The 72089-nt window shown below is 34.4% G+C and overlaps 1 long non-coding RNA gene across 3 annotated transcripts; it reads left to right on the forward strand.

The window, feature by feature from the left end:
- The first annotated feature begins 17066 nt into the window (after window positions 1–17066).
- Window positions 17067–48270, forward strand: LOC143679324 (uncharacterized). 3 transcript variants are annotated; one of them, XR_013173653.1, is made up of 4 exons: window positions 17067–17291; window positions 32488–32875; window positions 36370–36518; window positions 48175–48270. It is a non-coding gene; the product is annotated as an uncharacterized LOC143679324 (long non-coding RNA). The 3 variants fall into 3 exon arrangements; XR_013173652.1 differs by lacking the exon at window positions 48175–48270 and having other exon boundaries at window positions 36370–36724; XR_013173654.1 differs by lacking the exon at window positions 48175–48270 and having other exon boundaries at window positions 36379–36724.
- Window positions 48271–72089: the final 23819 nt, after the last annotated feature.

Consider the following 72089-nt stretch of genomic DNA (forward strand, 5'->3'; position numbering starts at 1 on the left):
TTTGGTGTCGATTGTACTTTGAATGTTTCGTAGACTTCACAAATGATATCAGTTGGTCATGGACTTTATATGTTGTTGGGAGCTTTACTTTTTTTTTTTCTTGTAATTGGTCTGTTGAGATTTTTTTTCTTCTTAAATCACCTTAGATAATTTGTATATTTCTAAAAATTTGCTCCATTTTATCTAATTTGTGTGCCTACAATCGTTTGTCTTATTAGTCTCTTTATTTGTGCAAGGTTAGTAATACTGTTCCCATTTTCATTTCTGATTTTGTTCATCTCTGTTATCTTTTATTCTTTGTTGTTGTGGTTCAAGTTTTGTCAATTTTATTGATCTTTTCAAATAACCAAGTTTAGGTTTCATCAATTATCTTATTTCTCTATTCACTATTTCATTCATCTCTGCTTTATTCCATATTATTTCCTTCCTTTTGCAAACTTTGAGTTTAACTTCCTCTTCATTTTCTAATTCCTCTTGTTGTGAAGTCAGATTATTGATTTACAATCTGTCTTTTGATTGTAGTCATTTAGAATTATAATTTTTTCTTTGAGTTCTGCTTTTGTTTTGTCACATAAATTTTGATAAGTTGTATTTCTGTTTGCATTCATCTTTATGTATTTTCTAATTTCTCTCATGATTTCTTCTTTGAACCATTAGTCGAGTTTTGTATAATTTCCACATATTTGTAAATTTTCCAGTTTTCTTCTGCTATTGATGTGTAGTTAAATTCCATTATGGTTGGAGAAATAGTGTGTAGAATTTCATACTTTATAAATTTATTAAGACTGCTTTGCAACCTAAAATATGATATATGGAGGAGAATTATTCAGTTTCCATAATTAAAGAATGTACATTCTGCTGTTGTTGTTTGGAGTAATCTATATATGTCTTTTAGACCTATTTGGCTTATGGTATTGCTCACTTTTTACCTGGATCTTATATCTATGTGTTATACGTATTATTGAAAGGGGTATAGTGAATTGTCCTACCATGAATGAAGAGCCATCTATTTTCTTCTTCAATTTTGTTAGTTTGTTTCATATCTTTTGGGTCTCTGATGTAAGATTCATGTAAGTTTATAATTGTTACATCTCCTTGCTTAATTGAAACTTTAATAATATATAATGTCTTTTTTTTCTTCTGTAACAGATTTTTCCCTACTGAGGTTCCTTCAGTAACGTGTGACCCAACTCAATCAGGGTCTTAATCCTATTACTAGAGTCCTTTATAAGCAGAATGAAATTCAGAAAGAAAGAAAGTCATGGGAAGTAAGAAGCTGAAAGTCAGGGAGCCTAGAAGAGAAGGGAGAGTACAGGAGAGGCTGCCAGTAAATTGCTACATGACAGAGGAGCCGAAGACCAGGGATCATTGGCAGCCAGCCTAAAAATGTGGAGTCTTCAAGAAGAAAGCATTGCCTTAATGAGGACTTGATTTGGACTTTTTGTAACCTCAAACCATGAGCCAATAACTTTCCATTTTTTAAGCCAACCCATTGTATATTTCCTTCAGCAACAAGGAAACTAGAACAATCTTACTGAAGATCCTATGAAAATGAATTATTTCTTTCTTGCTGCTTTTAAAATTTTCTCTTTGTCTTTGGCATTTCACAGTTTGATGATTAAGTGTCTCAATATGGTCTCTATGATTTATCCTATTTTGAATTCATTGAAATTTTATCTCCATATTCATGTCTTTTGTCAAATTACAATTATTCAAATACTTTTTTGGCCCCTTTCTATTTCTCTACTCTTTCTGAACTCCAATAATGCATATATTGACATGTTTGATGGTGTTTCATGGTGATAGTGTTGAACATCCGTTAGGCTCTGTTCACTTTTCTTCATCCTTTTTTCCTTTCTGCTTTTCAGACTGGATAATTTTAATTGACCTCTTTTCAAGTTCACTAATTCTTTCTTCTCCAACTATGATCTTTTGTTGAACACCTCTAGGAAATTTTTTCTAATAAACTTTTGAGCGCCAGAATTTCTTTTCGGTTACTTTTTATAATTTCTCTCTCTTTGTTGATCTTATTTTTTTCATATGTTGTTTCCCTTGTGTCGTTTAATTTCATAAGTCTTCGCCTCTATCTCTGAAGCTATTTAAGACAGTTTTAAGGTCTTTTGTCTGGTAATTCCAATGCCTGCATTTCCTCATGGATAGTTTCTTTCACTTCAATTTGCTTCTTTGAATGAGCTACCTTTTCTAATTTCTTTAAATGCCCTGCTATTTTTTATTGTTGAAATATGGGTATTTGAATATTTTAATGTATGTGTTTACTACTTTTCCCAGGTTTGTTCTGTTTTCTAAAAAATTCTTCTTCTCATTATTGCTGATTAGTGGCTGTTAGCAGTCACTTTGCCTAGTGGTTTTCCCAAGCTATGTGTGCAAGTACTGCCGTGTGTAGTGACTAAATTCTTTGTTCCTTTTAGCTTGTGCTCAGCTAGTGTTATTGGAGAGATTCTTTTCAATGTCAGGTACTAAAAAAAATGAAGAAAAAATAATAACAACAGCAACGAAAATTAAACTGACCACCAAAGAACACAAAGAAGCACGTGTCTCAGTTTTTTTGCAGATTGGTCTGTGCCGGGGGTCTCATTCAGTGCTCAGCCAACCTTGCAGAAAGCCTAAATAGTAGCAAGATGAAAGCTCTTTTCTGAGCATGTATCTTTCACTAGTCATGTCTGTGGCCTTATAAATTTCCCCATAACATGGACACTCCGAATGTCCCACTTTATTTAGGAACTTTTCCATACTCTTCCTTTCCAGTCTCCAGAAACTCTATTGTATGCATCAGCCATGGTTTTTTTTTTTTTTTTTTTTTTTTTTGCATGGGCAGTCACCTGGAATGGAACCCAGGTCCTTCAGCATGCCAGGCAAGAACTCTGCCTGCTGAACTACCATGGCCCACCCTTTCCTACCAATTTTAAGTTGACTTTTACTTGATATAGCATTTTGTCAGTTGCTGTAAACATTTGACTGTTTTCCAGAATTCTGAAAGAATTTGCTCTGCCAGTTTCTGCTGGTTTTCAATTTTTCTACTGGGGATGGTATTAAGTTCTTACTCTGCAATCTTGTCAACATTTGAAACTTTGTTGTTTTAACCACTAATATTTTGGGTTTTTGCTACCACTACAGTAGCCTACCATGATAAAAACAGAATGAAGAATAAAAAGCTGCTCAGGGAGATTCTGGTGAAGTTTTATCTGAACACTTTCCTAATAAATAAAATATGGTTATTAGAAATTAATGTTAATTTTTATTGATCAAATGTTTACATGTTAATAATGTGTACTTTTTATACCATACAATCCTTTTATTTAATATATGCTAAGATGATTTTTCTTTCATTGGCTCATAACTGATGGTGATCACACAAACCTGTTTTTTCTAGTAATTGTTTAACTTATCTGTGATGATTATAGATTTTCAAGAATGAAACCTCCTCAGTGGAGACAAAATCATGTGCTATAATTTATAAGGAAAATTGCCTGTTTTAGGGAGCCAAACTTTCTCATGCATTTGTTATTGAAGTTGCATAATGGTTTCTTTAATTTGCATTATGATTGAGACACTTAGGTCACAGGCTCTTCACAAATCTAGCACCTCTAGTACTTTCTTTTTCATATCTTTGATTCATCTACTAAACTTTAAGCTTTGCAGAGAACTATACCACCCCAAACATGCAACTAGCTATTACAGGTCTGCCTTAATAAAATCTCCAACTAAGTTCACTTTTTGCTTTGATAACAAAATGTTTACTTAATAAACTGCTATTAAATATTCATTAGATTATTTCTATATAATCTAATATATAGAATAGAATAAATATTCTATTCTATCAATTGTTGAAATGCAAAACACACACTCAAATATGCAAACAGAGCACATACAAATGTACACACATTCATGTGAAAACTGATTGGCCATGTAAGAGGTTTCAGATGTATCATCTGAGAAATCATGCTGCCTCTATACAGAGCAGGTCATTTTATATATGGGAGATCAAGAGGACACACATGCAAGGCAAAATTGTGTTTATAATGTGAACTGTATTAGCACAGAGTCCAGTATATTCAATTTTCACAGTAACAAGCATTTCAAAAGTATCAGTTTAACAGTCAAACTGTCATTAATATCTGAGGCATTACCTTGGAACCTGTGGAGACACAAGCTGAGTAGCCAGGCATTGCCTGTTGTTGTCAAGGTAACAAGTGCTCTCAGATTCTTACTAACAGACTCCTTCTAGATTTAACCAAAGATTGTGTATCTGTTACTCCCCACAACTAATGTGAATGTCTTGATGTTATACACAGGAGGCCTAACCAACATAATAGTTCGCTTGAAATAGAACTAAGTATTAGAGAACTCAGTAACATTGTACAATATCTGTGATTTCAAGTGAAGTTACCAATTCACATAGAAATGGAGTAGAATCTGTCATCAAACTGAGGCATAAGTAACAATAAATGCAGTGAAACAAAGAAAATCCTTTTATGCTAATACTTTTTCATTGATTGTATTAAAATTTAAAATGAAGTTGTTTTTATTTATAGTTCTCAGTTGCATATCAATCTCACTTCAATGGAATTAGATCATTTTAAGGGTTATAAAGGATCTAAGAAGTCATATTCATTATTGTAAAAATGAGAAAACTGGAGCTTAGAATGAGAAAACTGGAGCTCAGAATATTTCTAAAAATTTAGAAACTCACCCATTTAGTTAGGAATGCTCAAAACCTAAAGCCCTGGCTTTTATATGTCCTGCCAAATGTTCTTTCATAAATACAACATTGCATTTCAGTAATTGTGAAAAAGAAGACATTTTCTCCCATGGAGGATACAAAATATTACACAAAAAATGTGGATTTTTATATGTTGAATACAAAACTGAATGGACATGATAAATAAACTTATAATTCTGTCCCAAATATGAGCTCACTGCCATAAGTAAGTTAGAAAAATTATTCATTTTGCACCTAAAATATACCTGGCAATTCTCCCATTTCCTAGGTCTTATTGAAGTAATTTATCTCTATTTTAATTATTTTCACATATGAAAAGGTAAATGATAGTTTCTGTTCACTAACTCATAATTTTCTGGTACTGAATGAGATAATTCATAATATAAGAGTAATAACGAAGACAATGAAAATGCTCATGTATAAATAAGAATTGTGCAGTTTACAGATTTCATATTAAGATTTTTTTAATTATATAGATTAGTCCATAAATTTATCCCAGAATTTTATGAAAGCTCAGATTATGATGAAATTCCTTAGATTAGGTAAAAAGGTAGAAGAAAATGAACATTAATTGAGTAACTCCTTCGCACCAGCTCCTTTGCTATATATTTTACATCATATTGTTATCTAATAATCACTATTAATAAAAAGTTATAAAACACTGTGTGAATCAATAAAAATTTGGGAATGCATGCCAATGTTTAAGATGGAAAGCCATCTGTGGCAGTGTACCATTTTGGACTTGGAATTTGAATCCTATCAAGAAAAATATGTTTATTACTAACGTCAAGTAATCATAGTCATTTCAATTACACACCACTAGTATTTAGAGTATTTTTTTATTATTTCACATTGAAAGACATTATATGATTTGTTATGTAGCTTTTAGGAAACATCTGAAAGGGAGAATAAGTAAAAAATATTTAACAAATAAAAGGTCCTATAAAAGCTGTGGGTCTGTTTTTAGCAGGTGAATACTAAGAAAAGCAGCAAAGTCTATTGGATATAGAACATTTAAAGCATATCAGATTTGTATCTGCAGAAGAGCATATTGGGGTATAGTTGACAAGAATTGTTGTTTTGCTCAGATGTGCAAGAATTGAGAAAAATCAGACATAAATAATTAAAACTAAATAAGAGGAATGAGACATGGAGACATGGTTGGGTTAACTTTTCTCTCCTTAGGATTTGTAGGAAAGCAAGAAAAATCTCTAAGAATATGTGTGAGTTCTGTGTCCTTTCTACACTCACACACACACACACACACACACACACACACACATATATATATAGTATCCTTCTCACTGTGCTGTCAGTTGTCTAAGTAGGCGTGACTTACCATCCGGGATATCTACTTCTAACTTTGAACATTAAGAATTTCTTCCTGCAAAGACCACTAGTTCTGTTAAGTGATGACAAATAATCTTGCTGGTCATTTCAATTCTACCAATAGGCAGGCTTGTATATTTGTTTTCCCATCTGCCCCCTTATGGTTAACTGAATTCTGTAATTTAGAATAACAACTATTTATTTTTACCAATTATTTCCTTTGGTTTATTAGTTTTTAGTTCACTTGATTTTTATGCTTAACCTTTTCAACACATGTAGGTGTAGGGATCACAAAGTGACAAGATAATTAGGAAAATAATAAGAAGGTTTCATTACCCAAACAAGTGACCATATTGGCTGTTTTCAATCTCCTTCTTAGCTCTGTAGAGATCCCTTTATCCTTCTAGTTCCTGCACTGCTCAGTCAATATTTCATTTACCCTCACAATAACTCCTTGATTGTAGTAACTTCCTAATGAGAGGGAGTGCTAGAATTACCATAAATAAATTAGTGAACTTTATTATACAGAAAAAAAAAGAAAAACAGAAGAAGAATCACTAGACTTATTCCAAATTAGTGATAGCTAATCCATGTCAACCTAGGCAAAGTTTGGCACATATTATTGCTAATTATTTGAGAAACGTTTTCTCTATAGAAGAAATTGAGAAAGTTGACTTCCATATATGTATATAGAATGCATATAAGACAATGCCCCAGAGTAGTTTATACCTCAGAAGGAGAAGGAAGGGAAACACCCCCAGATGATGGGTAACTATTGTACCTCAGGAGATTTAACTTGAGTAACTTCTTAACTCTTCCTAAACACCAATGCCTTCAGGATAAGAGGAGCTTCATGGCACTCAACATTGACAGCTTAATCAGTTTTGACAACACAGCATGGTTCAAAGCATTGATAATAAAACAATGATTTTTTTTTATCCCTATGGATGGACGAGGACAGAAAATTGTTACTGGTGGTCAGGAGGAATTGGAGCCAAAAGACATCTTGTGGTACGGTACGGTCTTGCTTGGCCCACAGCCTTTCCCTTGGATTCACAAACACATCTCCTCTTCAGAACCAGATATGTTGGCCTGCTGGGATAAAATATATCACGTAGTGGATAGGGGACAATATGTACATTTCTTTCCCTACTGTCCTGAACACACACAAGCATTCCCTTGACCCAGTTTTCAGCACAGCAATAGTATTTCCAAGATTAGGTTATAAAAGACTCCAACTTCCTTCTTGGGTTCTGTGACAGTTAATTTCATGTATCAACTTGGGTAGGTTATGGTGTCAAGTTGTTTGGACATGCAAGCAATGGTCTGATTCTTACAGTGAGGGCATTTCATAGGTGGATTTAAATCATTAGTCAATTGATATATACATCATCCTTCATTTTATAGGTGAAATAACTAAGTCTCACAAGTGTGATTAGCTTGTCCAGTGTGCCAGAATGAATAGTGAATTATTCTTTTTCCATTTATTTCTTTTCCCTAAGTGAAACTACATATATCAACTAGAATATTGATTGAAAACAAATCATAGATTATTTTATTTCATTCTTGCTAAAGGACTAGTCACTTCTTTGAGGATATAAATGAAAAGTAGAAAGGATAATGAAATTAGTGATTTAGACTCATTGATGATAATTGTAATCTATCTATTGATTCTGAACAAGGATTTCTCAAGAGAATTATAAATGCTTCCCTAAATCGATTCTGAAAAAACATTTGAAAGAATAAAGAAAAAACAATAAAGAACACACTCCCCCCAAAAACACAAGCTATAGCTGTAGCATGTGTGCAGAGCAGACAAAACAGTCTTACACTTTGCTTCTCTCAAGATGGATAGGGAAATTCAGAGTTTCATTAAAAAGAAAGAATAAAGTGTGCAAACACAATCCTTAAAGCATTGTGGGTGTTGATTTTCTGTTCATAAATCTTTTGTTTCATCCATATTTGTGTGTCTGTGTTTTCTTCCCTCTTTTATGCTTTATTAGTGCTGCTGACACCGGTGAGACAAAATTATTTCCAGATGATAAACTTTGAATCTAAAAACCTAACTTCTAATTTTATGGGTGCAATTCAGATCAGATTACCCAATTACCTGTGGGTAACTGTGTGATTTGGGGCCAGGGAGCTATGCTATTCCCTCCTTTAATGGCTTTATAGGAAATAATTAATTACGAAGTTTCACAGAGAAAAATTCAGAAAGAAGTCTAAGTAATATTTAGGAAGTTTATAAAAATAATAGCACAAGTTCATAAAGTTTTATTTAATAAGAAATAAAAGTTTAAATGATAAAAAGACAAATTTCTATCTTGAAGAGAGTGAGTAACACTGAAATTTGCACAGTATTAGGCAATAGAACAACATACTGGAATATTGCTTTCTATTGATTAATTATGTCTTTGAATTGCCAGTTATTTTCCAAATATATTCAGCATTAAAATGACCTTAATGATATCATTTCTTACTCATGTTTGTTTAAAAGATCAAATTATGTAAATTATAAAATACAAAATTACTCTAAATTCTAAGTGGTAGTGCTAACCCTGATGTCAGATAAGGTCTTGTGGTCCATTATTATTAAATTTTCTTCTAGAATTATAATTGAAGTTATATTTGCTCATAGTTAAAAATTATACCTAACAAAATGAATGGTGATGAAGAAGGGCACAACCCTACCCTGCTCTTTGCCTTGCTACTCTCTCTTCCTTATTGTCATACTTTTTAGGAACACGCAATATTGCTGTTTTGGCCTTATCAACCTTAACATTAACTGTTAACATCCTCCATTATAGAGAAAGATTTACATCTTTTTACCCAATCCCTCTGAAATCACTTCCCATCTTCCCATTCTTTCAAGATAGTTTATCATAACTGTAGAGTCAATGTATGTCTTTCTAAATTAAGTTTAATACATTCTTTTCTTTAATAGATCTCTTTCTTTTTCCTGGAGTGAATGTCTTCCCCATATATATTCACATAAATTTAATTATAAAACTTTCATTACTATTTCATCTGTTTCACCAGATCTGCAAAACACATGCCAATATAGTCTTTTATTTTTTTCTCTTTTTTATTATTTTATCTTATGAAATGCCTACCGATATTTTTTAAATGCACAAATCATAAGTTCTACTGTATTTTCCAGATTTTTTCCCCTCTCAGAAGCTGACCATTTCCTGTTTCAGTCTGGACCCTGTAGGCTTGATACATTGCTAATTCCTTGAGGATTTCCTTTCATTCTGAGAATTCCTTCCCACACCGTCTTCTTTTGAAACCCTCATATGCTGGAGATCTTATTGCCTATTTAATTAATTGTTTTATTGAAGCACATGCCCTGCTAGATTCCAAGAGAGAGCACGTACGAAGTTAGTTTCTAACTTTGTTTGTACAAAAGGCCTTTATCTTACATATGTATCTGGTTCATATTTTGATAGGGTAAGGAATATTATGTAGAAAATGTTTTCACCCAGTATTGTACTTCGTTTTTTTTACTTTTGTTCTACTAGCATTTGATGTTGCATTTGGCAAACTCAAGCAATAGTTTTCCAGCTATTTTTACATAACATGATTTTTGTCTGTTTCTCTCCTGAAGATTTTAAAGTTTTTGTGAAATCCCTTACGCTCAGAGTTTTATACCAATACGTTTGTGTCACTATTATTTTATTATCGTCATCATCATCATCATTATTATTTACTGAGATCAATACATAAAGGTTCCTTTCAACTTGGATACATGTATTCTTCAGTTCTGGAAAGTTTATTTTATTATTTTTTATAAAATAATATCCCATGGAATTTTTCTGTTCTTACTATATTATTTTTATTTGATTATTAGAAATGATTCCTGTCTCATGTTTTTCCTCATTTTTTATTGTTTGTCTTTAAAATACCGTGTTAAAATGTTAGGTAATTTTGAGAATTAGCCTTCAAATTTGATTTTTATAAAATATTCCTGCCATATTCTTATACTTAAAGAGTGCTTTCTTATTTCATTTATAAATAGCATCCAATTCTTGGCTTAAAATGAACATTTTCTATTAGATTACATTATGTAACAAATCTTCTATTTCCTTCTATTTCTGTCTTATCTGAGTTCTGCTTTTCTCTTATTTATTTTGGTCTCTTTTCACTCTTGGAAGATTCCCTCACAGGTCCACAAATTGTTTTAACCATATTTATTTCGAAGCTCTATATACAAGGCTTGTCAACAATTGGACTCTTTTAGTGATCTATTAAAAAGCAAGATAAGTTAGCATCTTATGTCATAAGTACAATCTATTTACATCAGTGTCTGGGGGTCTTTTCCCCAGAACAGTAGATTTTCTCCTAGAAATATACCTCTCAAATCCTGCAAATGCACGTCTGAGTGGAGAGATTTTGAAAGATAATCAACAAAAAGAAACTTAATAACCCATACCTCAAGATGAATGACTTTTTTTTTTTAGTGCATGGTTCGGGAATTGAACCCAGGTCTGCCGCATGGAAGGCAGGCATTCTACCACTGACCCACCCGTGCACCCTGAATTTCCTTACTAAAAAAGCCCTATAGCTCACACTCACTGTTGGTTTCGCTTGGAGAAATCAAACTGAAGGGAGTTCCAGAAAATAAATGTTCCACCCTGGATAAGGATGGAGGAATTGCTAGTTGAAAGTGGGAAATGAAGCCCAACCAATTTGAACTCTGACTTCCTTATCATCTTGCCTCACCTGAAACCTCAAACATCTGAGCCTTTTCATTTTCTGTTGGTCAAATTGGCCTAAATTTCCATTGGGATCTGATCGACAAGAATCAAGTTTTAGATTATTCTACTTTCATAAGTCGTCTTCACTATTTCCATTCTTCTTCCAAAGGTCAACTCGTGTCCTATACGTTATGGTATCTGCTGTGTCCCAATCACTGTTTGAAGCATAGTGAATTATCTAAAATTGCACACTGAACTGTAAAATATATGTATTTGTAGTGCATGAGTCTTTAAATCAAGAAATGAAAGCAAATTTTATAATCATGACAGTAAATTAAAAGTTTTATTATTAATTAGTGCTAATTTCTTAATTTTAATTTCATAAGAGATGATTTTAAGATGATATGATGTCATATGGTAGCAAATACATTTTAAACAATGTTACTGAAGTAATAAATTGTTATAAACTCTTTTACAAGAAGCATACTTATTTATTACTAAGATTCAAGATGTGCAAATGGATTTAAAATTTGAGGAATTATGGGGTGCTGTATATTAGGCAATTATAAGCGCAATCTCCAAATAAACAATCTATACAGAAGCCCTGAGAGAAATTCAACCAAGCTTCAGCCAAAATGGCTAAATCTTTGTAAAAACTTTATTTAAAATTTACCTGACATGAATATAAGTTAGTTCTGATCAACAATGAGATACAGATTTGCTGGTAAATAAGCAAATATTTTATTTGAAAAATAAGCAATACATGAATTATAGAAAACAGCAATTCAACACAAAGTAGAATATGATAAAACACACCCCAATGAGTTCAGATGCCATGGGTATTTCAACCTGAAGGAATTATCTATGAAAAATGCACTAATTAATGTTTTTTTGAAAAGGGATAAAAGTTTGGGGGAAATCTGCATCTTAGAAAAAGAGATGTAAGGTCTCAGAAAAGACATTAATTAAAACAGTTACATTGCTTGAAAAATACAAAGATAGTAAGAGAAAAATACCTAAAGATTTAAATTTAATGAAATCATTTTTAAATTCCACAATAAGAAGACAATTTCAGAATCATTACCCAAAGAAAAGCCAATAATGTCAAGGATATGGAATTTATCTATATAAAAATAGCAAGTAAAACATATCATACAGTGCCGTGGAGTAGTGATAAAATATTCAAATTGACTTGGATAAAGGCAGGGTCTTGTGGATATAAAACTGAAGAATAGCAAACAAATGTCAGTGTATTTAATAGAGTGCCACAGGGATCAGCTTGAGAGCTGAATTTATTTAACAACTTAATTAATGATCTGGAAGATGGACTAAACAGTATGTTAATGAAATATGTAGCTTTTATCAAATTGAAAGTTTTGCCAACACCATTTAAGATAGAAAATAATTTTTAAAAGGAAGTTGGAGTGGTGAGGATTATCAAAAAGGAAAAGTAAATCCCATATTTAATTTGTCAGAAATAGAATAAACAATGAACTATGAGTAAAAATAAAGCTAAATAATGTTTAGATTTAAAGTAGAAGCAAAACACAGACATAAGATAATTTGTTAAATAAACTATCATAAGTGTTAAATAGAATTTGGACATTTCTAGAATTAATGATACTTTTTCAAATGCAAATTTAAACCATATATCTCTATATTAAAATACAGGAAAATAGAACAAAGTGAATTTCAAAGTACAAAAAATAAAGAAGTTATATAGAATGTCTTTACGATATAGCATAATATTTGCGATATAACAAAATATTTGTTATATAAAATTACAATGTGATTGCAAAATAAGTATATTTTAAAAATTAACTGCTTTGGGGACCAAATTAGATAGAGTTGACCTGAAAAGCAACCAAAAGTCAAATGATCTGAATCGAGATTCTAACGCTTAAAATTGTATAATTCTTTGAGGTATATTCTGAGTTTACTAGAGCTGCTGTAGCAAGTACTGTAAATGGAAAGGTTTAAACCACAGAAATTTATTTTCTTAGTTCTAGAGGCTAGAAGTTTGAAATCAACATATTAGAACAGACATGGTCCTTTTAAACTCTGTAGGGAAAAATCTGTCACATGCCTCTCTCTTGGCTTCTCATGGTGGCTGGCAATCCTTGGACTTCAATCTCTGCCTCAGTCATAACACATTATGTTACCTGTGTCCGTCTGAATTCAATTTCTAGTCATATTGAAATAAGGGCCACTCAATTCCAATATGACTTCATTTTTACTAATAACATCTTAAAAGATGCTGTTTCCAAATGAGCTCACATTTACAATACCAAAGGTTAGGACTTGAACATATATTTTAGGGGAACACATTTCAAACCATAACAGTTATTGTAGGAATACAAAAGAGTTCAAATTGAGAGATTGCCTTTGGATTTAAAAAGTTGCTTGCCTTCACAAATCATCATCTTCTTCCTCTGTTATAAAGGATTAAATATGCTTCTTTATGGGATTATTGAGAAGATTAAGAGAAGCACATTTTTAAAGCACCAAACATCATGCCGGTCATATTGTAGGTACTCAAAAAAAAAAAAAAAAAAGATGTTAGTTTACTAAGTTGGGAATTTATCTTCTACACAAATCAGTAAAGCTCAAGGATTGTAAACTGATATAAAATCACTTGAATAAAGTAGGTGTAAATTTGCTTAAGCTTGAATAATGTTCGATGGTGAATGTGATACATCAATTTCAACTGTGTCCAAAAGTTAGCTCTGTTTTACACACATCAACAAAAATATTCTTGAATTTATGGGAGGCAGAATGCAATGATACCAGTCTTACAACAGAAAAGTAGAATAAAAGGCAGAGGCCCCTTCGGCTGGAAACATTTCTGGAGGCCATTCTAGAATTTCTGTTTCAGCATGACTTAATATGATGAATATTTGAAGACTATATCGTCTTAGTAGAATCATAATGCATGTGTATTTATTCAACAAATACTCACTGAGTTTATAAGGTGTGTCAAACACTGATCTGGGCATTGGGAATTAATGTGAATTAGAAAATGAAACAAACTATCCTCTGCCTTTCCACAGTTTATATTTCGGAGGGGGGAAAGAGACAACAATTTAATAAACATGTGTGTAAATAGCCAAATGGTAGAGAGCTATGGAGAAAAATACAACTGTAAGAAAGCTGGGGTGCTAGGGATGGGGAAGGTGGAAGGTTGGAGAGTGCCCAGGAAGATATCTGAGTAGATCACTGAAGTAAACAAGCAACTCTGTAGGTATTTGGAGAGCATCAGTCAAGACAGAGACAAAAACCGGAGCAGGATTCCTGAGATGGCTATGGCTGTTCTTTGATCTTGTTAACAAAGTCAGTGTAGGGAATGTCAGTGACAGAGGAGAAGGGTGACAAGATGTAACATAGGAGATGCTTCCCTAACATTGGAGATGATTACATAGTAGTGATAGCTATTACTCATGATATTTAGGCATCATGCAGAATATGACAGATGGCCACTCATTGTAAATAGAAGAGTGAGTTTACTTTATTTGATCTTTTAAAGAATAGAAGACCTCAGTTACTGGGTGGTGAATAATTATAAAAGCAAAGTTCTAGCAAAGGGACCCTTTACAAGGCAGTAGCAATAATGCAGGTGGCAGATAATGATAGAGGTGGTAAGGAGGGGTTAGACCATGGAAATATTTTGAAAATAAAACTGAAATCATTTATTTATTTGATAAATACATGGCATGAATAATCCAGGACATTCCAGAAATTTTAGCCTGAAGAAATAAGGAAGAATTCCTGTTCATTGAAATGAATGAGACAGCTGAATGTTCAGCTTTGTTGCCTATAAGAGGCTAGAAATCAAGACTTCACTTTTTGATATTTTGATTTTACGATTATCCAAGAATATATGTTGACTAGGAAGTAAGAAATACATATCCAGAATCCAGAAAAGAATAGGGACTTCAGGTAAATGTTATCAGCATAAAGATAACATTTGAAGCCTTGAGCTTGATTGAGCATAGACAAATGAGAGAAGAGGTCAGCATCCTGGGATACTTTAGTTTATAGACTAGGAGATGAGGCAGCACCTATAAAGAAGATTCAGGAAGGGTGGTCAGTGGAATAGGAGATGAAGCAAGAATGTATGGTGCCCTAGAGACCCAATGAAGCACAAGGGACAGAACGATTAAACTATGGTTTCAAGATTGAATTTGAAGAATGGAAGTGGAGGAAGCAACTAAAATAAAGTCTTGAATGGCTTTGCTCTAAAGGGGAGCAGAGGGATAGGACAATAGAGGTGTACGTGAAATTAAGAGGGATTTACAACATGCTATGACATTACAGCATGTAGGGTGAACCAACTGACTTCCTACAGAAGGAACATTTGATAATGCAGCTGAAAGAAGACACACCTTTTAGAGCAGGAAATTGAAATTCAAAATGTGGCAGGAGATTGGAGGTTTGAGAAGAGAGGAAATGGAAAAATCTCATCTAGAACAATGGGAGAAAGAGTGATCTAAGGAAATGAAATATTGCCCTTCAAACCACAATTAATTTGGTTACATAAATTTAATCACCAATCAACATAGTTTCATCTTTTTTTACAATCTCACTGAACTGCTTGGATGCAGTTTCAGAGAGTAGGATTTTACCAAGCATATTTTAGGGTCAGAAAGTAGTCTGGATATTAAGAACATATTCAGAATAATTTTTGTAATATTATGCCATGAATTCTCAACAACTTAAAGAAAAGAATAATGACAGGTCTAGTGGGGCCCTGTGCAGTCTTAATAAGTAATATTTTTGTTACTGTGCATGCATATAGCTCTGCATAACAAAAATGCAGTAAATATGTTGTGTTGTTCAGGGTATAATCATTTTTTGTAGTTTATAACAATACGACATAATTTGTAATAGTGCATATGCACTTGTTAGTAGATAAAACCAGCCTTAGTCCCCAGAGATGAATCCTTCTCACTGCCACTATCCCATCTCCCCAACCGTGTGGAATCTCTGCTCCATACACTTAGGGAATTAGCTTACTTATTAGAAAATGAAAGGTGTAGCTTTGAAATGCAGATTCCCTGCATCACTATGATCCTTGGTCTCTTTAATAGTTGTGTATTCTTTACTGTTCAAAGCATTAGACTTTCTTGTATGGCCAAATAATTGTTGGACTTGAGGTAACATGGAGAATGGTCAGAAAAATAAATGACTTTGGGGGAGGAGACAGGAAGACAATGCTCTAAATTAAAAAGGACATAGTTTCTGACAATGACAAGGTCTAGGGGATAGCAGTGGGATTAGGTGGTAAAGAAATATGGCAGACCAGACCATTTCATGTGGAAACCTCAAAGAACTGAGAAGTTATATTATGGAAAGGGTCAATTAAAAGAATATTAAAATCAACAAAATTATGACAGGAACTTTAATTTAGAGAGAGTAATAGTGAATCAGGTGATATTTTAGGTGATAATTATTCTTCTATGACTTATTTATAGGACTCCAATAAAGAAGAATGACAAGAGGTGTGGTCTTATAGGACAAGTTTACGATCTGGATGTGGAGGTAGAGGGAAAGGATGATCATTTAGAAATGGTGAAGAACAGCAAGAGTCATCATCGGCATAAAGAATATCTAAAAGATGACAGCCACTACTGGAAAGAACTCTAGCTGAAAGAGTTCTCTAGGGGAACCAAATTTTTTGTGAGAGAAGGAAGTTGAAGTAACTGGTGAGAAGGGAATTTGAAAGTATAGCTAATTTTGAAACTAGTGGCCCATTCATTGAAAGAAGATTCAGTGGGAGAATCTTTGAACCTAGAGATATTTGGGAAATAGAGGCAATGTACAAAACATATGGCAAAGAGGGATTAAGTGGAAATTTGGGGCTTCTCATGATGACTTGAATAAAAAAGGAAATCAAGATATGATGAGATTAGACTTTAGGGTCTCTTATGCATATGTATTCATTTATATAATAAAAAGGGTTATATTTTTCAGGGTTTCCTGATAACACAGATCTTATTCTCTGGGAAGAAAACTCAGTTGCAGTCCAAATGCAGGACATTTATTACTTTGTCCTTTGGGACTCAAATTTGTGGAAATGAAAAGAAAAGAACCAGAATTGGGCAGAGAGAAAATCTGGCTGTGATTCAGACCATCAAAACCCTCAGCTGAGTCCACTGTAGCGGACTGAGTTGGATGATTGACACATCAGAGTAGTCCAGAGTTGGGAGAGGGCAAGGGCTTTATGTTCATTCCTTGGTCAGTCATTACATGTGGCTGTTCTGAGAAGGGGAACTGGTTTGACAGGTTGCTGTGTTCAGTCATGACAATAACTGAACTGGGCTGACAGGTGAGGGCTGCCTCCTGGCAGTCTTTCCTGAAGGTACAGGAGGAAGTCGTTAGTACAGAAGGGAGATCTAGGTGGTGACTCACAGAACCCGGCACAACTAATTTCAATGTGCAATGCCCTAGCACTTCTCTTGAGTGTGATAAGAAAAAGAAAAGAGAAGAGAAGTGGAAGAAAAGGTCCTTAGGATGTGTGAAGCCATGTAAGTAAATGTAAAAATTATTTAGCTGCTCTCTCAATCAAATGATTCTGAGGTTTGCATGATAGAGAAGTAGTTCTTATGGTAAGTCTTTTATTGAGCTATCTATTATCATTTTATTGGGGGAAAATAAAGGTTGATAAGAAGTAAAAATACAATTCAACAACCTCACTTTGTAGTGATATTTTCACCACGTTTAGATAAATTAGCTAAATACTGACTTTGAGTTTAATATTAATTTCACACACCTCTCTGCCTTAAATTATACATTAACCTATGTTTCTTTATTTTTTATTTCATTTTTATTTCACTTTTTTCTGACTTATAGAAAGCTATTTGTTCATTGGAATTTCTATCTGCTTTTACAATAACTATTATTATTATTATTATTGTTTATTACATGGACAGGCACCGGGAATCGAACCCGGGTCCTCTGGCATGGCAGACAAGCATTCTTGCCTGCTGAGCCACCATGGCCCTCCCAATAACTATTATTTTGCAGTGCTAAACAAAATGCAACTGAAAGCTCTCTTTAAGGTTGATAATTATGCTAATGAAACCCAGATTGTAATTTATGATAGAATTATGATCCAAATCCCACTTTACATTTACACATTAGGATTCATGTATTTGACAAAATACAAAAACATTTCTGGATATCCTGGGCATTATGTTAGTTAAGGTTTGCAATTGACACTAGACTTAGTTTGTGATTGTACATGTTTCCTAAAGAACTAGAACATAAAATTCAGGAAGATGGATCAGAATTTTTTAATTGCTCTAAATTCTTGAAAAACATGCTTTTTAATTTCATCTTTCCTCTCCAAAGAAAATAACATTAAAATGGCATTTGAAATTTAAACTTATTCCTGAATTGCTTGAAAATATCCAGAATAAAATAACATCCATTTTAGTTAGTTTCAAATTATCTAGGGAAGGTGTTAATATAAAGCAAAATGAAGTTTTCATTTGCAGTGAAGCACTCATCTATCAAAGTGAATTAACTTTTCAGCTAAACAAGTACCCTTTAATCAACGATGTCTTCTGAACATCTGTCCAAGTTGGCTGGTTATACCGCCAAGTTGGCTGGTTTTATCCCTGCCTACAATTGAGATAGCAAGCTCATAAAAAAGGGATCCTGCGGCTGTGTTCCAGAAGCTCCTCTTTCTGGGTTCAGCCTCCCACACCCACCCCGCTATAATTCCACTTACTCTATGTTGGTCCTTTTTCCTGGCTAGTACACACAGAGAGTTTGCCAGTTAGGCTCAAGCCCTTGGACTCACCATAGTTGTCAAATTTTTGTCTTCTTTAATTTGCCCCAGGTGCAAATCTTTCCTACAATATGTCCCATCTTTTGGATAAAACTCATTTATTCATTACACATATATTCAATACTAGTAATAATCTATAACTTGAGATTCAATAGCCCTTACTATCAAAGAGATTAAAGGCCATATAGGAGACATAAATGTAAATAGAAAAATAAAATTAAGTGAAGAATGCTTTGGGGCAAAAAGGACATTTGATTAAATACAATTTATTCTTATAATCTGGGTTTTTCCACTTTAAAATGTGGCTCAGTCACATCCTTTAATCTTGATAAAACTATTGAAGTCCTTCTCAGAGGTACAATTAGGTTTAGAGGAAAAGTATGACAGAGTAATGAATGCTTTCTGACCACATTACCTTCCTTTTTCCCTTTTAGTCATTTGATCAAAATGGGCTTAAAAAACAGTCTTATTAAACAGTAACATGCTTCTCTTTCTGAGCAGTAATCAGCTGAGCTGGAATGATAACGTTGGAAGATGCATTTTTTTCTCTTGTTCACCAGTTTATCCTTGGTCCTTCACAAAATTCCTGGCACTGAGGAGTTGCTTAATAATTAAGTTGTGAAGATAAAAATAAACAAATAAAACAAATTAATGAATAAATGACCAGAAGACTGTTTTTACTTCAGAATAGCCACATCTATACTTCTCATCTGTAATATCTTTCCATTTGGAACTGCTGATTTAAAGCAAATAAGTATTTCAAGATGTTATTAATGGCTCTTTGATAGTGCCTTCCAAAGCTTCTGAAATGAATAAAGGTTGAATAATAATTCAATTAATTTAAAGATAAGACCATACCTGTTATTCTATGACTGATTCAATTCCATCTCAGTTATGTTGCCAAAAAGACAGGTATAGAAGTCTCAGCATCACTGAATAGCAAAATGCCAATGATATTAATTGTGCACAATATTTAAATACATCTCTATATTTTAAGAAATGAGATATTTTGTTATCAAGATCAGTAAATTCATTTTCATATTAAAAATAAATTTTCCAAAATACCTATAATTTTGTTTTGTTTTTTCAGAAAAATAAAATTAAATCCATATGTAAAACTAGAGTATGCCCTCTACCTGGTACACACCATGCTTCGATCCAAGTCTAGAGGTCTCTCCACCTCCTGTATAACTGCACCTAGTACCTAGACAAGACAGCAGAAAATGGCTCAACCATGAATCCTCTATATATGTTGGATAAATCCAACATATCACTGAAGTTTTCAGAAAATCAGAGTGGGGCTATAGACACCATGCAATGAATGACTTCATTAATTAGCAAATAAATATGGCACAGGCCTTTTTTTTCCTAAAAATTGAAAATGAAAGTTGTAGCATATTCAAAAACCAAAGTCCCTAAAGAAAGTCAGTCCCTAAGGCACTTTCACTGCATCAAGCAAAATGAAAATAAGGAACACAGTTGAATACAATGATGCAGGACCAGTTTGGTTAAATTAAATGTTTGGGACCTACTATGAGACTAATGGGAGGCAAACAAAAGATTTTACAAGGCAAGCAGATGATGTGTTCTTGCAAAGTCCCACTGAGTTAAGTAATAGAAAATCAAGAAGACAGAGACTAAATTGAAGTGAAGAGGTGAATGTAAAACTTAAATATGCAAAAGCAAATGCTAAGAGAAATAGAGAGGTTTTAGACAAGACCAGAAGAATGGAAGTGCTATGATTGTGTATCTCTAAATTTTAGAGCAAAATGAGAACGCTTCTGACATCAACCTCTGAGACAGGTGACAGTATGTAGAGATAGAATAATTTCTGTCAGGTTATGGGAATAATGGTGTGGCAATAAATTGCTCCTGATGGTGGTTCTTCTCAGTTGAGTTTTAAGTCCACAGGTCCTAACTCTGGACAGCAAATTTAAAATAAAAACCTTTTCCATTTACTTTTTATTTATTTGTTTTTCTTACCTATACAGTTTTCTGAAATCATACTGTTGCTATGATCTATAATTGGCATATATGTTAAGCATTGTCAACATTGTTTTTGCTTGGAGGACACTTTTATTAATAGAAATTAGGATGGGTTTTATTGTCCAGTATCTTGATGAAGTCCTTTAAAGGTCCCTGTTGTAGTTTGCTAGCTGCTGGAATACAATATACCAGAAACAGAATGGCTTTTAAAAGGGGGAATTTATTAAATTGCTAATTTACAGTTCAAGGCCATAAAAATGTCCCAATTAAACCAAGTCTATAAAAATGTCCAAATTAAGGCACCAGCAGAGATTACCTTCCCTCAAGAAAGGCCAATGAAGTCCTGGGTTTCTCTCTCACTGGAAAGGAACATGGTGAACATGACAATATCTACTAGCTTTCTTTCCAGGTCTCTTGCTTCATGACGCTCCCCCAGGGGAGTATTCCTTCTTCATTCCATAGGTCTCTGGTGGCATGGGTTCTCTGCTTTGTGGTTCTGCTGTTCTCAAGCTTTCTTCAAAACGCTTCCTCTTGTAAAGGATTCCAGTAAACTAATCAAGACCCACCTGGAGGGTGGAGTTTGAATAGAGGGTGGAGTCAATCCCTCTATTCAAAAGTTCATACCCACAGTTGGGTGAGGCATAGTCTATGGAGATAACTTATTCAAACTTCCAACCTACATTTTTGAACAGGGATTAAGTGAAACGGTTGCTCCCAAAAGATTGATGAGGATTAAACTTGGCTTTTCTAGGGTACATTGTCCTTCCAAACCAGCGTAGTTTCCTTGCTCTTTCCACATTTTCTCTAGGAGAGGTTATGACAGGGGATAGTCTAAGACAATGGGAGAACACAGAGCACAATTTAAACTCTTAACAGAATTCTAAACAAATTAAGAGAATTTTCTTAATATCCAGGCATCTGAGTTTCTCAATAAAATATTTTGATAGTTAGCTGAAAATTACAGAGTCAAAAAAATTAGTCATATTATCTAAAAAGTAAATAATTAATTTGCTGCTTTCTAAATTACACCAGATCGTTTAGAAATCTAGTCACAGGCAAAGATAACTTCTTTTCTCTTTCGTAACTTACATTTCTCTTGTATACCTGTCAAATGTGTCCCTTAAAAATAGACTTATAATCCTCTGCAGCACAAAGTGACGTTTCGTGAGGAAGTAATGTCTGCAGATGCTCTAGTTGTCAGAGCTACTTTCAAAAGGTGTATTCTAGGTGTCATTCGCTGGCATTAACTTATGTTGTGATATTTTCTGCATGTTGACCTCATAACCTGCTTGATATGCAGAACGCTTTTGGTCTGTCTTCAAAATTTGTTGCCTTAGAATGCCCTTGTCTTGTGTTCTCTCACTTCATACAGTGTTGGAGAGGTAGGTTCATAATTCTTGTTGATAGGCTCTCTAAATTTCTTGATAGGCTCTATGAATTTGGATGCTCGTTCTCTCATTTTTTACGATGTCAGTCCTTCCCACTGGTGAATGGCTAAACTCACCTACGCTTACCCATTCTCAAGAGCCACAAAAACCATATTTGAATAAGTATGCTCATTTGAATTAATGAATGGAATTGCCTAATTTTTTTCTGTAAAAATTTGAAATCTACTTTTATTGATAAGAATTATGATTATCCAGTACTAAAAAAAAAAGTGAAAGACGTATTTCTAAGTTATATTCTAGTTTATTTGCTTTTTTTTTTAATGCAGAATTCTGATTTCTTTAATAACATTTAGGACAATATTTATAAAAGATCTAACTAGAATAAGAGGTCAAATTTACAAAAAGTTAGACCATATATCATAAAAGTTAAAGGATTTGAATTGTGTAAGTAACATCACATTTAGCTGTTGTAACACAGGCAAATACTGTAAATATACAAACACATAAAGAAAATGCATAACATCCACTTATGTGTTACTCATGTTTCCTTAGGAAGTGGACAGATCTAAGCAATGAAATAACAGTAATACGATAGAAGCACTTGTGAGTATAGAATCCTTACTTACATTTATTTATACTTTTATTTTTTTCTTTCTATGTTCAAGATACTATGTTGGTTAACTAAGAAGAAAAAGTTGCTACCCACCAAAAGCTGACTTTTTATAAATTGAATTAAAATAAAAATATCATACCATCCTTAATCTTTAAAGACATAGTCTCTGCGCTTTGATAAATTGAGCATCTTTGGTGCATGTTGGGCTGGGCCATGTGAATGTAAATTTGATTATTTAGAAAATTTTGCAATGCCAGTAGTTCTACAATGCCCACATTGTAACATTGAAAGAAATCCTAAAAAGCCATTTTAGGATTTCTTTCAATACTAAACTATTTGACTTGGTTTCTCCCTTTAAAAGCCAGGTAAAACAAGAAGGTAATCCACTGTCAGTGCAGAAAGAAATACAGGTACTGACTGTGGTCAAGCCATTTTAATGATGAAGCACCTAGTGGATATTTTTTATCCCTACCTTTTGTGTGTGCTTAGCTCTATAATCCTCACTGCCTCTTCTCTCCTTCTTCCCTCTTTTCTTTCTTCCTCTCTTCTTCATCTGCCTTCCTTTCCTCCTCCCTCCTACTTCTCCTTCCTTCTTCTTCTCCTTCTCCTCTCTCTCTCTCTCTCCCCCCCCCCTCTCTCTCTCTCTCTCTCTTTCTTCTTTGCTTTACAGCACTGTGACTTGTATTACTGAGGCAGTACTGCTTATTTATTCATGCATACGAATCCCTAAAGTAACCTGCACCACATTTTATTTTGATAAATGGACTAATCTGTCTTGGTTTGTTAAAGCTGCTAGAAAGCAATATAACAAAAATAGAACAGTTTTTAAAAAAGCAATTTATTAATTTGCAAGGTCGCACTTCTAAAGCCCTAAACATGTTCAAATGAAGACATCCTAGAGAAAGATCCCTTGATTCAAGAAAGGCCAGTGTGTGGAGAACACCTGTGTCAGCTGGGGAGGCACATGGCTGACATCTGCTGGTCCTTTGGCTTCTGATTTCTACCAGCTTCCCCTGCATTTCAGGGGCATTTTCTTTCGGCATCTCCAAGCGTCTGGTTCTGACGGTGGCTCGGTTACTTCTGTCTGCGCTGAAGTTTTTCAAAAATAGTTCCCTCTTAAAGAATTCCAGTAAATGACCCACCCTAAATGGGAGGAGAAACATCTCCATGAAAACCACCTAATCAAAATGTCCCAACCACAATTGGGTGGGTCATGTCTCCATGGAAACAACTTAATCAAGGATCTCACCCTGCAATATTGACTCAGGATTAAAGAATATAGAGTTTTTTGGGTACACAACGGCTTCAGACCAACACAGTATCCTATTTTTTCAGAAACATTTAACTAAAACACTATGCATTAAAATGCATATTTGATTAGACATTGGCACAGCAAAAAATAATGGAGCATTTCAGAAAATTTTTGCCAACAGGAGTTTTAGTCCCAATTTATTTTTAGTGGACTTCACTCAAATACAATTAATCCTGTTATATTTTCCAATCAAGTATAATGAATTCATAGGAATTTCTTCTAAAGAAGTTTCATCTGTTTGATCAATATACCTATTGATCTATCTGTGCATTTACATATACAAACAGGATAATATAGATAGAAAGAAGCAAGCTTATCTCTTATTCTTTATTAGTTAGACAAGATCAGTGATATTTGAACAGAATGTAGTAAAATTTCACTCAAGCTAATGCATTTTATTTCAAAGTGAAAAGGAAACTTCTGATTTCATCTCTGACATTTCAAGTGCTTGGAGTCCCCACACCTATCCTAGCAACAAGAAAAAAGCTGAACAAACTAAAAACTGAAGAATTTTCTTTTACCCTTCAGGAAACTGAAGTTTCAGGGCCAACTGCCAGCCAAAAGCCTGGAGCGACAGGCAAAGTTAAAGCAACAAAGCTTAGGTCAGTTCATCTGGGGAAAAAATTGCTGGAGCCATAAACTGGAAAAAAGCACTTCAATTGTAATTTTGATGGACTGCTGGAGGCTGAGCATGACTAGCTTAACAGCAAGCAACTTCTCAAGACCAGGCTTACCTTATCAGGAGTCCCCACCCGGAACCCCACCTGATTCTCAAGTGAAGAGGCAAGGAAAATTGTCTTGTGTCTTTGGTAGGGGAAGAGCTAAAGTAACCATTTTGAAATAGCCCAGTGCATTCTCCAGAAGAAAGGCCTGTTCTCCAGTGAAAATAACTTTAGTACAGCCTTAGCTGGCATAAGCAGAGGGGCAATCACCAACTAAAGCTCTCTCCAGGCTTTCTATCCTACCTAACGTAGAGAGAAAAACATACAGGTAAGAAACACTTGTGAAAGTCACAGCTGGGGATGTGGGCCAACTAAAACACCAAGATTTTTAACATGAAATTACAGAATACTTTACTTCTCCACATATTACCACTACATCAACAGGTCTGCTGTATAATAGCAGTGGATGACAGCCAATAGAGCTGAAAGGCTCATATTCTATTTTAAAGAGTTCTTAGAAAAATCAAAATACAGCAGGAGAGGTAAAAATGAGGGCAGTAGAAGAATTTGAAGTCCTCCACACCTACAGCAAACCTTAACCACAATGCCACTCCTAGCCAGAATAACCTAAAACCTCTCATTTAAGGCCTCTTTCCTCTGTTCTTTTACCAAGCTTATCAAGTCCAACTTTCAACAAAAAATTGGCAAGGGATAATAAAGCCAAGGGAAAATGAAAGATGAGACAACAAAGCAAGCATCAGACCCAGACTCAAGTTTTAGAAATTTTTAGAAAGTAAATTTAAAATAACTATCATTAATATGTTTAAAATGTTATATAGAAAGAATTTTCCTTACCCAAAGTGAGGTCTGGCCTTTGGCCTAAAGTCCTGGGAGGTGATTTTTGAGTCCTTGAAATATCCAGCCTGATAAAAACGTCTTGGTAAGATTTATGTGATTTATGGTGGGGTTTTGGGTCCAACAGTACCAGCTTATCTTCTAGGAGGGTTAGAGACTAAAACTCAGTGAGCAGTTAAATGTGTCAGACACCAAGGCTTGGATAACCTTCTCTTGTTGACAATACTCTGTGCATATGATTCTGCCTTTTGCATCTTTTTATGTGCCTTATTTTAATTTTCCTATTTTGCTGTGATAAAATTTAACCATGATAGTTATAACAGCTTTTTATTACAACATTAAAAAAGCTATTATTATGATCCACCACATCAAGATACAAATGAAGAAAAATCATGACCATGTTGATTATGCATAAAAGACAATTCAATTTTAACATGAGGAAAACTCACAGCAAACTAAAAATGGTATGGGGAGGGGGGCTTCCTGACTTCTTAAATGAGTTCATAGAACAAAAAAGCTAGTATCATATCTAAGGGAGAGAGTACGTGCTGTCTCCCTAATATTAGGGCATAGCAGACATGTCCCATTTAACACTTTCCATATCACAGTGGAAATCCTAGTTAGTGCAATAAGGTAATAAAAGGAAATAAAAGATCTACAAATTAATAAGGGAGAAATAAAACTGTCTTTTTTCACAGACGATGTGATTATTAATGTAGAAAGTCCCAAATTGAAAAAATCTCTTGGAAATAAGAAGAAATTATATCAAGGTTGCAGGACATTTACCAAAGTAAATAGCTTTCCTTTCTACCAGCAATTAACAATTGGAACTTGAAATTAAAAACACAATGCCATTTATGTTACCCCCCAAAATAATGGAATACTTAGGTATAAAATCTAAAAATATATGCACAAGGTAAATACGCAGAAAAATTCTGATGAGCAAAATCAAACATCTACAGAAATGGAGGGATATTTTGTGTTCATGGATTGGAAGACACACTATTATTAACATGTTTCCAAATTGATCTCTAGATTCAACTCAATACTAACCAAAACCAAGAAACTGTTTTATAGATATTGACAAACAGATTTTTATATTTACATGGAAAGGCAAAATACTCATTGTGCTGGTTTGAAAGGAAGTATGCCCCCTAAGAAAAGCCATGTTTTGATATAAATCCCATTTCATAAAGGTAGAATAATTCCCTATTCAATACTGTATATTTGAAGCTGTAATGAGATCATCTCCCTGGTTGATGTGATTTAATCAAGAATGGTTGTTAAACTGGATTAGAGGATGACATGTCTCCACCATTTGAGTGGGTCTTGATTAGTTTCTGAAGTACTATAAAAGAGGAAACATTTCAGAGAATGACAGACTCATAGAGAGCAGAGAATGCAGCAGAACACGAAGTAGAGAGTCCACCAGCCAGCAACCTTTGGAGATGAAGAAGGAAAACGCCTCCCAGGGAGCTTCTTGAAACTGGAAGCCAGGAGAGAAAGCTAGCAGATGACACTGTGTTTGCCATGCGCCCTTCTAGCTGAGAGAGAAGCCCTGACTGTGTTCACCATGTGCCTTCTCACTTGAGAGAGAGACACTGAACTTCATCGGCCTTCTTGAACCAAGGTCTCTTTCCCTAGGTGCCTTAGATTGGATATTTCTATAGACTTGTTTAAATTGGGACATTTTCTCGGCCTTAGAACTGTAAACTAGCAACTCATTAAATTCCCCTTGTTAAAAGTCATTCCATTTCTGGTATACTGCATTCTGGTGGCTCGCAAACTAGAACACTCATAATATCTAACACACTTCTGAAGAAGAACAAAGCCAGAACATTGACACTAAGTGACTTCAAGTTCACTATAAAGATACAGTGATCAAAACAGTTTGATATTGATGAAAGAACAGACAAATAGATCAAAGAGACACAATAGATAATCCAAAATAAGACCTTCAAGAATATAGTCAATTGACCTTTAGCAAAGGGGCAAAAGCAATTCAATAGAGAAAGAATAGTCTTTCAACAAATGACATGGGAATGGTTTGCCATCCATATGCTAAAAAATAAACCCAGGGGACAATATGGCAGCACAGTGAGGTGTGGAATTTAGTTTATCCTCTGGAGTAGCTAGTAAATAGCCAGGAACTGTATGGAGCAATTGCTGGGGGGGGGGGGGGCATCAGTGACCGGATGTACAGTGTACACCAGTCTCGAATGGGTAGAATGACTGAGATCTCACTCAGAAATGTAACTCTCAAGCTGTAGAGGCCAGTGCCCCTACCAATGGGCATGGTGGATTGGTTCCCTGAGGGAAAAGGAAACAGACATTACCAGTAGCAAGGGCTCAGTTCAACCATGTTCCAATTGGGGAATAAATTAACAAATTCTGGCTACTGAAAACAGGCTCTGAGCACAGATAAACCTGGAGCAAGCATTAAAGGTACCAGTAGTTTTCATTCCAGCAGAGACTTGGCAAGGCTGATGGGGGAAATCAAAGCAAACTGAAGCAAGAGCTTTTAGAGTTGGGTACCACAAAATACTGGAAATGTCCAGACCCCAAGAAAAGGCGACACATAGAGGCTGGGGATATGTAGAGCTACATACCAATTTACGTTCTTGATTGGCAAACCCGGGGAGTGGGAGTCCCACCCTGAAAATACTTTTTTTTAATTATTTTTTTACTTCTTGACAGCTCATTGGCTAGAAATGCAAGCACTCTCAGGCTCCAGCACTGCCCCAGACAAGGGTGGAATTAAGGCATGTCTGAGAGACAAAGTAACTAGTCAGGTGAAAAGGGTTAATTCCCTAAAAGGCATATCTTCTCCAAGAAAGCAGGGGCAGGGCCCAGCTCAAGTGGAGTCCCTCCTCCAGGGAAACTAGGTCCTAGGGGCTGGAAAACAGAAGCAATCAAAGCCTGCCTATTACCTCAGCTTCTGGCTCAACCACACCACTGGTAGGGAGAGGCTGCTAAAATTAAAAGCACTGCATCACTTTACATCATTGGGGAGCTGTGGGTGGGCAAACATCACATGCTGAGCAGGTTAGGGAAAGCACAGAGTCTAAAGGCTTCATAGGAAAGTCATACCATATTCTGGGGCTCATCCTCAGGGTAAAATGATGCTGGTTACTCTCTCCTCCTAAGTCATGGTCTGTCTGGTCTGGGAAAATCTGACTGGGGCCAATAATATCTGAGAAGACCTTCCTCAATGAAAGGGTCCATGAAGGCAGGGTAAGAATCAGAGAAGCAAGAAGTAAAAAATTCTGATCAGTTAAGCAGAAACTATACTAGAAATCTAGAATAAGTTGAACTGAATGTGAAAGAACATATAGAGAACAAAGAAATCCAGCAAAAAAATCATAGGTAAAAAATTGAAAACAACCTCCAGAATAAATTAATTAAGGAAATCAAATGTCTAGATGCCAGCAAAAAATAATGAGTCATACTAAGAAACATGATTATATGGCCCTAGTGATAGGAAGAAACCAACACTTCAACTGAGATACAAAAGTTAAATCAACTACTTAGGGTGTTAGAATAGACATGAAAAATCTCATCAAAAACAAATCAACGAGTTGAGGGAGGATATGAGGATATAAAGAAAACATTGGATGAACATAAAGAAGGTACTCAAAAGTCTGAAAAAACAAATCACAGAACTTGTGGGAATGAAAGACAATAGAAGAGATGAAAAAATGGAGACCTACAACAATAGACATGAAGGGGCAGAAGAAAGGATTAGTGAACTAGAGAAAAGGACATCTGAAATCCTACACACAGAAGACAATATAGGGAAAAGAATGGAAAAATATAAGCGAGGTTTCAGGGAATTGAATCACAACATGAAGCACATACATATATGTGTTATGAGTGTTCCAGAAGGGGAAGAGGAGGGTAAAGGGTAGAAAGACTAATGGAGGATATAATCACTGAAAAGTTCTCTTCTCTTATGAAAGACATGAAATTATAGATCCAATAATTGCAGCAAAGACCAAAATTAACAGACTCAAATAAACCTACTCCGAGACATTTATTAATCAATTGTCAAATGTCAAATAACAAAGAGAGAATCTTGAAAGCAGCAAGAGAAAAGCAATCCATCTCATACAAGGGAAGCTCAATAAAACTGTGTGGGTTTCTCAACAGTAACCATAATGGTGAGAAGACAGTGGTATATTAGGTTTAAGATTTTGAAAGAGCAAAACTGCTAACCAAGAATTCTATATCCAGAAAAGATGTCCTTCAAAAAAGAAGGGGACGTTAAAATATTTTCAGACAAGCAGTCACTGAGAAAATTCGTGATTAAGTGACTGGCTCCATGACAAATACTAAAGGAAGCACTACAGGCAGAGAGGAAAAGACAGGAGAGAGGGCTTGGTAAGAGTGTCAAAATGAAGACTATCAGTAAAGGTAGAAAGAGAAAAAAAATAGATAATGCAACTAATTCAATAGGCTAAGCCCTCAATCTTGGGGTTTGCCCCTATGAAATGTATTCCTGGGAAGGAGGAACCAAGCCTACTTACAGTTATGCCTAAGAATCACGCCCAGATAACCTCTTTTGTTGCTCAGATGTGGCCTCTCTCTCACTAGGCCAATTTGGCATGTGAACTCATTGCCCTCCCCACTATGTGAGACATGACTTCCAAAGGTGTAAATCCCCCTGGCACCATGGGACAGGAATCCTGAGATGAGCTGGGACCTGGCATCATGGAATCAATAAACCTCTTGACCAAAAGGGGGAAGATAGAAGTGAGACAAAATAAAGTTTCAGTGGCTGAGAGATTTCAAACAGTTGAGAGGTTATCCTGGAGGTTACTCTTATGCATTATATAGATATCCCTTTTTAGTTTGTGGTGTATTGGAGTGGCTGGAGGGAAGTTCCTGATACTGTTGAACTGTGTTACAGTAGCCTGGATTCTTGAAGATGATTGTATAACTAAATAGATTTTACAATGTGAGACGTCTGATATGAAAACCTTGTGTCTGATGCTCCTTTTATCCAGGGTATAGACAGATGAGTAAAAACAAAGACAAAAAAAAATAAATAATATGGAGGGGGGGTATTAAGGGCAAAAAAATAGTCAATGAGAGTGTGGGATAAAGGGTAAGGGGTAGGAGATATATGAGTTCTTTTCTTTTTTCTTTTTCTTTCTTTTTCTGGAATGATGCAAATGTTCTAAAAACAATCGTGGTGATGAATACACAACTAAGTGACGACATTGTGAACCCTTGATTATATACTATTTTATAGAGTGGATTTGTGTGAAGATTTCTCAATAAAAATATTTTTAAAATAAGTAAATCTAGACAGAGCACTTATACTTTTCACAATAGCTAACAAAATGGATCATAACCTCAATTTGAAACTATAAAACCTCTAAAAGAAAATGTAGTTGACAATTTAGATAACCTTTGGTTTGCCAAAAGCCAAAGAAAAACCCTGGTAAGCAAAAAAAAATTTCTTTTAAGATACAGCACTAAAGCACAATCTATGAAAGAAAAGTTTGATAGGTTCAGCATTATTGGAATTAAAAATTTCCACTCTGATTGGGAGAAAATATTTGTAAAACATATAACTAAGAATGGACTTACACCCAAAATATATGAAGACCTCTTAAAATTCAACACTTCGAAAACAAACAACCCAACTAAAAATTGGGCAAAGGATCTGAACAAACACTGTACAGATATTTAGAGACATCACTATGAACTCTTGTTTAGCTTGGTAAAGGTATAGATGGCTACATATAAGAACATTGATAGATAGAAATAGAGATAGAGAAATATGTGCATATGCAAGGTTTTGTATACTCACACATACTGCTTTAATCTGTCAGATGAAAGTGCATAAAGCAATAATATATCAATAACAAAGAGCATACCTAGTGTCCATTTTGGTTTCCAACAACAATCTCCAATAAAAGGTATCATGGCTCCTGGGACATATGGCTAATTCTAGGACTCAGGCAGAAAATATACAAGATGAACCTGGAATATCTTATAGTACCAAAAATTTTAAAGAAAGTTCACCCAGAAACAAAATCCTACAGTGATGGGCTTATGTGAAAAGGACATTAGAGCAATTGGAAGAGTTTTCAATGACCAAAGCTGAAAACTTTGAACAACAAACTAGAGAAGTATTTCATTGTAATCAAGGTATGAAATTAATATCTACTAGTCCATACATATTTAAATAAATTATTGAATAAATCAATAAATGGAGAAGAGGCAAAGCACACAAAATAATTTATGAAGAACCTTTTCCTTTAAGGGGTAGAAACATAAATCCTCACTACTTGAGTATGGGTCAGATTTACTGATTTCCTTCCAATGATTACAGCATGAAAAGCAGGAATAAAAGGATAACTTTACAGTAGAAAAGCCTGCCGAACACTTTCTCAGTTAAGTGGATTAAATTCAATATCAACAATGAAAGTCTTGTTGGTAATATGTACCTTAATGTGGTGTGGTAAAATTGTACTTTTTTCCCTCCCTAAGACCCACAACCTCAGTCTAATTATGAGAAAAATCATTAGAAAAATCCCAATTGTGGGACATTCAACAAAATACCTGACCAGTACTTCTCAAAACTCTGAAGGTCATCGAAAGCAAGGAAAATCCTAGATATTGTCACAGCCAACAGGAGTTTAAACAGACATGACATGCAAATGCAATCTATCTTGGAAGGGACCCTGGAATATAAAAAGACAGATAAAATCCAAGGAAATCTGAATAAGCTATGGGTTTAAATAATTATATTATGTCAATATTCGTTCAGCAATTGTAACATATATATCATGCTCATATATGATATCAGTATTAGTGGCACCTTTGTGAGGGGATTTATGGGAAATCTCTTAACTACCTTCTCAATTTTTTCTGTAAATTTAAAACTATTCTAAAAAATAATTTGACAAAAATAAAATTTTATAATAAAAACAAATAAATTGTTCAACTGAGTAATCCATTCAGCTCTGAAAAAATCATGAGAGACATTTTAATCATACTTTGTCACTTACATCTTTGTAATCCAGCCGTCTTTAATATTTTTCATAGGGACGCATAAACTTTTGAATATCATTGAAGTACTCACCTCTTTATATTTGCAGGATAATCTTCATTTAAGAAATATACCACATAAACTTGCTATCTATCTCCATGTTATGACAACGGGAAGACCATGATCTCCTTGACAGAAGTATATTGGAATTAAGAGTTGACACACTGGAATCAGATCACCTTATTTTCAATCCCTGCCTCATTACTTATTTCTGGGACTTTTTCCTCTTTACATCTCAGTTTCCTTATTATAAAGCGTGCAAAATGATAGAATCTAATCTATAAGATGGTGGAAAGCATTATTTGAACTAATTCATATAATGTATGTAAACTAATGCCTGAAACATGGTGCTGGAAAATATTACCTACATTACAATTGAAAGTAAAGATCTTATTTCAAGCATCCGCAATACTAGTGCCTACAATGTCTGGAACATGGTAGGTGTTGAGTCTATGCTGCTTGAAAGACTAACACATCATAGAGTGGAAAATGCACATTAAATTCTAACACACTCATAGAAGAGGTGTCACGTGCAAAGCACAGATCCTTAACTAAAGGAAAGATATTTTATACTTTTCTTGATGTTTATCTAAAGTATTTGGGACCTTTGACTGCTTTGTGCCTCTGATTAATTCTACATAGCAGTTCAACTAAAAGAGCCACAGGCAACCTCTCTGGAAATTATATGGATGGTGACATTTATGTAAATCCAACTAACTTGAAAAATATAAGACTATTTATTGGATATGGCTTGGATTTTTTTTACCTTAGAAATTAAATATATAACATCCTAAAATATTTAGACATTAAATACCCTTACCTGACCTTAAATACTGAATTATCTTTATCATCTTTCTAGAAAAAGTATCATTTTTACAATTAAAATGTCATGAGTTTATATGATTGTAAGTAAACCTAATTACCTTGAATAATTACAAGCAGACCTAACCACCTGAATAAATTGATCAAATAATTGATTATCTCTAGGAGAATAAATGGATATAAATTTTTTGAATAAGAGTGTGGTAATTTTATCCAGGGGCACTAAACACCTACTCTCTGTTATTGAGCTTTTTATTACCCACTAACAACACATCTGGTTAATTCATCTTGTGCCAGGCCACTGAAAAGCCTTCAAGTTCATTGATATGAGTGGCTCCCAAATGTTTTACATCCAGATAAATGAGATCTGCTTTCTTTATCTCTATTGTTTTTTAATTGACAGCTTGAGAACTACATGATATCCAAATTCTCAGATCAGCTGGAAAGTTTTCTTTTTAAGCTAACTTCTTTTTGAATTAAAAAAATAACAATAAATAAAATAAATTTTATAGTCTGCCTAAGATATTTGGTGAATGAAAGCATTAAACCCAGATTCGTATTTTGAAATTGGACATTGTATCTGGGTGTCCAAGGAAGAGACTAATACTTCACCTGCTGTGACATAAGCCAATTAGAAATGGAAGTTGAAGAAATAGCGAGGGATGAGATTGAGGAAAGGGTTGGTCCTTATTTTCTGGACAGGACACCAGAAGGCAGGGGAGCAAAGTAAATTATTATAGTATGATTAAATTATGTGCTCATAAATGATCCAATGTAATAGTAGGTGAGAAAGAAAAGTAGTGTTTCGGGTATAAAAGATGTTCAAATCGTGTGAATCATATAATGAAAACCTTGTTCCTCAAAATCAACTTAACCTTAGCTAGCTATATTCTGGAAGTAATATGGGGTAAGAATGACAACAAGAATTTCACCTTCTGATGGATGAAAATATATAATATGTCAAGGATAAGCCAAGAAGAAGATAAATCCAAAAAGATAAATCCGTGTACTGTTTTGAAGTTGTTATGTATCCCACAAAAAGCTATGTTCCTTTAATTTAGTCCTGTGAGGACAGACCTACTGTGGGCGGAACATTTTGATTAGGTTGTTTCAATTGAGGTGTCACCCACCCAAACACGGCGGGTCTTAATCCCTTACAGGACCCCTTTATGAGAGGAGTAAAGGCAGAAACACCCAGAGAGTTTAGAGAGAGAAGTGTCCCTGCAGAAGCAAACAAGGACCCACAGAAGCTGAAAGAGCCAGTGAAGTCAGGACCTGAAAACAGAAAACCTAGGAGACAAGAACCAGCAGATACCGCCCTCCCATCACTACCACCATGTGCCTTGCTACCTGACAGAGAAACCCCAGATGCCAACGGCCTGTCTTCAGAGAAGGTATCCTCTTATTGATACTTTAATTGGGACATTTTCATGGCCTTCGAACTGAAAATTTGTAAACTAATAAATCCCCCTAGTAAAAGCCAACCCATTTCTTTTTTTTTTTTTTAAAGGAAAGACAGAGAGAAGGAAGGAAGGAAGGAAGAAAGGGAAACATCTTTAAACATTTTCTTGTATTCTGTTTCTCCGTTTTTGTTACATGGGCTGGGGCCGGGAATCGAACCGAGGTCCTCCGGCATAGCAGGCAAGCACTTTGCCCGCTGAGCCACCGCGGCCCACCCCCCAACCCATTTCTGATAAAGCTGCATTCTGGCAGCTTTAGCAAATTGAGACAATCAGGAACTAGAGGAAATCTCTTCACTTGAGAAGAGTTAAAAACAGAAATCCAATTAGTGTACTATAAACTGAGTACACTTGACAAAGTACAGAAGTTTGCTCTCATAAAAGGAAAAGTTCAGTTTACTATAAAAAAGCATCCTTTATAGCAGAAAGCTCATAACAAATGGGAACGCATTCCCCTCAACTAAATTTTAGGAGTGATGAAATCTGTATAAGAAAATACCATAATTTTCTTTATAAAGCCATCTAAAGGAAAATTTGAAATCATGAATGCTATTCCCATTAAGTTAAAAATATCGTAGAAAAACATGCATTAATTTTGAAATCTCACCTTTAAAAACTGTCATCACTAACTTTATTGGATATAAATAACTTTATTCCAGTTAAGAGAATGTTGCCAAAATTAAGGGTTATCACTTCTCTTATAAAAATAAGTTCTGAATTAATGTTTCATTGAGATTATTTTGAACCCAGGCTACTTCTTTTATACTTTTGCAATTTTTTTTTTTTGGTATCTGTCTTCTCTTTTCTATGATAACTACTTCTTTTCTAGTCCCACAATTTATTTTTATGCAGAAAGGAGGGAGAAGGACCAAAATCCTTCCAGTCAAAATTTTAGCTTTATTATTCATGAATGAATAACCTGTGTCTATGCCCTTTTGCATATATCTACTTGGCCCAAACAGGGCATCATGGCAATAGTTCTAGTTTGCTAGCTGCTGTAATGCAATATATCAGAAACAGAATGACTTCTAGAAAGGGAAATTTAATAAGTTGTAAGTTAACTGTTTTTAGGCCATGGAAATGTCCCAATTAAAGCAAGTCTATAGAAATGTCCAATCTAAGGCATCCAGGGGAAGATACCTTGATTCATGAAGGCCTATGAAGGAAATTAAGTGAGGTCATACTGGAGAAGGGTGGGCCCTTAATCCAATATGACTGATGTTCCTTATAAGAGGAATTTTGGGTACAAAGAGGGAGAAGGGAGAATGCCATGGATTGCCTGGAAGCCAGAGGAAGCATGGAACAGACTCCATCATGCATACTTCAAATGAAGCATGGTCCTGCTGACACCTTGAATTCAGACCTCTTACCTCCAGAACTGTGAGACAATATTTTTTTCTTATTTTAAGTCACCCAAATTTGTGATACTTTGTTACAGCAGCCCTAGAAAACCAAAACACCTGACCGTCACTAATTGGAAGAGTAGATGGAGGCAGTTGTAAATAAAATTCTAACATAGGCTTTAAGACTCTCACATCCTGGCATACAAACCCTGTATAAACTCCTCCCAGGATGGGATGAATCTGTGAATATCATGTGATAGTAATTCTCTTGTTTTTTTTTTTGTTGTTGTTTGTTTTTTCTGTGAGAATCTACAGTAACAGCATGCAGAACTATTCTCCTGCTGGCTTTGAAGGTATAAGTTCCAATGTCAGGAGAACACCTGAAGACAGCTATGGAGTTAAGAGTGACCCCAACCAAAACCAATGATGAACAGGGAAACTCAAATTATAACCAAGTGAGTTTTTTCAACAAACTGATTGAGCTTGGAAATGTATCCTGAGCCCTGGGTGAGAATGCAGCCTGGCCAGGACCTTGATTTCAGCCTTGTGAACCCTGAGTAGATAACCCATCTGGACTGACTTATAGAAACACTGGTATAATAAAACATTGTTGTTTAAGCTGCTAAGTGTGTTACGAAACAATAGATTTCTAATGAAGGAATTGAGTAAATGGAGACATTGCTTCACCAAATGAAATTGCTTTTTCAGAAAGAGAAAAGAATAGATACTGGGAAGAAAATACCTGTGTCTTTAAAATGTTTTGGTCATCTCATTGGTCAAATCACTAGAAAGTTTTGAACTTTCCTTTCATTTTTAAATGGTTACTAATGTCTGACACTGTACTATGTTTTGCTCTTCATTTTTTTCTAGTGTATCTTATTCTTCTTCCAAAATTTTACTATAGCACACCTTGGATTTTCTTTAATGCCATGATATTTTCCATTTCTCCTAATTGTTTGGCTCCATTTGCCTGTTTTCCAAATGGAAATAATAATTTCAAGTAATGTAGTGAGTTGGATGGATGGACAGATGAATGGAAGAATGGATAATTGGTGATTAATGAAACAAATATACTTATGCTGTAGACCTATGATAAAATAGCCAAGCCCAAAGTTAATCACATGGGTAAATAGGTTCAGCATAAGGAATATTATAAGGGATTAAACAGCTTTGTTCATATTATAGCTTTTTCATAATTTCAATAATAATATACTGGAATGATTGGTATAAAACAGCTTTAGAAGAAGCTTTGAGCTATCCTTGTTCTCTCCTTATGAACTTCAGTGGGCAAGCTATTGTCACTGAAGCCAAATGGGAATGTCTGCACCTCTTAAGGAGAAAATGCAGTTGGAATTCATGTAGGGGGTGATGTAGGGCACCACCAATTTAATTAGTTTAATCAATTGAGTCTTGCTGAATGCGCCTAGTACGTGGGGTTAATCACATGTCAGTGGGAAAGCATAAGACACATATGCAGGTACAGCCCTCAGCCAGTGGGAGAGAGCCTGAGCTGTGCGCGCTGGGTAGCAGAGCCAGTGAAGCATTCAGCCATTGAATTTCTGGTTATTTAAATGACTCAGATTCTACTGTGGACAAATTAGCCATGCAAACGTCTTTTGCTAACTTTCCTTAAATGAATGCATTATTTCATGGGTCCCCCCAGCCCCCCAGATTTCTGAATTTTAATTTCTTCATTTTTCTTATAAGAAAAAAAGGGATTCTTGTTGACCCCCGGAGGGATATTAATTAGTACCTGTTAACTGAAATTTAATTTCTCCATATCACCAAATAGAGGATAATACATTTTTTAAAGTATGGAAACTACTGGATTTCCAAAGCATTTGCTCAAGCCTGTCTTACAAGATACCAATTTTGGCAAATATGAGAGCTTCTTTATGTTCCAAAAATCATGTCATTAAAAATTTTATGGTTAATCAGACAGTCTCTTAATAATAATTTATGGCTCCTCATGTCCATGAGACTAATAACCATAAAGCTGACCAACTTCCGAACAGTTGTTGGATATACATACTAACACAGAGAGGCAAACATTGAGAAATTAATCAGAGAAAATCACTCATTCTGGAATAGGTAAAAATTTTGCAACTAAATGTGTATCATCCTTAATATGAATATGAAATAATTATTATACTTGAGAGCTTGAGGGAAATCTTGAAAATCTTCATTGGCACTGGGGTATAGATTCTGTCAACCTTCGCTTGTGACAAAGTATTGGGTTTCATTTCTGAACAATTGTGTCAAAGATAGAGCACTAATTGGAAATAAAGCTTGTGATGATAAGTGTCAGACTCAAGTAACCTTCATTTCAGCTCATAATAAAGAAAGGCTGTTGACCATAATTAGATAGAAGGATTGTGTTTACTGAATATGATACAGTACCCTCCGAATATTTCTCATTTTGTCATACACAGAGAGTAAAGATTTTATAGCTAAATGATGAACTTTTGCACTTGAAATTAGGATTGGTTCAGGTTTATTTTCCAATATGAATGTATGTACATATGTATCTATCCATGAATAATCTATCTATCTAATTTATCAACTGTAGATATTAAATCTAATCATCAACAACTTCCTATTATTTCTCCCTCTATGTACTTCCTTTTCTCCATGAAGTTATGTGGCATCATGTGATTGACTATGGGCAACAAAATGTGAACAGAAGTAAGTTGTGTCACTTCTGAAAGAAAGTATGTAACTGCTGGTACTTTGTTTTTCCACCTCCCTTTCCCTGCTACTTCACCTGGACAGGTCATATATTATAGTCAATTTAGTTACAGTATGGTAGAACTTCCATCAGCTGGATCTCTGACTTACAACTGAGAAAGCTGTTACCCTGGACATTTTCCAAGTCCACAAAGACTTTAAGTTACTGAAAAATAAACCTTGATTTTGTTGTATCATTAAAATTTTGGACTTTGTGAGTGTGTGTTACTATACCCTGCCTTTCCTATTCTGACTGATATCTTCCTAATTGTATGAAGCTTTTAATTCTGTTGGGGGGAAAAAAACCCAAATATATTGTTTACACAAAATTGGAAATTTTATTAGGGAATTGCCAAAGCCCAATTGTATCTTGATTAATTCTAAACTGAATAAAACACAGCTTCTATTTATTTTCATTATTTAGAGCTGTATACACTGCCAATATTTAAATACATATGAGATCTTTCCTCCATGCCATTGCTGAAATGTTAACCTCTTCTGAGTGTGACAGAAAATAGTAATGCTTTCGAGCCATCCTTTGCAACTTAGCTGGACTCTCTAAGCTGATGTGTTTAAATCTAATTCTTCTGTATTTGGCTAAAGAATATTTTTTATCACATCTGTTTCACAGAGATTGTTCACTAGAAAGCTTTAATTTCCTCAATTATGCATTCGTTTTTTCTTCAGCAGTATTTTACTGAGCACCTATTGCACAGTAGGATCTGTTTATGACTCTAAGAATACAATAAAGATTGACCAAGTCTCAAACTTCATGTGCTTATGTGGGAATTTCGTCTTGGCATACCAAAGCTATGCCAAGCCATCGGAAGTTTCTGTAAGCTCCCATAAAAGGAATGCCCCTTTTATGTCATCGTATTTAGGCACCATGTCATCATCCATCTTCCTTACTTGTCCATTAAAACAATAATCTTTCTATCCCATTCCTTCTTTACGCATGGAATACAAATATTGTAGATGTGTAGGCCATCTACTGGTGGGCTGGTCTTATAATTAGGAGGAGTAGACATTGCTTTGGAAGCATTTCAATATCCAGTCATTTACCACCAATCACCTGGGTAGAACTGAAATTACACTTTAAGGACTTATTATACCTCCAAGGGTCGACACTACTCTATTTATCCAGAGTCATGTCCTGACATTCTCCTCCTTGAATTCCATTCTGTTATATTATCAAACTCTTTGTAGTCTCCCATAGACACAGCTTTCCATTTTCATTTGTCTGCATGCAAATTGTTATCCCTTTTTCTATAACACTTCTTATCCTTTTATTATCTTAACTTTCAATTCTTAGCTTGAATCTTCTCTCCAAGGAGAGCTTTGCCTGAACAACCAGGTAGGACTAAGTGTCCTTTTCTATGCTGCCATTACCCTCTGAGCATACCTTTAACACAACGTAGTCATATATTCAAAATTATCTATTTAACAGCTTGTTTGTCCTTACCAGATTATAAACATCTTGGGAATAGCAATTTTATCTTAATTGTATTCAGGTTTTAACAAGAAGAAGAATGTCCAGACAAAACTGCAATGCAATAAATATTTTGAACTATTGCTTGATAAAAGCCTTTGCTGTTTTAAAGATAATATATCCTCTTGGTGCAATAAAATACAAAGACGTGGTTAGTAATTTGTATCTAGAAATTCTAATATACACAAAAACACACCTTCACTTTTAATAAATTCTGGTGTCCCTTTCAGAACATGCTGTAATTGCAGTGGAGAGGATACATATTGCATTTAGAAGATCTGAGGTTTGCACACTACCTCTCTTCTTATAATTGCATACTTTGAGAAAATCATTTACTTCAACTTACACTTCTGTAAAATAGAAATAATAATATTTGACTTGCAAAGTAGGCAGAATTAAATGTGAAAATATATGTGAATCATATTTCACATATGTACTTTTCTTAAAATTCATAAGAAAGTATACTTTCAAAGAAAACCAGAAAATAAGATATTATGTAATTTTAATATTATACCCACCCAGACAATTCCCGGTTCCAACAAATCTACCTCTACTACTTAAATTCCTACAGCTAATATATTCTATCATTTATAAAGTTTTATATGTATCCATTTATGCAAAATTTTAAGGATCTCCCATCTAATGCCCACAGTGAACCTTTTAGGTAGTCAGTAGCAATATCATTACCTGTTTTAAATATAAATTCTTCTTCTATTTGGGTTGAAGTCTTATACAAATATGAATTTTTATGTGTAGCTAGAATAATGCCTTGACTCCCACCATTTGAGATTCCTAGATGGAAAACTGGACAGCTTGTATTTAAGTCAGATGAATTTATATGCCCCACCAGGCAAACTACTTGGGACACACTTTCTATGTTTCTTCTCTCTGTAAAAGGTCCCAGATAGGAGAAGCTGCAGTTACATGTGATATTTGTTTCAAGTTATCCTCTGACTTTATCATTCTGCTCTCCCTCACCTAACTCAAAATCATTCTTTAATAGGCTTTATAATATTTACAAATGAAATTAAAGGTGATTTCTATTATGAGATTTCCCATCCTTAACCTCCAGCAACCATGGAAAAATGAGTTCATTCATTCGTGTCATTCAGTTATTTATTCATGAATATTTATTGACCATCTACTATATGCTAGGTGCTGATTTAGGCATTAAGAAACATTTGTAAAATAGAACAGAGGTCACTGTCCTTTCTGTTTGCATTCTGAGCCATCTCTATTTCATGATACATTTTGGTAGTTTTTACTGTCCTATCTACCAAAATAATTTTGATGCTGTTAAATCCATCCCCGTTGTGTTTCCTGGGGTACCATTACTCGCAGGGTAACAACAGCGTGCCTTTTTTAAAAAAAAAAACAAACAAACAAAAGAACCCTATAGCTCAGATGCAGCTTCATTCAGTGTTTTAACATGATTACTTTACAATTAGGTATTATTGTGCTGTCCATTTTTGAGTTTTTGTATCTAGTCCTGTTGCACAGTCTGTATCCCTTCAGCTTCAATTACCCATTATCTTACCCTGTTTCTAACTCCTGCTGGACTCTGTTACCAATGACATATTTCAAGTTTATTCTCGAATGTCCGTTCACATCAGTGGGACCATACAGTATTTGTCCTTTAGTTTTTGGCTAAACTCACTCAGCATAATATTCTCTAGGTCCATCCATGTTATTACATGCTTCATAAGTTTATCTTGTCTTAAAGCTGCATAATATTCCATCGTATGTATATACCACAGTTTGTTTAGCCACTCGTCTGTTGATGCCCTTTTATTGTAGAGCCTCTGTAGAAGTTTAAGGAGATTTCATATTATCTCCAATTGTTGATCACCATGACTCAACAATTCCTCCTTAAGAAAAAGAATGCCTTTTTGACCTAGCCTTGGAAGTCACACTCCATGTGTTCCTCAATTCATTATGGGTTATACATAACAGCCCTATTAATTGTGAGAAGATAATACATGATGATGTGACTAATGGGAGGCAAAGACAAGTAAGGTTTCCTTGTAGGCCTGTTGCTTCAATGGCTGTACCATTTTTGTACCACCACCATTGTTAGTAACAAAGTCATCATGGATATATCATTACTGATATTTTCACCAAAGTGTATTGATCAAATGCCATAAACGATTAGTCACTCCTTTCAGTTAACCCTTAATTCAAATATTGGAATTTGGAATGACCTTGCATCATCTCAGCCCTATGTTTTTATACAAGTTACTACTGGACCAAGAGGGGAGAATAAACTGAGGATTGAGTCTAAAGCTTAGTCGTAAAAGAAAAACACAGTTCAAAGTTGTTGATTCTTAACCATGAAAGGTTATTTTAAGTAAAGAACCTCGGTTCAAGGGAGATATGGGATAATGACCTGGGGGGGTCAATGCATCTAAAAACATTGCATCCCCAAATGTTGATACCCCATTTTTCCTTGTTAAAGGCTGGATGACTCCTATTCTCTCTATCAAAGTTATTTCTGTATTGCAGAAGCACATACAACATCCTTAAAATCTACCCAAAGATAGATTTGGGTAGAATCAAAATTTATGACAGTTACTGCTGTAGTGACCAGTTTAAATAGGTTTTGCCCAGCTTTATACCCATTCAACTTGGCAATGTCTCACTTGTTAACTGAGGGTGAGACATGGGCCTGCTAAGAAAGGAAAGAGACTATGTTGAAGGGGTTAAAGCACTGAGTATACATGTGCCAGCAGGATCCTGGAGAGTATACATTGGACTAATAGGTTGGCACCTGAAATCTTGTGAAAAGTTATGACTCATACTACATGGAAAAAGGAATTAAAAAATATCAGACTATGCACTTCCACCCCCCAAATATATATGTATTAGTCTTCTATTAGTCATCTAATATATATATATATATATATATAACAAAGAGGTTGGCATACTAGTGTGAGTATAATATATAAGACCAAGAAAACTAACAGTCCAATATATCTGTTGTAGGGCCCAGAGAACAATCTGTTTATCGAAACAATAGACTGCATTAGCAAGATGCTCACTAACATTATTCATCCCAATTGTGACTCTTCTCTGTTGGTCAAGACTAATGGAAGGAATTATCACTACAGAACTGAGCACATGAATCACAAAGGGCACAGTAAGATTCTAAAATTTTAGAGGACAGGTGGAAATACTTCAGATATTAATTAGATGAAATTATTTTAATTATTGGCAGTCAGGGGACTGGATCCATGGACAGCTGTAGAGATGACTAATAGAAGATGGCTTCCCAGAGGCAATAAATGTGGTCTTTCAATAAGCAAACTGTGTAATCTATACACCTAAAAGGAGGATGCCAGGATGGATAATAAGGAAACTGTGGGCAGCCACCCCAGAAGTCAGTCAAATCTCTTTCCAAGTTTCTAGCTCATGTTTGGATGTATCAGATCTGGAAACCATTGACCAAACACCTTGATGTATGGTAATGATTTCACAGTAATTCCTCAAAGGTACATATGGACGTTTACTCAGCTAACACAATAAGTGAAAAGAAAATATTGAAATATGTTTAAGGATAATATGTTTAATATTGAAATATGTTAATAAACATATTATATGTTTAGGATATAATATGTTTATATCCTATATATCATAGGATACAACCATCACTATGGCTTCCCTATATAGGGTGAGAGTCTATGGGAGCCAAGTAATAAATGGAGTTCTAGCCAAATCTGGGTCACAATGTGCCTACTACTCCATGCATCCACCAGTGGTCATGACCCTACTCCACAAATGTATAATTGGAATGTTAATACTTGCTAATTGTTAGAATCCCCACATTCTTCTTAATGAAAGAGGTCAAATGGGATTTCCAAAACTGTCCCAGCTGCAGTGAAGACACGATTGTAAAACAAAATAAAACAAACAAACATTTGCATCCTTGGTTGAATGTCAGGGATTAGTAAAGACACACTTAAAGACCTACAAAATAGTAGGAGTAGTGACACTATCTTAGCCCCTTTATATCACCAGCCTGATTATGACAAAAAAAAATGGATTGAGGAGGATGACAGTGGAAACCCTCAAACTCAATCATATAGTATCTCTAATAGCAACTATGGTATCAGAGGTGGTATCTTTGCTAGAGAAGGTAAACACATCCTCAGGTCCATGGAATACTTCCATCGATCTGGTCAATGCATGCATTTCCATCCCTATAAAGATGGTGGACCAGAGATATTTGCTTTCATGTGGCATGAATGCAAGCATACACTTATTCTTTTGCCCAGATTTATATTATCTTTCTTGTCCTCTATCATAACTAAGTCCAACAAGAAATGGACCTTCTGCACATTTTAAAGTATATTGCATCGTTTCATTTTGTAGGTTAATCAAAGGCAAAGTACAGAAAGTAGCAAATATAATAGAAATCTTGGAAACATACAAGCACTTCAGAAATGGGGTTATGTAACAAGAAAGCCAAAATCTAGAAACCTATTCAGTTTTTGAGTCAACATATTCCACCCTTAAAAATACCTTTCAACCAATTCACCAAGGGATAAGGAAGCTATCTCAGTTTTGAGATGAGAGGAACATTCTGTAGGAAATGCCGCAGCAGTAGGTTCAGGTTATAGTACAAGTAGTACTCTCTCTTGGGCTTTATGATTCTGCAGATACAGGACAACGCAAAGTACATATTACTGTCCACTATATTGTCCCAATTGGGACTGATGAGCAAGAAAGATGAAGTATTCTAAGCGCCTTAGTATGACATATGTATGGCAGCGTTTGAGATGACAAATCCAGAAACCTGGCACATTGGCGAATTTTCCAAGTACAATAACTCTTCTAAGGTTAAGATTAAGTGCAGTGCTTTCTCTGGTCCTTTGGAATTTGGAAATAGTTTATAATGCATTGAAGAATGCTACTCTGATCCACTTGTCAGGTTAATCAAAGAGCCACCAGTTTCATGTGATTTTCAGAGCTGGAACTCTTCTAGGTTTTTATGCAGCTTCTATGCTACTCAAGACATATTTCCCAGAAAGACCCAATTATACTATGGACATTTCTGGGGGACAACGATGCTATGTGGAGTCTTTGCCAAGAACCACCAGCATTCTTGAGGAAGAATATTTTAAATTCTACATTAGGAAACAGTTCTGCCATCCTCCCAGGCCATAATAAGGTGTCAAGTACCTATGAGCAGAGAGGTATCATCATTAGGTAGTAAATAACAGATCACATTATTCATAAGTATTGCAGGCACTGTGGCTCCATTGGATGATTGAAATGGTACATTTTGGTATCAGTCATGAGGAGATCCACAGCAAATAACATTAAATAAACTAGTGGACAAGAAACCATGGTAATCTATCTATATTACAATCAGCTTTATTTCTATGATTAACTGACAGGAATAAACATTGTGATTTATCTGTGGTTTCACAAATAAGCCATTATGATATTTGGGCTTACCCTTAAATGGATTCCTGCCATAGAACATCCCTAATCAGAAGTGGCATTAAAGAATTGTGGTGAAAAAAATCTCTCCAAGTAAAATAACTTGCAAGTATTTTATTTGACTAGAGGGAGAAGTAGCCTAAAGTAATAGTATACACAGATGCCTAGAAAGTAGTAAGTGCTTTGGCTGCTTGGTTAAGGGTCTGGAAGGATCAAGATTGGGAAATTGGTGTCAAGGAAATATGAGCAAGAGACATGTGGATAAACCTAAGAGGAGGGGAAACAAATTGTAGATTGTTGTGCTACATATCAATGACTGCCCAAAAGCATCCATCAGGCAAGAGGCCCTCTTCAGTGCCTTGGCAGTATGACATCTTGTAGATTTTAGCCATTCTCTCTCTCATAGACCACCATATTGCTCCTAAAATGGAATCAAGTGGCCAAAATGACAAGAATGCAGAATAACACATGGGCCTTATAAAATTGAATCATTCTTAAAAATGATCAAGCTACTGCCTTGGTGAAATGCCCAGATGCCAGGAAAAAAAAAAAAAAAGAAAGAAAGAATTATGCTGATACCTCAATTTGGTAATAACTCTTGAGATTAGTCAACTACTTTGGGAGATTCTTCCTTACCAGGATGACTGTCTATTCCCTATTTAGGTGTTCCTTCACTACCTTCAGCAGATTCCTCAGCACCACCATAGTTCTATGTCCAATACTGAGCCAGAACTATGTGGCAAATTAGTTGTAGAAACGTGCACACGGCCTTCGCATCCACTTGTGCTACAGCATACACCTCATCTCCTAGAAGCAGCCAGCTTAATAGGAGCAAGGAAATCTGGCAAGGGTTCAGCTAAAGACCAGTCAATCCCAGTATGATGAGAGTTTAGGGTCCTGGTATCCAGAACACGGTGTAGGTGCTGAACCAACATCTAACACATTGTGCAAAGTCCTCAATCACTTGGACACACATATTTAGGAAACTAAAAGTTGAAAGTAGGATTGGTCTCTATTACCAGTGCTTCCATTGTCCCCTTGTGGTGTTTAAAGTTCCCTTTCCTGCCACTTAGATTCTTCTGACCTAGATATACTGGTTTTCAACAACATAGCCAAGATTCTGCTAACTTTGAAACAATTGATAACAACAATTACTTTGCTCTGAATATAGGGCAGAAGGCAAAAAAAGAAAAGAAAAGAAAACAAAGATACCTGACCCTGATTATTAACATAATTGGTTATAATTCTCAAATAAGAAAGGTATTTAGAATGATGGAGCTATCAAATCATCTTTTGGGAAAAAAGGTTAAAATGCTATATAAAACAGGTAAGGACCCCAGGGTTTTCTAGACCAAATTGGAAACAATTGCAAAAAATTAGCAGGACTCAGAGGCAACACCCCTAGGTAAGAATAAATTCAAAATGAAAAGGGTGCAAGTGTTGACTACAACATATTGTCAGCAATGAAAAATGGGTAATAGACTACTCTAATTTTGATTTATGCATCTGAATTATATATAACAAAAAATCCCAAAGGCTACACTAGTCTAAGAAATCTATTCCATGGAAGGCAGGCAGGGCTGAACGCAATTGCAAAAGTCTCATGTCATTATCTGCATTCTGTTATTTAAGTAAAATTATCTATGTTCTGTGAAATGTTACTGTAAGAATAATTTATATCTAAGAGATAGCTCATATCTAAGGAATATAAAAATGCTCCTAATAGTCTAGGCTTTGCATTTATAGAAGATACTAAATACAATTTTATTTGAAATTTTAAAATCATGGTGATTTTGCATCTTTATGGTTTACCCTTCTGGCCACATATTGCAAGAAAATTACAATTAGTTGTTAGAAAACTTTGAGTAAAGTAATTCAATTAGGAGGTGACAGAAGTGAAGTAGTAATAGGGAAGAGTGAGAATAATGCAAGTTACTGTTTTAGTTGGATGGTGAATAAAAGAGGAACAGGAAGACTTCATAAAACCTTAAAGAATATAGATAGCCCATATCTACTGCAACTCAAAAACAGCTATTGAAAGAGAAAAATCTGAGACCTACTCAGTATGACATGTCTCAGCGGGTAGTAAATATAGAAACATTCATTTTTAATAACAGATATAGGATTTTAAAAATAAAATTGGTTTAAACAAGTAGATGATTTATACAAAAAGATATTCAATTGTACACACAAACACAGGCCCACCAACATACTTGTGAGTATTGTACTGTAAGCATTAACCACATGTTTCTTGTGATTAAAAAGGGGTTAGTACTGGGTAGCATGGACTGTGAATATGATTAGACCCGTAATCTTATTTACTTTTAATATTTGTAAGAACCAGTGTGCGGGTTAGCATAATTATATTGTTATATTTTATGGCATAAATATAAACAAATTTTCACCTTAAATGTGTTGCTAATTTTGTATTTCATTTCATTTAAATGATACAGGGGCACCAACATCTGAAATGTGAATGGAGAACTAAAGAAGCTACACAGGGATGTCAAACTTGATATAACCCTTTCACCCCAAAAGCATTTCTGGATATTTGAAACAATATTATTTAGAATTACATTGTAAATTCTTACTAATTCATGTACAATTTTTAAATTGCATGTAGTGAAACTAAAATATAATCTCACGGTATAATAATGAAATCAAACACAGAGTGTTATCTTTGTGTTTGAAAACTTTTCATCCATATTGGATATATATACATATATATTGGATCATTTTCATTGTTCAACAAAAAATTTATTGTATAAAAATATAACAAGTCTAGTCATTACCTTATATTGGGCATTACGCAAAATCGAGGGAAAAAAACTCTACAAAAGTTATTTTCTTTTGAAATATGCAAGAGCACTATGAGGTTTTTATTAAAAATACAACATTTTATATAAGCAACATTTAATCTGCTTACTGTTGCAGTATGAGCAAAACCATTGTAACACAATCATGATATGGTATTTTAGAATAAATATTTTGTACACAATAATGCCTCCTATTACATCCTTTTAATTATTTACTCCGATAAATGCTTACTCAATGCCTTTTATATTCACATTTATAGTCTTGTCCTTTTATAGGACTCTTTTTTCTAATTTTTAATTTAAAGTAACCTTTTCATAGTAAATAAATGTTTTAATATCAGTAATACAAAAAATCTTATTAGAGGTTTATGAGATAACATATTTCATTATTTACATTATTTCATTATTGTTTACATTTTTCATATTTGAGCATTATATGGTAGAAATATTTTAATATTTTCCATTTTTGAATACTATCAAATTTGGAAACTTAGGAACCCTTGTCTGACTATGTATTTTTTAAATTTTATCATTATATATATTCATAAAATTGACATGGTTTTTCAACGATTATCACATACCTACATAAAATTTTTAACCATTTGGAAAAATTATTTAAGAGATCTATATAAATCTATCCGTTCCAAATATTTCCATATGTTCCTAAAAGATATTAAGGAGTTTACAGTTGGGTTGTGAGGAACGCATTGTTTCTATCAGGTAAATAACCGTTCTATTGAAAATGTATCACTTCCTTTACTTCCATGATTCTATCAAACTTTTTTTGCCGATTTTTTATTCAGGCTAGGAGACTGTTTTTGATGACTCATCCTCCAACCACTTAGGAAAAGGATTAACTATTGCTTATTGCAGCTTTCCCCCAACTTCTCTCCTATATTATCCCTCTAAGGTATCAGCCATTTCCAGGGTTTCATATTCCTATGAAACTGAATTATATATTCAGTTCATTTCATATATCTATGAAATTCAACTTCTAAACTATGCTTTGCATAACTAACCTATTCCCATGACTGGAAGTCCCCTATCTCAAGTATCTAGTTGGACATTTTTACTTGAATATTGTATTCTCAAGTCAATGTCAGTAATCTGAAATCTAATTTACAATTTTTATCCCCAAGGCAACATTCCTTTCTTTTTTAATATTTCTGTAAGCAGTGAAAATCTCCCTACAGGCATTATAAGGTCTTAAAACCTCAGAGACTTATTTTAATCCTCCATCCATCTTAATCCCTTCCTTAAGAAATCAACAAATCCTCTCAATTTTTTTTCACTACTATGTGTCTTGAACTATTTTCAATGCCACTAATTAATCTAACAATTTTAGCATGTTATTGTGCTCTGCCAAAAGTATTGGTAACTGTCTAATGCATATATAATAAAATGAAAAATACTAAGTGTTAATTTGGGTTAAGTAGGAAAATGATAGTTAATTTGCTTCCACAGAAGTATCTGTGGCTAAGAATTTTATGGAACTGAGAGTACAGCACAGTCCAAATTTTAAGTCATAGATTAGAACCTAAATTCAGCTCCAGGGGAAACAGATGTTGATAATTGAAAAATTATTTTGCACAGATATGTAAATGTTTGCTATTATATACATGAAGCACACCATTCAGTGTTTATTTTACTCCAAAAATACTTGAGTCAAGTGATCTTCGAGATATGATAAGGCAGTGAAAATACAAAGTCCCTGTCCTCATGCAGATTACATACTACAAATTTCGAGATATCAAACAAATTATTTAAAACCCAGAAATATACCTGCTAATTTTATTTTTAAGCTTATAAATTATGAGGGTAATTTTAAGTTCAAGTCAATATTTGCAATAATAAGCTAGCAGGATCCATCATAAGTATGCATATAGAATTACTTTATATGATTAAATTAGGTTATCTCAATTAAATGTGTATTATTTTTATTTTTAATTTTGCAATTGACATGGAAGGATTTTATGACAGTGGCATAGTTTCCTAAATTACACAAATTTTATGTATTCAACCATTTTGAATGACTATTCCTGTATAGAGCTTGACAATATTAACATATTGTTGTAAGTTCAATTTCCTATGTGGCTGATGAAGGTTTACAAAGAGAAAATCCGTCTTGCTATAGTGAAGGAAATGCAACTATTTTCATGTCACTGAACCTGAAACATGGGTCAGGATAGTCTGATAGGCTTGATAGACATCAGATGATTGAAATAACTGGGAAAGTACCATTCCAATGATAGCAAATCATTGCTTTCTTCTAAACTGCTGAAGAAAAATACATGAATGGTGCATGAGCATTACATAAAACATTTTCAAATTTGAAAAAGAACTCTAAAGCATATATTATGGATTTTAAGATATGTATGCCAGGCACAAACACAAATATTATTTTTAAAATATATTATATTGTATATCCAAATGAAAGAAATGTAAATTTATTTGCCTGATATCCATATGGGCAAAGCTTTTCAATTCAATTGCTCACTTCCTAAAACCCAAAATAAAATATGATAAACATAAATGTTTCATTTGTGTGAATATTTTATTCTTGAGCCTGGAATTTGTTTTAGATAAATTATATTAAAAATGAATGTTGCAGAGTATTTAATAACCCCTTCACAACCTAGGTAATTTTAGATAGTACTGAATAAAAAAATAAAGACATTTTGAATAAACATATTAATAAAGATGAAACCAAATTCTCATCTTACTATTGTTTGTACAATTTTATAGAATGATTCTGAAAACGCAGATGTCAGGAAAATAATTAAACTAAAGACAAATTTTGAGATAGGTTGTGATAGAAAAAAATGTCCTATTTTTTACTTTGACAAATAATGGATGTCAACATCATTTAAAAAGTTGACCAAAGTAAAACCAAAGACGTCATTGTAATTTCATTAAAAGTGAGAATAAATGGGAATTTTGTGCATTAAGAATTTCAGATAACACCTGATAGTATAGAGAGAACAAACAGAATTTTCCATTCACCAGAACAAATACTTTTGGTTAATTAAAATCTTGGGATTATGTATATTTTTTTAAATGTCATTTAATATTGTTGGAGTAAATGATATGTTCATTTTAGTATGATGGATGCTCTTATACAACTTTGTTACCCCAAGAGCTTTTAACACATAGCTTTAGTTGTCATCCCCTTCAGAATTGCCTTAGTTGATGAGAATTATTCCATCCAATGTAGAGTCCTTCCAGGGGGCACCCACATCTAATGGTTTTAGTTCCACGTGAGAATGTAATACAAGGATGCTTGATCAAAACATGAGAATGGATAAGTGAGAGGTTTCTGACTTAGAAGCACTTTCCTGAGATACGGGATTTAATACTGTAGCAAGGACACCAAGTGATGGTGTGAATTTGGTATTAGGATAGCTTCTAATCATGGACAATAAAAAACAATAGACATTGCTAAATGAGATCTAAATGCAAGAGTTTTATAATAGTTTGTTGATGAAGGGAATGAAGACCCAAGTAAATGGGTGCTCTTTGCAGAATGCCATTTCTGGAATAAAAAAGAATGGATGATTTTTAAATAGTGGCTGTTTTCCATGATCATAAGGCTGAGACAAAGTTTAGTATTGTCTGTGGCATACTATTTCACTCACTTTCTACTGTATGGAGAAAATAGTGCTTGTATGTTTGAGTGGCTCTTACTTAATTATTTCTATACTATTGACTTGACAATGCAAGCATGCCTAGGTCAACCAGAGATTACTAGTAAATAGAAAAAGTAAAGACCTAGAGTGGAAGCCACAAGAAATCTTGGAAATAAAGATGAATTATTTATATAATATGAAGATTACTTTCAGGGTGTAATCTTAACATGTAAAAACTAGATGTGCTTTAGAATATCTGATATTATGAAAACAAATTTATTTTAAAATCAGCCACAAGGCTAGTCATAAGTAGCTTTTCCAAGATATGTGCCTTGTCATGAGGGTAGTTTATATATATATAATGTTTAAGGTTAATATGTATAGAAGAATTAAAAGGACTTTATGATTGTTTATTGGTAAGGTTTTTATAGGGAAAGGATCTGGTTGAATATCAACTTTATGGAAGGTGATAAAAATGGCCTATATTCATCAATAAAGTTATTAGAAAAGTTCAAAATAAATATAAACTGAATGAGAACCAGTGTGATTTGAGGGAAAATGTGATAATAAAATCAGGAATTAGAGAAAGTAAGAGTTAAGAGAATAAATGACTTTTGGTAAAATACATATTTTGGTAAAATGTATTGCCTTATTCTTTTATAGTTATACAGGAATAAATAAGAATAAATAAGATTCCTTGACCTCCTACAGCAAAATCAGAATACGAGGATAGAGATAACACTGAAATCAGAAATGTGAAAGAAATTAGCCATTTCCCTTTGGAAAACACAGACTGGAAGGCTCTAGATAACTCAGCCTCCCATTGGGCTAATGTTAATTTTCATCAACCTCCACTCAAAAAATACTTAGTCTGCAGTCCACTTTAGCTCGTTATTAGAAATTAGAAGAAAATCAAATTCGAAAGGAGTTGGGCATTAAGTGAATACTTTAAAAAGCATTATCTATCAGCAACACAATCATTATTATCGTTAACAGTGGAGATCCTCAGTGTTTAACAGATGGCAGATTCATTCTTCTTTGTTGACTTTGAATCTTCCTTCAACCACAGAGATGTTGCAAAATTTTCTTTTCCTGGGAGAGAGGGTTGGCAAGGTTGAAGCAGAGCATCAGGGCCTGGTTATTCAATATTGGGTTCAGAGAACTGAATTTTAAATTAAAAAAAAAAAAAGACTAATGCCTGGTCATTTAGATTGGGTCCTCAGACATGAGTAGGAGGAAAGAGGACAGCCCAATAGTCATGTTGGTTTCATCAACACAAGCTGCTGAACATATGGTAACAAGGCTAAATGAAATACAAGCCCGAACAAGGAGGAACGGTATTGACTATGCTAATTCCTTGCTCAGTATTGCAGTGTATTGAATTTTTCTCCTTGCAGAAATCTGTTCAGGTCATATTCCCCAGTCCTGTGTGTGTGAGTGAGAGTAAACTGAATCAGGGTGGGCTTTAGCATAATATGGCTGGAGACCTTGTAAGCAGAGGAAATTGGCCATTGTAGTGGTAGAAGTCAGAGGAGAATACAGGTGACAGCTCACCATGTAATCATAATTTACAGATTAAATTATGGGTTGCCAGCAAGCAACCACCAGGATATTAAGGACTCTGGAGAAAGCATCACTGTCGAAATCTTAAGTTTGGACTTCTACCCACCTGTGGTAGTTAGATTCAGGTGTCAACTTGAAGGTGACTAGTTCTATTGCTGTGGACACGAGCCAATGACATGCAAACTCATCCATTGCTGATTACATCTGCAGTCAGCTAGGAAGCATGCCTGCTGCGATGAATGATGTTTGATTTAATTGGCTGGTGCTTAAATGAGAGAGCTCAAAGTAGCACAGCCCAAGCAACTCAACATACCTCATCTCAGCACTTTCAACTCAGCCCAGGCCTTTGGAGATGCAGAAAGGAATCACTCCGGAGAAAGATGTTGAAACCCAGAGGCCTGGAGAGAAGGCCAGCAGAGATCACCCTGTGCCTTCCTGTGTAAGAAAGAACCTCAGTTGAAAGTTAGCTGCCTTTCCTTTGAAGAACTATACGTCAACTAAATAAATCCCTTTTTATTGAAAGCCAATCTGTCTCTGGTGTGTTGCATCCCAGCAGCTAGCAAATTAGAACAGATTTGACACCAGGAGTGGGGTGCTGCTGCTGTTTGCAAATACCAAATATGTTGGAATGGCTTTTTAAATGGATAAGGGGAAGATTTTGGAGGAACTGTGAAGAGAATGATGGAGAAGTCCTGGAGTGCTTGAAGAGACTATTGGTGTAAACAGAACCACTCCCAATCTGGACAAAGGGGAACACAAAAGGGAAAAACTGGAGTTTGCAGAGTGAGAACCATGTAAGTTTGGGTCTGAAGCCAAGAAACCTTGGCCAGGAGAGTGGACCCACCCATATACATGGAGAGGGTGAATTTACCCTGAGGGGCAAGGATGAGTTTCCCACCTCATTGCAGTGGAAGAGTCATGCAGCCTCAGGCCTTGGAGAAGGTACAGCATGCTCCTTGGGGGACTGGGGAGAGCCTGGGTGCTACCACATGGAGGGGTTGAGCGTGTGCCCCGGAAATGGCAGAGAGCCTAGGTATGGCCCTGATGCTTGGAGAGGGTGGAGCCGAGAAAAAGGTGGTCTCCTCAATGTGTCCCAAGGTTGATTCAGAAACAGGAGGACCACTGCATAGGCCCTTGGAAAGGTGGCATTGCCACTTTCTAAAGCAGAAAGATAAATGATTTTCAGATTTTGAAATTCAATGGTGTTTGCCCTGCATCTGTGTTCCTTCCAGTTTCTCCCTATGGAAATGAAAACCTGCATCCTGTGAATATCCTCTTTTTCACATTGGCACCAGATAACTTGCTTTGAGATTCATAGGTCCACAGCCAGAAAAGAATTTTTTGCAATTTAATATTGTTTAAGGTGATGTGTGTAGTTGTTATGTTGACAAGGGGTGGACATGTGGTAGTTAGATTCAGGTGTCAACTTGGCCAGGTAAAGGTGCCAAGTTCCACTGTTGTGGACATGAACCAATGGCATGTGAATTCATCTGTTACTGAATACATCTGCAGTCAGCTAAGAAGTGTGCCTGCTGCAATGAATGAGGTTTGATTTAATTGGCTGGTGCTTAAATGAGAAAACTCAACATAGCACAGTCCAAGCAAAATCAGCATACCTCATCTCAACACTTGCAGCTCAGCCCAGGCCTTTGGAGATACAGAAAGGAATCACCCCAGGGAAAGATGTTGGAACCAAAGGCCTGCAGAGGAAGCCAGCAGAGATCACCCTGTGCCTTCCCACATAAGAAAGAACTTCAGTTGAAAGTTAGCTGCCTTTCCTCTGAAGAACTATACATCAACTAAATAAATCCCCTTTTATTGAAAGCCAATCTGTCTTTGGTGTATTGCATTCCAGCAGCTAGCAAACTAGAACACCACCCAAACTGCCAGTCAATAAATTCATGTTAAGCCAACCAGTTCATGGTATTTGCCATCAATGCCCTGACAAACTAAACTAGTAGTGTTTGGGTTAGCAGTTGGAGTCCAACATCTCTATTTCTATCTAGTTGGACAAGACAAGGTGGAGGGAGGAATGCCATTTACAAACACACCTCAACTTGTTGACCTACATTTTTGTGAACATTGTGATATCTAGTCACCTAGGTTTCCTGGTCCTTTTAGGAGAAACAGTGATTTATGTGCTCCTTCTACATATGATAATATTCAACCAAACTGTGAAACAAAAATAGATGTGGCCTGTATTATAAGAAGTAGAAAACTGAGAATTAGCTGTGGATATTCAATAAGTTCAATTGGAATTGAACCAAATGTCAAGATTCTTTTAAAAGATGCTACAAATTTAAATTCAGATCATATGAATAAGTTAAATTGCCATTCAGCAGCATGATCCTCCACGTGATCCTATGAGCCAACTCCTTTGTACAGATGAGAAATCATGTCATTTTCATCTCTCTATTTTCACTTTAACTAACACAATACCTTCACCATGATATACAAAGTTGTCCTACTCTAGGGCAACCTCTTCACGCCTACAATGGTTTAACAAGCCCCTCCTGATTCTCCTTTTTGTTTTTTATTCATGTTGACAGCCCTGGTTCTCAATCATTGCCTCCCTTCTGCTTAATCAGTCATGTTCCAAAAATAATAGCTAAAACATATTGAGTCTTAACTGTATGTGCCAAACAGCATTATAAGTAATTTACATATATTAACACATTGAATTATCACAAAAACTCAGTGAAGTAGTTACTGCCATTATCTACCTTCTACAGATGAGGAAATAGAGGTACATACCTCACTGAGGGTCACACATCTAGTAATTGGTGGAATTTAAGTTTTAAAATATGTAGACTACATCAGTATTTATCTATAAACATTATGCTGCTGTGTCCCCAGGATCTTCTAGGTATTAAACCAGAGAATTCAGCTCAGCATCGCAGTTTGGATAATTTTATAAATGCAGGAAAACCTAAATATTATTTAAAGGTACCTTACTTCATTTCTGTGCTCATTCTTCCTATGTCGTCATTCCTAAATTGTCATGCATATAAAGTGTTCCATATAAAAGTAGTTAATTACTTCTCTGTAGTAGGAATCATAAAAGGATATGGACTCGGGTCTATTCCATATACAACTAATTTGTTAATTCTAATATTTTGACTTTTAGTTTTGTTAAAATATACCATACAATTTGTGACTGTCTTTTTAAAAAAGCCATTGGATCAATTCCTTGGGCATGTGTTTTCTTAGCAATGTGTCCTCTCTCAATAGCATAACCCTAGCAAGTGACGACCTTAGGACCTGGGATATTTCCTGGACTGCAGACCCAGGCTCTTCCAACTATTATAAACGAATGTCATCCCAAAGGCATAATCTAAGCATCAAAAATGACAATCACTGATATCAAAATGACAGAAAATATGCCAAACAATGAAAAGTCAATGAAATGGAACATAAAACCATTAAACAGATTAATCCCCTTAAAGTGTTTCTGGTCATTTGAAAATAAGGCCTATGAATTGGGTAACCTTGCTGGAAACAAAAGAAATCTTGATTCAAAAGGATCTAATAAAATGTAAGTTACATACAAGCAGGAAAAACCAGGCACATTCTAATTTCTAGTGATGACTTCATATACACAAGGATCATTAGACACTTTGAAAACTCAGGAAAGGTCGATTTTTCTGTGAAATGTTTTAGAAGGAAAGGAAAAATTTGAATTCTGAAAATAGCTGTTTTATGTTCTAAATCATTTCTCTCGATCAAATCCATTTATATGCTATCCATCATATGGACTAATATGATAAAGAAATGAAATGGGTTATAACACAGGGCAATTATCTGTTATTATATACTTATATTATGACTCTATTTCTGTTCCCTCTGTAGTCAATTAATACATCATTTATAATTTATAAATATAGAAATTATTTATATAATCACATTAAATAATATACTCAATATTTTTGTCAATTATCTTCAATATTATCAGTAGAGATTATATTATTTTTAATATTAAATATAATATAAAATTATTATATTATTTTTTGTCTCTATGCCATAGGTATCTGAAATAAATTGGTTTTGTCTCCAGGTGACATATTAATTTCAATCAAATTATCTTGAAATCAATAATATTTTCCATCTGATTTATTACCAGGCAGAAAAACAAGGAATTATAGATATTCTGCTTCCAGACAGAAATATAACCTTTACATTCATTGTTCAGCTGTTTACTAACTTTTTCTGGACAAGTTATACAAAACTCCATATTTCAGTTTTCTAACCTTTTAAATGAAAATTAATTATGATTATACACACTTCACAGTGTATTAAGTAAGTATTAAGGTTAAATAATTAATAGTTGTGATTTTATTACAAACTTCTCTAACTGTTTCTTCCCACTTTTGGGCCTGGAATTAAATGAGGTCGAGCGGTAAATTATATGTTATAGAGAACAATATGATTTTTTAAGTTGATTATTGAAACTCAAGCCACAGTCTGAGGTTCTGGTCTATAAACCAAACAGAAGAGACTGTTAGTCATAATGTCTTCTACCATACCTTCTCTGCTAGTATTGGTAAATTTGAGAATGAGAGAATTTATATTTTTGTCTCAATGAGAGACCATGGAAAACACTAGTATTCACAACTTAAACTCTGTTTTTGAAATGATATTGGATTTGGGAAAGAGTCCTCATTTCAGAGATTGTTTAGAACAGTAGAACAGAAGGAGCATTATCTAAATAAGGGATAAAAGGTGAATTTTTCTATATCCAGAGATGCTTATATTAGTTTATGTAAGGGGAGCATGAACAACATAAAAGAGTCTCAAGATGATAGGGACACCACATATAGTTACTTTTGCATGCACGGAGCTATTTAAGATGCACATTTAACAAAATAAGCTAAATCCTAGGTAAGAATTAAAGTAAGGATACAAAAAAGGTGAAGGAAAAGTGACAAGTCATCACAGGAATGTATGACTGTATGAAGTGGACATATTGATGGATTTGGGGCAGTAGAGGGCATTATCTGGAAATATTGCTGGTGTTTGGGGAATAGTTTATCTGCAAGCATTGTTAGAGAAGGAGAGTTCAGCTACTATTAGTAATGAGGTCTCATGTTACCCTGGGAGTAAGTGACTAATGTAGTGGTCATCACATCATTAAAACAAAGGAGGGGATGCAGAAGAATGAGAGAAGAAAGACAAAGGAGAAAAGCAGAAACATGGAAAAAATCAGCCAGTTATTAAAATGTGCAAAAAAAAAATAAGAAGAATAATGAACTAGAGATAAAATTGTTGATAAACAAAAGAAAGAGAGCCAAGGATTGTTTGATGAATCATCAAGAGGGATGTAGTATATTGTAGAAAACTGAATATTTATTATTATTCCCAATTAATTGATGTCCTACCTGAGAAAAGAATATACATATCTGTACTTTGCTCTATGGCTTTCACTGTGTCTCGCCCAGAGAGAGGAGAATACTTCCTTATCCGTGGAGATCAGATTCATCCCTATGACTTTCTTTGGCTAATGGGATGTCAATAGTAGGACTGAGAGCTTCAAAATCTCAAGTTTATTCTGCTATTGTGTCTTTCACTCTTTAATGAGGGAATGGCATATCTCAATAAGGGCTATCCTTTCAAGTTTTCATTCAGAATAAGTTGATCAGCAAACTAGAGATAAAAGAGAACTTCCTAAATCTGATAAAGAATCAATATGAAAACTCAATGCTAACATCATATTTAATTGTGATTACTTTCCTCTATGGCAGGGAAAAACGTATGGATGTCTGTTCATGCCAATTCTATTTTGTTGGAGGTCCCATCCAGCGAATTAATTAAAAAATAGATGAATGGCATAAGAACTGTAAAAAAAGAAACTTAACTCTTCCATTCATGGAACACATAATTATACTCAAAGATGGTCCAAAATAATATAGAAACATGCAGCAAAAACTAAATTCAGAAAAACTGAATTTAACAGATACAAGATAATACGTAAAAATCAATTTATGTTTTTCTCTGTAGAAAAAAGATAGGAGTAGAAAATGACACTGGGAGAGGTACTTACTGGATACCTTACAGAAGTACAAGAAGAAACACAAGCATTCTTTCTGGGCGATATTCTATAACTTCAATGTCAGATAAAAAGTGGATACATTTGGGTGGTGTGACAGTGGCTCAGTGGCAGAATTCTCACCTGCCATGCCAGAGATCCGGGTTCAATTCCCAATGCCTGTCCATTCGAAAAAATACATGGATACGGTTGACAAAACACAACAAATTCTACACTTGAGATCTACTTACGTTACTCCATAAAATGCTTAAGTTAAAAAAAAAGTAAAATATTCGGTAAGGAGAGAAATAAAAAAAATTATATGAAAGAAAGTGAGTTTCGTATAAGAAGAAAAGTAGAAAATACATTGGAATTTAATTTAATTTATAGTACCCAAGAATAAAATAAAATATTTCAGTTCAAACTGAAAAGTAATACCCAAGAATTTTACGTTCATAATTTTAAAATTTTCCCAAACAAACTAAAAGAAGATTTGGTTAAATTATAATATATACCATGATTGTATTTGTTACACACAAACACACAAACACGCATGCATGAATCAACTCCCAAAGATTTCCCCCATACTTCCACATAGAATTTATTTTAGAATTTGACAAGAAAACACTAAAGCTCATGTTCCTGAAAAAAGTAAATAAATGAATATGGGTGATGAAAATTATGAAGAAAAAGAATGTTATTAGGGAATATCTGGATATGAAAAGACATTTTGAAACTACAGTAAATTTTAGAAATGTGTTACTGAAGAAAGAATGGACAAGTAAAGTGGCAAAATGAAGTCTAAAAATATAGTTAAATGTAAATGGAATTAGGCATATGATATCATGGGGATTTTAATCATTGGATTTTAAGGAAGTATTAATAATCAGATGGCATTGAAACAAAAGTTTATTTTTTCAAAATATAAGCTATGTATTTATTTCAGACTTTATTTAAAAAGAGAAGTTCCAAATTGATTTTAAATATGTTTTAATACATTGCATACAATTTGAAATGAATGTATGGGTAAATTTATACATCATCCTGAATTAGGACATGCCTCATTGTAGGTACACAACTTTGAAGCTATAAAGAACAATTTGGTTAAATTTAACTACATTAAATCAAATAATCATTTCTTTAATAATCATAACAATAAGGATCAGTTGGGACATATTTCCTGCAATTGAAAGTTTGTGCTAGTTTGAAATGATGTGTGTACCCTAGAAAAGCAATGTTTTAATCCTAATCTTATTTTGTAAAGGCAGCCACTTCCTATACTCCTTATTCAGTATTGTATGTTTGAACCTGTAATTAGATCATCTCTCTGGAGATGTGATTTAATCAAGAGTGATTGTTAAACTGGATTAGGTGGAAGGATGTCTCCACCCATTTGGGTGGGTCTTGATTAGTTTTTGAAGTCCTATAAAACAGGAAACATTTTGAAGAGTGAGAGATTCAGAGAGAGCAGAGAAAGCTGTAGTGCCACATGAAGCACAGTCCACCAACCAGCGACCTTCGACAGTGAAGAAGGAAAATGCCTCTTGGGGAGCTTCCTGAAACCGGAAGCCAGGAGAGAAAGCTAGCAGATGATGCTGTGTCTGCCATGTGCCCTTCCACATGAGAGAGAAACCCTGACTGTGTTCACCATGTACCCTTCCAGACAAGAGAGAAACCCTGACCGTGTTTGCCATGTGCCTTCTCACTTGAGAGAAAGACCCTGAACTTCATCGGCCTTCTTGAACCAAGGTATATTCCCTTGGATGCCTTTGATTGGAAATTTCTATAGACTTGTTTTAATTGGGGCATTTTCTCAGCCTTAGAACTATAAACTAGCAACTTATTAAATTCCCCTTTTAAAAGCCATTCCTTTTCTGGTATATTGCATTCTGGCAGCTAGCAAACTAGAACAAAGTTATAAAGAAAAAAAAATTATTTGAACATTCTTTGCACTTAAAATCTGCTCTTCAATCAAATAAAATTGTAACTTTGGGCAAGTCACTTTATCCAGATATCTCATATCTAAATTCAGGATGTGGATAAAAATGACTTTAGTCTCCTGTGCAGCACTAAGATTATGTTTTATTGATATCTGTTGTTGAATGTCCTTAGTAAATTAGTAATACCTCAATTTTATTTCCAAGGAAAGTGGAATATATCCCCTTTAGCATTATGATATCAAACAGTACTTTAGAAAACATTTATTTATTGCTATTTCACTTTATTTAAAATGCTTCAAAAATGAAACCTATTCCATTAGTATATATCCTTTTGTCCTTTAATCTGCTAATAGTGGCTATTTATTTAATTGTTCTATTTCTTCATACCCATTATATCACTTTCTATTAAAAGAAGAAACATTTTTTATCAAAATTGTTTTAGTCTATTTTCAATTATACTCTATTATTGATGGAAAATTAGGAGAAAAATTATCTACACAATCTAAACCTTTGGGGCGATAACTTGCTCTGCATATATTTAAATGCATCTTTTTCCATTTTTTTCTGTTTGTTTGTGGTTTGTCAAATTAAAGTTGAAGAGAATATGTTATTTTAAAAGTAATATCTTATTAATTTCCATCACTATTTTTTCAATTCTCTCAGATTTGAAAGACATTTCCAATAGACTATCCAAAAACCATTTCCAACCCCAAACATTTTATTCATCTTCCGATACAGAGTCTGAAATATCAGTCTCATCCTCCCTTTCAATTTAAATTGATGAGTGATCCAGTTCTGGCCAATAAGATTGAAGGAAAGTTTGACAAAGGCTTTTGGGAATTTTTTCATTTGGGAAAATAGAGAAGAAACAAGAACAGAAGTTATCACATCATTCTAATGAACTCTTCTTCGTGTCTTTTAATACGGTTTGATGAGGAAATGATGTACAGAGCTAGCTATTGCAGATATTTGACAGCAAGGAAAATAGTATATGTAATATTGTGTTTACAATATTTAGGCACTATCACATTACATATATTGCTTTATCTAATTCTTACTCAAAACTCAATCAATAAACTACTATTATTATTAACGTTTTACAGAGAAGAAAAGCAATGCACTGGAAGTAAAGAAATTTATATAAGATTACAGATACTAAATTCTTAATATGAACTGAACACAGAGTGTGTGAATTCTTTAGTTTTTGAACACTTTTATTCACACACATACAGTCCATCCTAAGTGTACAATCAATAGCTCCTGGTATAATCACATAGAAATGCATTCACCCCACAGCCTATATGAGAATATTTCCATTTCTTCTGCAAAGAAAGAAGAGAAAAAAAGAAAACAAAAAAAGGAGGAACAATAATAGCAGCAAAAATCTCATACCCCTTCCGTATATTCCCCTCTTACTGACACTTAGCTTTGGTATCTTGCCTTTGTTACAATTAATGAAAGAATGTTTCAATGCTATTGTTGAATACAGACCTTAGTTTGTATTAATTGTATTTTTTCCATATACCATACCATTTTTAACACCTTACAATGGTATCACTCATTGTTCTCCCCATGGAAAAACTGTCTTTTATATATATATATAAATATATATATATATATATATATATATATATATATATATACATATATATATATATATTTAATCACCATTATTGCCCACTCTAGATTTTACTAAGTTATACAGTGCCAGTTTTTATCCTCTATCTTTCTTTCTGGTGTCATATATGCCCCTAGCCTTTCTTGTTCAACCATATTCACCTCAGCTTTGTTCATTATACTTAAAATATTATACTACCATCACACAGTATTCTGTTATCCATTTCTGAATCTATACAATCAATCCTGTTAAACATTCTGTACTTCTTCAGCATCTAATGCCCAATCTCTACCCTCTTTCTATCTCCTGATAACTTCTGTTCTCAAGTTTAACTCTCAAAGTTTACTTATTATAGTTAGTTCATATTAGTGAGACCATACAGAAGTTGTCCATTTGTTTCTGGCTTATTTTACTCAACGTAATGTCTTCAAGGTTTATCCACGTTATTGCCTGAGTCATAACTTTATTCCATTTTACAGCTGAGTAATATATCATCGTATGTATAAACCACAGTTTGTTTATCCACTCATCATTGTTGGACATTTGGGTTGACTCTATCTGTTGGCAATTATAAATAATGCTGCTGCAAACATTGGTGTGAAAATCTCTCTTTGTGTCCCTAATTTCAGTTTTCCCAAGTATATACTTATAAAGGGATTGCTGATATATGACAATTCTAACCTAACTTCCTGAGGAGCTCCCAAATTGCCTTCCAGAGTGGGTACACCATTCTCCACTCCCACCAATAGTGAATAAGTGAACCTGTTTCTCCACATCCTATCCAGCACTTGTAGATTTCTGTTTTTTTTTTTAAGAATAACCATTCTAATAGGTGTGAGAAGATATCTCAGTGCTGTTTCCATTTGTGTTTCCCTAATTTCTAGTGAAGTTGAGCATGTTTTCATATGCTTTTGAGCCATTTATATTTCGTCTTTGGAAAAGTGTCTATCTGTGTCTTTTGCCCATGTTTTATAAGGATTGTTCGCCTTTTTATTGATGAGTGGTAGGATCTCTTTATATATATCTGGGTAATAAACCCTTATCCAACAAGTGGTTTCCAAATATTATCTCCAATTAGATAGGCTACCTTTTTACTATTCTGACAAAGTCCTTTGATGTACCATTTATTTATTCTTTCATTGCTTGCCCTTTGGGTATAAAATCTAGGAAAACACCTTCAACCACAAGATTTTAAGACATGTCTCTACATTTTCTTCTGAAAGTTTTATGTACTTAACTCTAATGTTATGCCATTGATCCATTTTGAGTTAATTTTTGTATAAGTTTTAAGACAGGTATCCTCTTTCTTCTTTTGGATATGGACACCCAGTTATCCAAGCGTCATTTGCTGAAGAGGCTGCTCTGTCCCATTTGAGTTCACTTAGGTGCCTTATTGAAAATACCATTGTCCATGGATGAGAGGGTCTATTTCTGAACACTCAATTTGATTCCATTGGTCAGTATATCTACTTTTAGGCCAGTATCATGCTGTTTTGAATACTGTAGCTTTGTAATATGCTTTAGTCAGGTAGTGTGAGACCTCCCACTTCATTTTTCTTTCTCAAGATATTTTTAGTTATTTGTGGCATGTTGCCCTTCCAAATAATTTTATTATTGGGTTTTCTATTTCTGCAAAGTAGGTAGTTGGGATTTTAATTGGTATTGCATTGAATCTATAAATCAAATTAAGTAGAATTAATATCTTAATTATATTTAGTCTTCTGGTCCATGAACATGGTATGCCCTTCCATTTATTCAGGTCTTCTTTGATTTCCATTAACAAAGTTTTGTGGTTTTCTCGTGTGTGGGATTTTTATGTCCTTGTTTAAATTTATTCCTAAGTATATTATTTATTTGTTGGTTATTGTAAATGGAATTTCTTTTCTTGATTTCCTCCCCAGATTGTTCATTACTAGGGTGTAGAAACACTACTGAGTTTTGCATGTTTATATTATATCCTGATACTTTAAGAGGTCTAGTAGCTTTGCTGGAGGTTTTTTTGGGATTTTCAACATATAAGATTATGTCATCTTCAAATAGGGAAAGTTTTACTTCTTCCTTTCCAATTTTGATGTCTCTTATTTCTTTTTCTTGCCTAATTGCTCTAGCTGCTTTCAGCATGATGTCAAGTAACAAAGGCGACAGTGAGCATCCTCATCTTGTTTCTGATCTTACAGGCAAAACTGTCAGTCTTAATCCATTGAGTATGATGTTAGCTGTGGGCTTTTCATAAATTATCTTTATCATGTTGAGGAAGTTTCCTTCTGTTCTTATCCTTTGAAGTGCTTTCACCAAGAAAGGAAGTTGAATTTTTTGAAATGCCTTTTATACATCAATCGAGATGATTGTGTGGTTTTTCCCCACTTGACTTATTGATGTGGTGAATTACATTAATTGACTTTCTTGTGTTAAACCAGCCTTGCATACCTGGAATAAATTCCACTTAATCATGATTTATAGTTCTTTTATTGTACTACTGGATTCAGTTTTGCAAGTACTTTGTTGAGAATTTGGGGATCTATATTCATTAAAGAGATTGGTCTGTAATTTTCTTTTCTTGTACTATGTTACTGTGGTTTTGGTATTGGGGTGATGTCGGCTTCATAGAAAGAATTAGATAGTGTCTCATTTTCTTTAATTTTTTTGAAAAGTTTGAACAGAATTGGTACTAACTCTTACTTGAATGATTGGCAGAATTCATAATGCGAAGTTATCTGGTCCTGGAATTTTCTTTTTTGGGGAGGCTTTTGATGACCAATCCCTTTACTGTGATTTGTTTCTTGAGGTCTTCTATTTCTTCTCAAGTCAATTTCGGTTGTTCATGCTTTTCTAGGAAGTTGTCAATTTCATCTAAGAGGTTTATTTTTTTAACATACAGTTGTTCATAATTTCCTCTCAATATCTCCCTTATTTCTATGGGGTCATTAATTATGTCCCTTCCTCCCATTTCTGATTTTATTTTAATCCTCTCCCTTTCTTTGTCAGCCTAGCTAAAGATTCACTGATTTCATTGATTTTTTTGCAAAGAAACAACCTCTGGTTTTGTTGACTCTACTGTTTGCATATTCTCAATTCCATATTTCTCTTCTGATATTTGTTATTTCTTTCCATCTGTTTGCTTTGTGGTTGGTTTGCTGTTCTTTCTGTAGCTCCTCCAGATGAGAGGTTAAGTCCTCCATTTTTGCACTTTCTTCTTTTTTAATATAGGTGTTTAAGGCAATAAGTTTCCCTCTAAGCTTTGCTTTTGATGCATCCCATAAATTTTGATATATTGTATGCTTATTTTCATTTTCCAAGAGATATTTACCGATTTCTCTTGTAATTTCTTCCTTGATCCACAGATTGTTTAATGGTATGTTGTTTAGCCTCCACATATTTGTGAATTTGTCAGCCTTTCACTGGTTATTGAATTCCAGCTTCATTCTCTATTCTGAAAAAGTGTTTATATAATTTTCATCTTTTGAAATTTTTAACACTTCTCTTGTTACCTCTAACAACTTTTACCTGGAGGTCTGGTTCTGGATGGGGGTTATCCTCAGATAGTATTGACCCCAGTTAGATTTTCCCAGACAAGAAAGGCAGGTCTCAGAAGTGGGTGTAATCAATACGAAGGCTCCCTGGGGATGAGACCCAGCAGGATGCCAGTCTTTCCTGTGACGACTCTTAATTCTGTGCTTTTCCCGTCCTGCCCAGCTGATAGTATTTGTCAGCTCACTACTTTCCACAGACATGAAGTGGTACTCTGCCTTTAATTCTCTGCCTTTAATACCCTGCCTCTGCCAGAGCTGTGGCTGAAATAGAGGCTTAGATTAGAGGCAGGCTTGAACAGTTTCTGTTTTCCAAATTCTGGGATCCGAACTCTCTAAATAACATTCACCACTTGTGTTCCTTCTCCTTTTCTTGTGGGGGCGATTAGCTCTTCAGCCTCCATTACTTGTAGATTGGAAACTTTACAAATCTCTTTACCCTCCCCCCCCCACCAGGAGTATATTTGAGACATGCTGGTATCTACTTTTTGTAAATTGAAACTGCTGCTAATATAGCAGCCCCTGGGGTCTAAATACTCTGACTTTAGACTGGGACTTGTCCCCTACCCCTTTTTCCCATCTTCTTGGGAAGATACATCTTTTAGGGAACTATCTCCTTCACCTGATTAGTTACATTATCTCTCTGTCATTCTTTAATTCCACCCTTGCCTAGGGTAGGGCTGGAAACTGAGAATGCCTGCTGCTTTCTTTAATGGACTGAGTTCTGGGCTCTGATTTTTTCCACTCAATCTAGGCTCAGTGTATGATGCTCATCTCATCACAGAAGTCCTGTAAACAGTTGTTCTAGAAAGTTCCTGGCTATTTACTAGGACAAGCGAAATTCTACCCATCTGTACGTCACCATCTTGCCCCCAGGTTGTGTGACTTTAGTGTCTTGGCCTTTAAACAATGGACACATCTATAAAATATTAAGGATTAAATGAATGGTAAAATCTTTGGTCTTCGGAATTTTGTTTTCTTTGTATGCTATATGGCAGGGTCACATTTCATTATTTTTCCATGTAAGTATCCTGTTATTACAGCACCATTTGTTTATTTTTTGTTTGTTTGTTTTTGTTTTGCTTGCTTGTTTTTTATTTATTTATTTATTTATTTTGGAAGTGCATGGGCCAGGAATCAAACCCAGGTTTTTACCACTGAACTACCCTTGCACCTCCTGGTTTTTGGAATATTTCTGAGCAAGAAAATCTATCACAATACCTACAACATTCAGACTCATTGTCAAGGAAAAAAAAATCTGTATGTTTTATGACATTTTATTTGTCTGGACATTAAAGGCAGTTGAAAATATTCCCCCCATTGCAATAGTTTATATGGTAATATAATTAAAGATTGCTTAAATTCTTGGAAAATGTGGTAAGCTGAATAATGACCACTCCACCCCCAAGGATGACCAAATCCTAATACTGAGAACCTGTGAATGGAGAAATGGACTTTGCAGATGATTATATTAAGGATCTTGAGATGGGGAGATTATCCTTGATTCTATGGGTGGGCCCACATGGCCTTATAACAGGAGGCAGGAGGATAAGAGACAGGAAAAAAAATGTGATGATAAAAAGAAATGATTGCAGTGGTACAAGGAAGAGACTATGAGCCAAGGAATTCAGGAAATATCCATAATATTAAGAAATAAGTAAAGAGATGCTCCTCTCCAGAGAAAATGCAATCTTGCCAACACTTTGATTTTAGGTTCCTGACATACAGAGTTATGAGACAATAAATTATATTCTTTTAAGTCACTAACTTTTTTGATAATTTGTTACAGCAGCAACAAGAAAATATTTACAAACTTGTTCAATGTTTTAACAGTCTAATGACAATCAGCATCATAATAACAACAAAAACAAAACTATTGATGATGTTTATGTTGCAATTTCTTTTCTGTATATATTTTATTTCGATGAAAATTGCTAAAAAAGGAAAACACCAAAAGCTAGTTTGGCAAAATTTGAAATGGATAAAACTTTGTGGTGGCAACTGTTGGTTTATTACAATGTATTTTACTTTGTTCACTGGGATTGAATTATTTTATATTAAAAGTATGTAATTATGTATTATAAATTACTTATAGTATAGGGAAAAACTGGAAGCACTCTGATAAAGAATAATAGGAAAAAGAATCTTGGGTCTGGTTGTCAGGATCTGTGGTAAATTGGACAATGTGTACGAATGAATTTGTTAATTTAAAGAAATGAAAAAACTCTGCATTAATAAAGACTAATGAACAATATAAGAAAAATGATCAATATAAGAAGGGAGATATTATCAGGTCCAGATATCACTGGGCCTTGAAGAATCTGGAAAGTTATTTGAATTTAAGTGCATTGTGGACTCACTGAACAGTTTTACAGAGGGGAAGAGAAATGGTCTGATTTATATTTTATAAATGATTATACAGTGACATGTGCACTGCTGTGTGTGAAGTGAAGTGAGGCATGGATGAGATCTGGGAGCTCAGTGAAGAGTCAGCTGCAGCACTCTAATTAGGAGAAAATGGTGGCTGATATAGGACTGTGGCCATGGTGAGGGAGAAATGTGTGCATGTGGGAAAAATATGACAGGCTTTGCTGATGGATTAGATGTGGGAACAAGGGAATAGACCAGAAACAATACATCTCTCCTGACAATATGGTGTTCTTTTTTCTTCAAGATATTATGTGAGGCCTTTTGTTTTATGGGTTTCTATTTTTACCTTGAATGAAAAACCATAAGATTTTTGTCCATTTTTATTTAATTTCATTTCTCCTTATTTTATTGCTAGTTTATGTTTCTTTTTTACCATTTGTCATGTTTTTTAAAGGATGTATTCATATTTATTGCTCCTCTCTCTAGCTCAATTAAAAATAATCCTTAGCAAACAAATATTGTTGATTGCCTATGTTTTTCCAGGAGATATAAAGACAATTTCAAGTCTTGGTGCTTACCATGTATACCATTTATTTTCAGTTGATGGCTAAGAGGAATCATTGAAATTTTATTTTGCTTCTAATGCCAAAATCTTTTATCATATAAAGGGGATATATGAAAAATATATTATAGCCATGCCAATATTTAATAACATAATTTCTTATTTCTCATTGTAATTATTTTCTAAGGGACTCTTAAAATTTTCCTTTTTATTTTAAAGTAATTTTCAAATTATTTGAAATAACATTACACATCTGAAAATATTCAAATAAAATGAAAACGTTATAAACTTTAAATAATACATAGGAAAATATTTCAATGTATTGTCTAAAACTCCTTGACATTGATATATTTCTCATATGTTTATGACTTTCTTATAACTTTACCTCCCCAAACATTTTCTCTCCTAAACACTATCTAGCATGCATGTTGATTTTGACAGCACTCTGTTCAAAGATTTTTGTCAGCATTGCCCATTTTTGGAAGAAAGGATAATCTTTCTGTCAGCTGCAATGCCCATAAACTTGAATGAAACTACAATTTACAAATTAAAATTTATTAATTTTGACTATTCATGAGGCTCCTGATTTATATTAATGCTTTGGCTTATTTTCTAAAGGAGAAAAATAAAACTAAAGGTAAAAAGCCTTGTTAAAAATGATTACCACAATTATATAAAATTATTTTAAAGGGCTAGAGACTAATTAGTTCATTAAAATCATTACCGTGTCATTAAGTTGAACACAATCTGACACTTACTTCAAAACAGTGTTTTGAACTGAGCTGATTGAACATTTTTCAACGTTCAATTCAGATAGTACCAAACTGATATATTATGTCTGAATCCATAGGGCAAGCCTTACATATCATTATAAAGGGTGGATTCACTAAATAAGAAACTAGAAATAAAGATATAACAAATCTGTTTCTGCTTGTCTCTCTCAAACAAATCTTCAGATTTGAATTTTATTACTGTGTTAACACTGCCATTAAATAAAAAGCTTCCTGCTATTTTTCCGGAGACTGAGAAGTAAATTTTTATTGACAACACATAATATTCCATTAGAGAGGGAGGGAAGGAAGGAAGGTAGAAAGGAAGAGAGGAGGGAGCGAGAAAGAAGAAAAAGAAAGTTAATTTAGGAGTGAAAACCAATTAGAAGAGTCCCAATTTGTCTTAGTTTTCCAGGAGCTGAAACTAATACTATGCAAGAGGTGGACTTAAGCAATGGGAATTTATTGGCTGATGGTTTTGAGGTAAGGAGAAGTTCAAAATTGAAGTGCTTACAAAGTGCTGCTTTTCCCTTGACGTCTGTGCATTCTAGCGACAGTAATACTTGGGTTTTTGCTTTTCTTTCACATGGCAATTAACATAGTGATGTCTTCTGTTTCCTATATTATAGAAATAATTCCAAACATTAATCTTGTTTTTTTTTAATTTTTTAAATTAAATTATTATGACAACATGTACATTTTCCTCTCTTACAAGACCGCTTAAAATTATATTCAACTGTTGATTTAAGGAGAGACTATTATTCAACAATACTTACTTCCAAAATAAATATATGGATTTACCAGCCAGAAAATGATTTACGTGAGTGTATACATCTATTTGCTCTACTTAATTAAACCCCTTACCTAATTTTACTCATGTGCACTTAAAGACTTGAATTTCAAATAGATGTTTTCTTAGCAGAAGAAAATAATTTCTAAAAGTTATTTTTAAGACAATAACTCATATTAACTTAATACAAATCAGGGGTTTGTAGTCACTAGCAAGGTCACTAGTACACGAATAATTTTCATTTATTTTTATATTAATTTAATTTGGAATTTTAAGCCTACAAAAAGTTGCAAGCATCTTATAGTGTAATGAACAATATACACATCACTTAGGTTAATCAACAGTTCGTATTTTACTGCACTTCCTCTATACAGCCTTGTATAGCTTTTATAGTTGTAGGTATCATAACACTTGATGCTTATATATATCTCCTATAGAAAACAGCACTCTATTACATTATAGCAATATAACCATCCATCACAATCAGACAACTTAACGTTGGTATAATATTGTCATTTACTACAAAATCCACATTCAGATTTCCTCAAGGGTTAGTAGTAATGCACTTCCTGTTTCTTTTTTGTTTGTTTGTTGAGGAGTCAAGCTCTTGGCCAAACTCTCATGTGTGATTTTTCAGGCCTGACCATTGGCACTTATGAAGCTTCACTTGGCCTGTTTTAGGATAACTTCCCTCTTCATTCAGGCCTGGTGGGTAGTCAGGACATTGTGGTCTCAGGAGGGAGTTGCAGTCAAGGGCACTGGAC

The sequence above is a fragment of the Tamandua tetradactyla genome, chromosome 4 (assembly GCF_023851605.1).
Source record: "Tamandua tetradactyla isolate mTamTet1 chromosome 4, mTamTet1.pri, whole genome shotgun sequence".
In the NCBI taxonomy this organism is placed as follows: domain Eukaryota; kingdom Metazoa; phylum Chordata; class Mammalia; order Pilosa; family Myrmecophagidae; genus Tamandua; species Tamandua tetradactyla.